This window comes from Homo sapiens, chromosome 11 (genome assembly GCF_000001405.40).
Source record: "Homo sapiens chromosome 11, GRCh38.p14 Primary Assembly".
Lineage (NCBI taxonomy): Eukaryota > Metazoa > Chordata > Mammalia > Primates > Hominidae > Homo > Homo sapiens.
The window spans coordinates 134964312-135036400 of NC_000011.10; the positions used below are offsets into that span (position 1 = coordinate 134964312).

The 72089-nt window shown below is 43.4% G+C and overlaps 3 long non-coding RNA genes across 5 annotated transcripts; 2 read left to right on the forward strand and 1 right to left on the reverse strand.

The window, feature by feature from the left end:
* Positions 1 to 21040: 21040 nt before the first annotated feature.
* Positions 21041 to 22488, forward strand: LOC100507548 (uncharacterized). Its single transcript, NR_135050.1, has one exon. It is a non-coding gene; the product is annotated as an uncharacterized LOC100507548 (long non-coding RNA).
* Positions 22489 to 30536: 8048 nt separating this feature from the next.
* Positions 30537 to 43639, reverse strand: LINC02717 (long intergenic non-protein coding RNA 2717). Of its 2 annotated transcripts, none has more exons than XR_948218.3 (3): positions 43202 to 43639; positions 39410 to 39551; positions 30537 to 32777 (listed from the first exon to the last, which is right to left on the reverse strand). It is a non-coding gene; the product is annotated as a long intergenic non-protein coding RNA 2717 (long non-coding RNA). The 2 variants fall into 2 exon arrangements; XR_948219.3 differs by lacking the exon at positions 30537 to 32777 and adding an exon at positions 32994 to 34698 and having other exon boundaries at positions 43202 to 43627.
* Positions 40334 to 46695, forward strand: LOC105369587 (uncharacterized). Of its 2 annotated transcripts, XR_948217.2 has the most exons (5): positions 40334 to 41076; positions 41606 to 41740; positions 43547 to 43633; positions 43744 to 43890; positions 46233 to 46695. It is a non-coding gene; the product is annotated as an uncharacterized LOC105369587 (long non-coding RNA). The 2 variants fall into 2 exon arrangements; XR_001748469.2 differs by lacking the exon at positions 46233 to 46695 and having other exon boundaries at positions 43744 to 45537.
* The last annotated feature ends 25394 nt before the right edge of the window (positions 46696 to 72089 follow it).

Below are 72089 nucleotides of genomic sequence, written 5' to 3' on the forward strand. Positions count from 1 at the left end.
TACATCACTGAACATGTTGGACTCCACTAATCTTAAGCACAAACATCATTTTTCCTCTTATCAATGATCTTTTAGCATTTTAAGCAACTTTTATATAACAATACTTTTAATATTTTTTCTGGTATCTTGTCTCAGTATCTTCCCATGTAGAACAACTCTATGTATCACAGAACTACTAAAAGCAATTAAATATGGCATATTAAGTTTTTAAACTACATTCTCTTCATTAAAATAACCAGAGTGAAGTTTTATTCATAAAAATAATGAAGTAAGAGCCTCTGAAAATCTCCTCCTCCATAAAAGCAATGGAAATCTGAAAAGAATTGTCAGATTCAGTGTCAACTTTTTCAAAACATAGGAGATTAACCAAAGGCTTAAAGAATGCTGGGAGCATGTATTAAAAAAAGGCTCGATCTCCACAAGAACTGCACATTTGTGTTTTAACTTGCCGTAGATGCACCCACCCTTCCGCGGTGAAGTCGTAGTCCTGAAAAATAAAAGCATTTCTGTCACAAAAAGGAGCAGAATGGAGTTAGATCCTAATTCCCAAAGAATTACAATTATTTGACCTGTCTGGTGGTTCCCTAGAAAACTGGGCTGGATAGGATTTTCTTTATGTAACCTTACTTAGATCTTATGCACTGTTAAAAACATCTACAAAAAGAGTGGTTGAGAGGGAATTTGAAAAAAAAAATTTATAGGCAAGTGTTTTAAATGTTGTGTTTGCCAGATATGGTGGATAACAGTTGTATCAAATAACGTATATTAACCAGAAAGCTTAAAAGAGACTGCTGAAGAGTGAGATGTTCACAGAGACTTTAAAAATATCAGACATATTCATGGGAATATAGACATTTATAAGTATATGTAGAGCTATGCACATGCTCAGGAAAGTATCTGAGAAAGCCCTAAGCTCTCACTTTTGGCTGAATTTGAGGCTCTGTGCAAGCAGAAAGTCAAGGCTAGGATAGATTTTTAAACCATTGAAGACATGCCTTAACACACATGCAGAATTCCCTCAGCAAAGACTGGAATATTTATTGGGCTCAGGTGTTTAAAGAAATATCTGGCCGGGTGTGGCGGCTCATGCCTGTAATCCCAGCACTTCACGAGGCTGAGATGAGTGGATCATGAGGTCAGGAGTTCAAGACCAGCCTGACCAACATGGTGAAACCCTGTCTCTACTAAAAATACAAAAATTAGCTGGGTGTGGTAGCGTGTGCCTGCAATACCAGCCACTCAGGAGGCTGAGGCAGGAGAATCGCTTGAACTAAGGAGGCAGAGGTTGCTGTGAGCTGAGATTGCACCATTGCACTCCAGCCTGGGTGACAGAGCAAGGCTCTGTATCAAAAAAAAAAAGGAAAGAAAAAAAAGGAAATGTCTGTACAATCATTACCTGACAACTAAACTGAGTAGAGGTTTCAGTGGCTGAACACAATAAATAATACAGACTGCACAGAATTTGTTCAGAAAAGATACTAAATAAACAATAATTACAACAAGCAGCAATAGCCACAAACTCTTATGAGGGAGAAGAAACTGCATTGCAGAGTTGCCATACTGTATAACATAAAATGTCTAGTTTTCAACAAAAGTACCAAACCACGAGGCATGCAAAGGAACAAAAAAGTATGTCAGGGAAGATAGAATAAATATAAAGTGATCCAGAGGAAGTCCAGGCATTGAACTTACTAGTCTAAAACCTTACATCACTGATCTTAAGTATATTCAAAGAATTAAAGGAAATGATAATTATATCTCACCAAACACGATGTCAATAAATGCATTGAAACTATAGAAAAAGAACCAAATAGAAACTCTGCAATTGTATAGTACAATAACTGACTTGAAAAATTTACTAGAGGTATTCAACAGCATATCTGAGCAGGAAGAAAAATCATCAGTGAACTTGGTAAGAAATCAGTTGAAATTATTTAGTCCACGGAACGTAAAGAAAAAAGAAAAAATGATTTGAAGTTATAATGGTCAAAAATTTCTAAATTTGATGAAAAAATATTACTTTATACATCTAAGAAGCTTAACTAACTCCAAGTAAGAAATTTAAAGAGATCCACTCTAAGGCACATCATAATCAAACTGTTGATAAAAAAAATGAAGCTTGGAAGCAGCAAGAAAGAAGTGACTCTTTATGTACACGAAGTTTGCAATAACTATAAGGATAATTGCTCATTAGAAATTATAAAGGCCATAAGCCAGCCCTGAAATATATCAAATTAACAAAAGCCTCTTAACTAAGAATACTATATTCAGTAGAACTATCCCTCAAAAATGAAAAGAAAATTAACATATTCACAGATAAATAAAAACTGAGGGACTTTGTCACTAGAGGACCTGCCCTGTAAGAAATATTACAGGGGGAATTTCAGGTTGAAATAAAAGGACATTAGACAGTAACTCAAACTGACATGAATAAATAAACAACAATGGTAAAGGTAACAATATAGGTAAATATAAAGACAATATTAATTTATTTTTATGCCACTTTTTCCTCTATCTAATAAAAAAACTGCACAAGGGAATACACACAAAATGTATAAGGATATAATCTGTGACAATGAGAACATAAAAGGAGTGTGGAGTTATTTAACAGCAAAATATTTCTTATGATTGAAATTAAGTTTGTTTTAATTTGAATATTGTTATAAATTAAGGTGTTATTAGTAATTCCTAGGGGAACCAATAAGAATATCACTCAAAAATATACAGTAAAAGAAACAGTAAGAAAATTAATATAGTAAACTAGAAAAATTTAACATGCAACAAAAATAAGCAATAATAGAGAAACTGAGGAATAAAAATGGCATAAGACATAAGAAAACAAATAGCAAAACTGAAGATGTAAATCCTACCCATAAACAGTTACATTAAATGAAAATGGATTACACTCTGCAAGTAAAAGCAGATATTAGCAGAATAATTTTTTTAATGATCCAACTATATGCTGTCTACAAGACATTCCTTTTAGATTCAACGACAAAATAGGTTGCAAGTAAAAGGATGGAAAATATGTACCATGCAAAAAGTTACCAAAAGAGAGCAGGAGTGACTATACTAGTATCAGACAAAATAGAGAAAAATTTTCATTAAATAACAACACTTTATAGCTATAAAAGAGTACATTTATCAAAAAGGTAAAAAATATATCTGTAAATTTTATGCACTTTACAACAGAATCCCCAAATACATGAAATAATAACTGACAGAATTGAAGGAAGGTATATGCAATTTAGGAAAATAGTTGGAGATTATTATACTATTATATTAGACTATTATATCTCACCTTCAATAATGGATCAAAAACTACATAGCACATTGCAAAGAAAATAGAAGACTTGGACAATATTATAAACCAATCAGACCTAACAAACATCTTCAGAGCACTCTACACAACAATGGAAAAAAAATACACATTCTTCCCAGGTGTATATGGAAAATTCTCCATGACAGAACATGTTTTAGGCTATACAACAAGCCTCAATAAATTTACAGGGATTGAAATCATATAATACTATGTTCTCAAGCCACTGCAATAAAACTAAAATCAATAACAAAAGGAAATCTCGTAAATTTTCAAACATATGGAAATTAAGACACTTTTAAATTGCCAATGTGCCAAAGAAGAAATCACAGGGCAATTATAAAATAGCTTCAGAAGAATGAAAACAAAAACATAACAGACCGAATATTATGGGATACAATGAAAGCAGCACTCAGAGGGACATTTAGAGCTGTTAAATGCCTATATTAAAAACATTAGAGACTGTAAATCAATAAACTCATCTTTTTGTCTAAACAAGTAAGAAAAGAAGAGAAAATGGCATCTAAACCAAGCAAAAGGAAGGAAATAATTAAGATTAGATGATGGATAAACAAAATAAAAAATGAGGAAAAAAGAGAAAAAAAGTTTATTTGAAAATATCACCAAAATTGACTAACTTCTAAGTAAAATGATCAAGAAAAAAAGAGTTAAACATTAAATTACTGAAATCAGATAAAAAGGGTATGCTACTTCCAACTAGAACAAAATAAAAAAGATTATAAAATAATACTATAAACAATTTGCCACAAATCAAATAATTCAGATGAAGTAAACAAATTTTAGGACATGAGCTACCTACCAAAAACCGACTCAAGGCCAGCTGTGGTGGCTCCTGCCTGTAATTCCAGCACTTTGGGAGGCTGAGGTGGGAGGATCACTTAAGCCCAGTAGTTTGAGACCAGCTTGGGCAACATAGAGAGACCCCATCTCTACCAAAAAAAAAAATTTTTTTTTTAACTAGCCAGGCATGGTGGCTCGTGCCTGTAGTTCTAGCTACTGGGGAGGCTAAGGTGGGAGGATTCCTTGTGCCCAGGAATTTGAGAATGCAGTGAGCCAAGATTGTACCACTGCACTCTAGCCTGGGCAACAAAGTGAGACCCTGTCTCAAATAACAATAATAACAAAACTGACTCAATAAGAAATAGAAAATGTAAATACATCTGTAAGAGTTACAGAAGTTAATAATAATTTACAAAAAAAAAATTTCCCACATGAAAAGCCCACAACAGATGACTTTACTAGTGGACTCTCTTAAGCATTTAAATAATTAACCCTAATCCTTCACAAACCCTTCCAAAAAATAGAAGGAAGCGCTTTCTAACTTATTTTATAAGACCAAATAACAAAATCAGACAAGACTCACAAGAAAAAACTACAGAACGATATTCCTTATATAAATATAGATGGAAAAATCTTCAACAAAACTAGCAAATGAATCTAGCAGCATATAAGAAGGATTATACATCATGACATAGTTGAATTTATCCCAAGAGTGCAAAGCTAGTTCAACATAGGGAAATCAATCTATGTAATATGCTATAATAAAAGAATAAAAAGGAGGATATGATTACCTCAATATGGTTAGAAAAAGTATTTGACAAAATCCAACACGCCTTCATAATACCAACACACAGCAAACTAAGAATAAAAGGGATCTTCCTTAACCTGTTAAAGAGCGTCTGCAAAACACCCACAGCCAGCCTCCTACTTCCTGATGAAAGACTGAATGTTTTCCCCTTAAAATCAGGAATGAGGTGAGGATTTCTGTTCTCACTACTTCTGTTTAACATTATACTATAAATTCTAGCCAGCGTAATTAGGCAATAAAATGCCATAAAACATATAAGGATTGGGAAGGAAGAAATAAAACTATTTCTATCTGTAGATGGCATTAAAGAAACACTAAATAATACACACACATGCACAAAGTGTTATAGGCAATAAATTCAACAAAGATACAGGGTATGAAATAAATATACAAAAATAAAAATCAGTTATATTTTTATAAAGTAGCAATAAAATTTCTGAAAATGAAATTTTTAATTTACAATAGCATTAAAAAATACTTAGAAATAAATTTAACCAAAGTAGTGCAAGACTTTACACTGAAAACTATGAAACATTGTTGAAGGAAATTTAAGAAGACCTAATTAAATGGAAACACATCTCATCTTTATGAATTAGAGGACTTAATATGGTTAAGATGGTGAAATGTACTAAATCAATCTTCAAATATGCCACCCTAATCAAAATTTCACTGTTTTTTTAAATGAACAAGGTGATTTGCAAATTCATATGTACATTCAAGGTAACCCAAAAAGCCAGAACAATCTTAAAGAGGAAAAAAATCAAAAACAGAGTTGGCGTACACATTTCAAAACACAGGGCCACACTACAGTCACCAAGACAGTGCGGTGCTGGCATAAAGATCGACTCATAAGCCAGCGGAACAGAACTGACGCTCCAGAAAAATATCCACACACATGTGTTCAGCTGATTTTAACAAGGATGCGAAGCCCATTCAATAAGGAATAATCATCTTTTCAACAAATGAGACTGAGATATTATGAAGAAAGTAAAAACACTGACCCACAGAATGGGAAAAATATTTGCAAACTGTAATCTGACCAGGGTCTAGTATAAAGAATAAAGACGTCTTACAGCTCAAACACGAAAGGGAAAATATTCCAATTAAGGTGAACAAAGAATTTAAATAGGCATCTCTCCCGGAACTTTATCAATGGCCAAGAAGCCCATGAAGAGATGCTCTGCCCCATGAGCCACCAGGGGAAGGCAAGTCAAGACCATAGTCACATGCCACTCATACCCATCACAATGGATATTTTTTAAAAAAATGAACAATAAGCATTGGCAAAGATGCTGAGAAATTGAAACCCTCCCACATTGCAGGGGGGTATGTAAATGGTGCAGGGCTGCAGCTTAACATAGAGTGTGCTGGAAAGTAGAGTCTGCCCAGTTCAAATGCCTTATGATTCTGTTAATACAACAGGAAGGATCAACATCGAATCCTACACTTAGATTGGCTTCTGGAAGCATGAGTTGTAACCAGAGATCGCGGCACTGTGAATTACTCCAGTAAAGTCTCTAATGACATAAACAATCATAACAAACCACAAGTCCTAATAACACAACCAGTAACAGCAACATCAAGAGCAACAAACAGTAAATATTATTTACTATGTGCCAGATGCTAACATAAGTACTTTGCATATATTAACGCATGTAAATATTATAACACATTTTTGAAGGAATTCTGCTTAGCAAAAGTTTATAGTTGGGGATGTTAATCAAAGCACTCAAGATCACACAGCTATCAGTGGAAGATCTGGGCCTCAAACAGGTAAACTCCAAAATCTTCGCTCTTAGTGACTGTGCTTTCCAGCTGATGTCTGTACTCCACTTTAGATTGTGAAAACTGTTTTCATCTGCAATAGCTCATTTCATCTTTACAACAGTGCTATCAGCAGACAGGGCAGAATCATTACCTCTCGTTATAGGCGAGAAAACGAAGGATCAGGAATCTTAAAGCCACTCCTCCAAGGTGATTCGATGGGTAAGTGACAGGAACGGGATCCAAACCAAGTTCTAACTCCTGACACCAGAGCCATGCCTTTTTTTTTTTCATAGATGAAGCCATTCTCTCTCTGTTAAACCTCTGTGAAAACACATGGCTCCTCAGCTGAAGGCCTCTATAAAGCTCGAGGACTGACCAAGATGCTTACTCCACATAAACCATGTGCTCACAAGCATTCTGCACCTGTCCACAGTTTTAAACTTAGAGGCACGTAGGGTACAAGAGCTTCCACTTCATCACACGGCGCTAGTGTGTGAATCTCAGTCCCAAGGTGTCTGAGAGATGGGGCTTACATCTCTGCCTCTCCGGGAGACTCCTGCCTGGAGATGGCCCTGACCGATGGGGAGGAAGAAGCTGATGGTTTCAGCCTGACCTTGGCAAATGGCTCTGTGTCCATCTCTCTTAACCTTTGCCTTACAAAAATAACCTGCTCTCAGCACAAAAACAAAGAATTAGCAGAACATGAAAATCAGGCAGAGACGCCACTGGTGTGGAAAGAATAGCAATATTATCCTAACGACTCCGCAATAAAATACAATCATGCGAGGAAATTTACCCTGAAATCATGTTCCTAAGCTTTGCAGAGAAGCCTCTGTTTCCCGGCCTTCGGCACACTGCCCTTCTGAAAGACCTCTCCCTGAGGGATTGGCAAGGTCTTTTCTTATTCCTTTGTCTCTAGACTGATGCCCTTGTCTGTGGACTGCCTAGAAGAGAGGTCCCAACTGCCCCTGTGGGTCCATCTCCATTGAGAAAGCTGCCTTGTCAGCCACAGACGTGCCAACCACATGGAGCACGGAAACACCTCGGCCCGCTCTGGCCCTGTGGCTTCAGGAAGGTCACTTCCCTCTTGGGTTGAGAAACTGACCCAGAAGATGCAATACGTTTCTTGCTTTTCACATAGCAGAGCTCTTCTGGTATATAATCTGGGCACTAACATTGGAAATCTTAAATTGTGCATTCCTCTGTTCAAATTTGGGTCCAGCAATACTTTTCTATCTCCTGCTGCTCAGCAAGTCACCTATGCCCAAAGCACACAGATTTCTCAATGCAGCATGCATGTGGACGTTTATGTGCCTGCTGAGTGGCTGCTGGCATTGTGGAAAGGCCGGGTGGTATAGGACAGAGCACAGGATCAGGCTGGGTGGTTCAGCCTGGACCACATCACTCAGGATGACAGGTTGTATGTAACTGAGGAGGGCTGGACCTGGCACTTGTTGATTCTCATGTTTCAAGCACCAATATAACTTTTATATATTCATGAAACATACTGCTTATAATAGCCCTCTAAAGTATTTTCATCTGTATTTTATGTGTGAGGAAACTGAGACTTAGGGAGGTTAATTCTCACGTAAAGTCCCCAAGCTGATATGTGGCAAAGCCACGCTTTGTATAATGAAAAAGTTTCTTGAGCAGAGACCACATGACCTCCACTTAACTTCTCTCAGCCCCAATTCTCTCATCTGTAACTGAGAGAAAATAACTTTGTGGGGTTGCTGTGAGGACTAAGTAAGAAAAGCACCAAGCACAGCTGTCTGCATGTATATGTGATTTCCCTTTTCCCCAGCCGTAGAGATTAAGCCCAGGATGAAGGAAGGATTTATGACAACTCTGCCAGGGCACAATAATCTATTATTTAAGCATTTATGGATCTGTACTCAAAGCAGGTCAAGAAAAACATTAAGGCACCTCAAAAAGATATATAGAACCAAGCAAGATGAAGTAAAATGTAAAATAAGTGGGTCAAGGAACAAAAGAAAAAAGAAAAAAATGGGTGAAAGATAGGGGGAGGTCAGGAGAGACGTTCGTATGCAAAACTGCATGGTTCCAGCCTCTGTGGTGTTGCCGTTTGGGGACCTGAGAGTTATTATTAGTGAGCTCCAAATTGGCTATGAGGTTATTATTTGTTTGTTTTGCTGTGGAGGGGCACAGCTGCTCCTAGGATGCTGATCAGAGAGATTTCTCCATGGACCACCTTTACTGAAGACATTATGTGTTCTCAGCTACAACTACATGAGGAAATAGATAGACAAATGGTGTACTTTTTGACAATTTCTCAGTGCAAGCTGAAGATATATTTCCAAAGCCCAAATCAGAACAGATGAGGCTAAAAGAGCATCAAATGGGGCATCCCAGGGCCTTCGGAAGGTCTTTCTTTAGCTAGCAATCGATGCACAACCTGGACAATTTCTTAACCTGCTCAGCAGCAATGAGACTGTGCTCCCTGCCTGAGAAGTACCTGAGGTGCTCCCTCACTGGTTCTTTGTACCTCTTCTTGATGGTTAAGTGAGAAGGAAACCCTATCAGGAGGGGTGAGGAAGGCAAAAACAAGTGCCAGGAGGCTGCCCTTTAGCTACCTGGGAAAGAAATGAGGGAGGCTCCCAAAACAGGACCAAAATTGGCTACAAGAGGTTCTTGGGCATCTCCCCTCACAGGAGGTCAAGGCCTCCAAAATGACACCTGCCACTTGCACAGTCGCAGATCACAGCAGAAACCAATCCACAGGTTCCCAGCTGCTGGGAGCCAGGATGGGAGTTTGGTGCCCATCCCTAGAACTGGAGGGGCTACCTACACCTCCCTGAGTTGTGTCTGTTTCATTCAGTATAATTCAAGCTGGTCAACATCTATAAAGGGACCTCATATAAGTCAGCAACATACTAAGGGCTGGGAATATAAGTTATCAACATGCTAATAGCTGGGAACACAAAGGTCCCCGTCCTCGGTGGGCTCATAGTCTCATGAGGCAAACCCACACTTGAACACCCCCAACCATGGTACAGCAGCATGCGGGATGCACCACACGTTGCAGGAGAAGGGAAAGGAGCCTACCTGGCCAGGCAAAGCTGGAGGAGGGCTTCATCATAGATGGTATTAGTCACTCTCTGATGAAGAAGATTCCACAAAGGACCCATCTCCAGATATTGACTGAGCTGGAATGCTTTGCGTAACTTGGCCTCCCCATCACGAAGTGGTAGCAGAGCTGAGATGCTAGACTGTCTGCCTCTGACTCTTGCCGCCCCTTCCAGTCCTATTTGCAGATGTGAACCTCTCCACTGGTCCAGCCAGAACACTCTGACATCATCTGAATCATGAGCGGCTATGACAATAATGCCAGGTTTGCTAAACCTGCCAGGACCCCAAAGGCCAGGATGAAATTTGAAATTCAAGCTAAGCCTTGGACAAATGTCAGCTGCCCTGCCAAGTGCCAGAGAAGCCTCCCACTGGCCATCCCCACTCGGCAGTTCCACTGGATCACAATTTGTCTTTTGTTTGATTTTTGGTTTTGTCTTCTACGTTTTACTTTAAAACTTTCTGATTTTAAGCCTCTGTGTCTTGGTAATGCAGTAATTTAGAAAATGTAAAGAAGAAGAAAATGATGTCAGTGAAAGCTGAAGCAGTTAAAATGTCAGTAAGCCGGGCAGATTTTAATGTGGGGATGGTGGGAGTCCATGTGACCTATGTGGACAGGGGACAAGTGGCAGGTCGAGCTCACCACCAGCCACCCCCAGGGCCACCGGCTTGGCTGGAGTAAGTGAAATCCAGAAAAGGATGGTGCAGGGAGAAAGAACAGTCCACGGTGCAGAGAGAAAGAACAGTCCAAGGTGCAGGGAGAAAGAACAGTCCATGGTGCAGGGAGAAAGAACAGTCCACGGTGCAGGGAGAAAGAACGGTCCACGGTGCAGGGGGAAAGAACGGTCCACGGTGCAGGGGGAAAGAACAGTCCACGGTGCAGGGGGAAAGAACAGTCCACGGTGCAGAGAGAAAGAACAGTCCACGGTGAAGGGGGAAAGAACAGTCCACAGTGAAGGGGGAAAGAACAGTCCACGGTGCAGGGAGAAAGAACAGTCCACGGTGCAGGGAGAAAGAACAGTCCACGGTGCAGGGAGAAAGAACAGTCCACGGTGCAGGGGGAAAGAACAGTCCACGGTGCAGGGAGAAAGAACAGTCCACGGTGCAGGGAGAAAGAACAGTCCACGGTGCAGGGAGAAAGAACAGTCCACGGTGCAGGGAGAAAGAACAGTCCACGGTGCAGAGAGAAAGAACAGTCCACGGTGCAGAGAGAAAGAACAGTCCACGCTGCAGGGGGAAAGAACAGTCCACGGTGCAGGGAGAAAGAACAGTCCACGGTGCAGAGGGAAAGAACGGTCCACGGTGCAGAGGGAAAGAACGGTCCACGGTGCAGGGAGAAAGAACAGTCCACGGTGCAGGGAGAAAGAACAGTCCACGGTGCAGAGAGAAAGAACAGTCCACGCTGCAGGGGGAAAGAACAGTCCACGGTGCAGGGAGAAAGAACAGTCCACAGTGCAGGGAGAAAGAACAGTCCACGGTGAAGGGGGAAAGAACAGTCCACGGTGCAGAGAGAAAGAACAGTCCACGGTGCAGGGAGAAAGAACAGTCCACGGTGAAGGGGGAAAGAACAGTCCACGGTGCAGAGAGAAAGAACAGTCCATGGTGCAGGGAGAAAGAACAGTCCACGGTGCAGAGAGAAAGAACAGTCCACGGTGCAGGGAGAAAGGACAGTCCATAGCTCCAAATCTCCCTCTCTTTTAGACATATGACTACAGGCTCAGTGGTTGGTCCATTTGACATGTTCACCCTCACTTGTTGACACCTCTTGGTGTAGGTAACACTCTCATCATCCCTGAAGCTGTGGAACACAGTAAATCCGAGAATATTCAGGGGAGCGGAGCAGATTGGAGTTTGACTCCAGGCCCTCCACTTACCAGCTGGTGATCTGGGCTAGTCACTGTGCTTTCCTGCAGGAGTAGCACCAATGTGTTGATAAGGAAATAAGGTAATAATGTAATAAAATAATAAATAGGCGCATAGTGTCTGTTTGGTGTAGAGCAAACCCTCAGAAGTGATGACTGTTGGTGTTTTATTACCACTGTGATCGCACATGAGGGAAATGTGGCCCAGTGGGGCAGGGCTTGACCCAGGGCTGACACCATTTTTCTGGGTCAGGCCATCTCTGCGTTGTGAGAACACTCAGTGTCCCCTGAAAATGTGAGCAGGACAAGGGCCTCAGGGCCACAAGAAACCCTCTAGCAAAGATTTGGAGATGGTATCAGGCGAAACCCGAGGCTCATTGTGAATTGCGAAGCTTCTATCTCGTACAACCAAAGAGTGATAAATACTGAGTGGGTATCAGATCTCTGCAGCTGGAAACCTGGTGGCAAAAAATGCAGGAGTTAAATCCAGTTGGAAGGTCAGTCTCAGCAAAGATCCGAGCTGAATGGAAAGTTTCTGATGAAGTCTCAGATTTTCAATGATTGCTTCATCTTTTACAGCCTCTCTCCCATCCCTGGCCCGGGCACCCTCCCTCCACCCAGGCTAGAACTTCACAGAGACTTCAATCACAAACATCACAAAAGTGTCTCACAAAAATGTCACCTGCTTCCACGGTAAAGGATTTCTCAGAGTGAAAGTCCCGGGGTGCAGGAGTGGCCTGAAGTGGGAGCCCGAATCCTGGGGCTGACTCAGGAGGAAACAGCTCCAATGGGAAGGTCCCTCCCTGATCACTGGCTTCTCACTTTCTGTGGTCACTGCTCACATGGCAGCCACAGGGTGGGGCAAGGAGAGGAGCCTCAGGAAAATTAAAGGGTTAGCGCGTGACTCCAGTCCAGCTCCTTAGTAGCTGTGTGGTCCTGGACAGTCATTTATTCCCTAGGTCTGCACCGTCCAGTGTAGCAGCCACTAGCCACAGGCAGCTATTGCATTTACACTTAATTCAAATAAAAGGCAATACAATTTAAAATCCCATTTCCTGGTGCACTTGCCACACTGCTCAATAGTGTCCTGTGGCTGGTGGCCGCTGTATTGACCCAGCTCCACAGCAAGTGCTATTGGACAGCCCTGGTCTAAATCTTAGTTTCCACCTTTGCAAAATGGGTGCTGCCATTGGCGGAGGGTTAAAGAAGTTTCAGGAGGCCGCTGTGGAGTAGGTACCCAAGGATATTAGTTTTCTTCCTGTCTCTAAACCTCATGCTTGAAATCACAACCTCTTCCTGGGTTTTGGTAAAAACAAAACCAGGGATGTTCTGGAGTGGCTCATCCTGGGTCTTCTGTGGCTCTAGGTGGGTGCTCCTGACCCCAGGACCCCAGGGAATTCAGCCTCCTGTGAGTACACTGGAGAGGGGAGAGGCTCACTGGGTCCTCAGACCCAAAACCCTTGGAGAAGGGACATTCATGACCACAGCAGCCTCTAACCAAACGTGGCGCCCGAAGCTGTGGCACCATCAGGCACCCCAGGCTGGGAGCTGGAGGTGGTTCCTGGGTGTGAGTGGCCCCTCAGTCCCACCTGGGCCTCCTGTTCTCCTCCTTCGACAGAGGCATTTCCATGCTGTGTGACCCTGGTTTTCCCAGCGTGCTCAAACCTATTCCTCTGTACGTGAAGAATACTCGCCTCCCCCTGAAAAGATAGGTGCTGCTCACCCTGCCGTTGAGGGGAGATGGTTTCTCCTGAGAAGGTGGGGAGCTGCCTAAGAAGTCAGTGCCATGGAGGAAGCCCAATGGCCCTAGTGGTGTCCTGTTTGAGCCCTGCTCACTCCGCTGAGGCTGATGCGTCTCCATTCCTGGCCTCTAGAAAGGAAATACTCACTCTGACAAAGCAGGTGGGATCCGAGCTCTCAGAGAGCCTTTCCGTGCTCTGGGGGCCGACTTAGCCAAGCCTGCTGTGCCCCAGGCCATCTGGCATCTCTCACCTTTTGGGCAGGGGCCCCTTCCGCTGCCTGGAGGAGCAATCTGAGCCTGGCCAGCTGCTCCAGCTCACCCAGGAGGTGGCCCAGAAGAAAGGGAGGAGACAGCTTCATGCTTCCCCTGAAACACCCTCCTGCCCTGTCACCCCCACCTCTGCATAACTCCATGTCTCTGCTCTTGGCCTAAGGGATTGAATCCATAAAAATATGCTTTTTAATAGGTCTTACTTCTTGGCAAAAATATCACAGGCTGGGCACGTGTGTATCTACCTGACTGTGTTTGTAACTCAGATAAAAACAAAACACTCCATGAAAATCCCCAAGCAAAACAAATCTCTAATGACATAACTGCAGTGACACATGCACGAAGTCCTGGACGAACCCCCCCACACCCTGCCACTGATGGGGCCCTTCCCAGGTGTTCCTTCAGCTCTGAAGCATCCTGGGCCCCGCGTGCACTTGCGCTGCTGCCGTGCGGCTGGGAAGGGCCCTCTCTGGAGGTTCCTGGTCCTCTGTCACGATGTGTTTGGGAGACACTGTAAACACCCAACATCATGGACCCTGATCCTGTCCTGAGTATAGCCGCCCTCATCTCCGGGTTTGCTCATGGACATTAAAGAACGAGTGTGGAAGTAAGTGACTGAGTACCCCCAGGTGGCGAGGGAGGGAAGGGCAGAGGGAGGGAGGCCCACGGCAAGTGAGGGAGGGCAGCCATGGTCCTGGTGGCAGCAGGAGACACCTCCTCCCCTCCTCCCAAGTCTAGCCCAGCCTCCTCCAGGACCAGGGAGCCGAGGAACCAGTGGCCCCGGTAGCTTCTTGTCATCTCTTCTTCATTGCTGTGGTCAGCTGTTCCCTCCGCCCACACCCAGGGGCCCACTGTGACTAGCAGTTAAACAGTGCTGTAAAACTTACCGAAAGGATTATATTTTGTATCTCGTTGCACCCTAACAGCAGGGGGCACCATGCAACACTCTGCCCCGGCTCCTTTCACCTGCGCCACCTCCCTCTCCTTGTCTTGTGTCAGCTCCCCCTTCTCAGCCAGTCCTCCTCCCGTGGGCTGTCTAGAGCTGGATCTTGACCTCTCCTCGCTCCTGCTATCTGGGTGTGTCCCTTAGGTGCCACAACTTGAATGACCAAATTCACGATGGCTGCCACATCTGTGTCCTCAGCCCCAATTTCTCCCTGAACGCGACATTCTTATAGCCACGCATCCCTTAACAACAGTGCTCTGTTCTGAGAAAGTGTCATTAGGTGATTTTGCCATTGTGTGAACACCGCAGAGACACCCACACACACCTGGATGGCACAGCCCGCTGCACGCCCGGGCCGGATGGCGGAGCCCGCTGCACGCCCGGACTGAACTTCAGAAAGAAAATTAGCTTCCTGTAACTTTTTACTTTATAAATTTGTATGCTTTTAACTTTTTGACTCTTTTGTAATGACTCAGCTTAGAATACAAACACATTGTCCAGCTGTAAAAAATATTTCCTCTTTGTATCCTTATTCTATAAGATTTTTTCTGTTTTCAAATTTTTTTTTAACATTTTAAACTTTGCAGTTAAAAACTAAGACACAGGCTGGGCACAGTGGCTCATGCTGTAATCCCAGCACTTTGGGAGGCCAAGGAGGGCGGATCACTTGAGGCCAGGAGCTTGAGACCAGTCTGGCCAACAGGATGAAACCTCGTCTCCACTAAAAATACAAAAATTAGCCGGATGTGGTGGCAGGCACCTGTAATTCCAGCTACTCGGGAGGCTGAGGCAGGAGAATTGCTTGAACCCGAGAGGCAGAGGTTGCAGTGAGCCAAGATGGTACCATTGCACTCCAGCCTGGGCGACAGAGCAAGACTCTGTCTCGGTAAAAAAAAAAAAAAATCTAAGACACAGACACACACATTAGCCAAGGCCTGCAGAGGGTCAGGACTGTCACTATCACTGTCTTCCACCTCCACATCCTGTCCCACTGGAAGGTCTTCAGGGGCGATAACATGCAGGAGCTGTCATCTCCTGTGATAGCCTTCTTCCAGAATTCCTCCTGAAGGACCTGCCTGAGGCCATTTTACAGTTAACTTATTTTTATAAGTAGAAGGAGCCCACACTCTAAAACCATAACAAGTATAGTATACTAAATATGTAAATCAGTAAACCTTTTAATATCATTATCACTTATTATGTACAGAACATAATTGTGTGTGCTAGACTTTTATAGGCCTGGCAGAGCGGTATGTCTGTTTACACCAGCATCACCACACACATAAAGAAGATTAAATGATCGTATTTATTTAATTACCTACCTGTTTGCTGTCTGTCTCCTCGCCACTGGGATGTGAGACGTGCAGTCAGGGCCCATGTCTGAACGCACAATGCCAGTCCCATGTCTACAGGGGTACCTGGTACAGACTGATGATCCCCACACACTTGTTCACTGACTGAGATGATAACAGCAGACAGGGCAGCAGCTATTTCTGGCCTATGCATTTTCAGATGAGAAGTGGAGAGTCCCAAATAGGTTGGTAGGTTGCAGAGCTGGGGCTCACACTTAGAACCGCTGACTCCCAGCCCAGTGCTCACACTTAGAACCGCTGACTCCCAGCCCAGTGCTCACATCAGCCTCAGGCTGCCGCTTCCTCTACTAAGAGCAGTGGTGCAAATGCAAATTCAAACAGTGCTTTTACAGACATTTTATTGGTATATTTGATTCCCAGAGTTCTAGGTTAGCCGGGGGAGGATTGTGATTTAATTTAGTCAATAAGGAAACCTTGGCTCTCAGCAGTTCTGATCTTGCCAAGACCATATTCACTTTAGGCACCAGGCTTCAGGCTTCCGTGGACCAAGCAGCCATTCTGACTTCTGCCCTGGCCTTTTGGAAGTAAGAAGAAGAGATTCACAGGTCAGAGAGGAAGAGAAATAGAGAAATGGTTCCCAGGACTTCCTCATCCTCCTAGAACATGGGAGGTCCCAGGCTGGGCAAGGGGCAGGGTAAGGAGCTTGTACTTTGTGGGCCATAGGCCGTGGCCCATGAGAGGCCCCCGTGTGTGGGGACAGAGTCATGGGGAGGGTCAGAAGCTGGAGTCTGGGCTCATTTGTGGCCAGAGCAGACCTCAGCGTCTCTGGACCTTGGCTGCCCAGTGTCTGCACTCAGGCCTGACCTCACTTCCTTGTCCTGGGCTTCTAGCCTGTCCCTCTCCCTCCTCCCCACCTCTCAAGCCCTGCAGAGACAGCTCAAAGGCTTCCCCAGACTGGAGCCTGGCCACTTGGCCGGGACCACCCGGTACCCACCTCCCTGGTGACAAAGCCTGCCCTGGTCCCTGACCTGAACGGGGACAGCTGGGAGGAGAAGAGACGCTCGAGGCTGCAGCTTTTACTCTCTGGAATGGAGACCTGCCCTGGGAGATTTTTCTAGGACTCCCAGATCCCTCTTTCCAGACACAAGGGGTCCCCAAGATTGGAAGCCTTACAGCCTCCTCATCAGAACCAGCTGCTTTCCGACCAGCCCTGGGAGAGGGTCTTACAGGCTCTGAATGCAGCATGCCTGCCCTGCCTGGGAGCGGCACAGCCTGCACAGAGTGCTCCACACAGGAGAGCCACTGCCACTCCCCAGCGTGGTGACGCCACATGCCAGAGACTTGGGATGTTCTCCTAGACACCAAATCTGTACACCAAGGGCTATTACCAGGTGAAGAGGGAGCATGCCAGCCTTCCATTCGGATTGGAAGGTAGAGCCTAAAGGTATGTAGCACACATTCTCTAACAAAAAAGAAATACTTTCTATATGCATATACTGTAATTAAAAATGGCAGAATAATTATTCTTTGGTTACTAATGACAAGGAAAAATATATAACTTAAAGCAAAATAAGTTATACAATACTTTGGTTCAATAAATTTATTTCTTAGAATCCTGAACAGTTACCAATCAGAGTATGGTTTGCATGGTAGGAAAAGTACAAATTCACCTGCAGTGTTATCCTGGGGATGGAATCTCCTGGGAGCACCTACAGAGTCCCAGAGCCTGGTGCCCCTAAGCTCAGGTGCTGTGGGGAGCTTTATTTGAGTTTCATTTACGTAAGAGTCCCTGGGACTCTCAGAAGGGGCCCTCTCACTAGGGCTGGGCTGTCAGAAGCACCGGATTTAGCTCTTGCAATGCTCACCCCCAACTCCTGCCACATCTTTGACTTTCATTTGCAAAATAAAAAACTATTTTTCTGCTCCAGGAGGTTTCAATCCAGCAGAAAAAAGAGATTGTCAATTCCCAGCTTCACCTCCCGCTATGCCCCGCAACAAAAAAGGGAAGCAGTGACTCCCCGGGACAGCCTGATGCCATCAGGAGAGTTTTCTCTCTAGAAAGAGAGGCTTTCCTTCTTTATCATTTATATGAAATTGATACGACATTATTTGAGCAATTAAGTTCCATTTGCAGCGTCAAGTTCAACCCAAGGCTGTTCTAAACGTGTCCATCCCATTTCCCCAGAAGCCATCAATAAAATAACACCTGGCTGGATGAACATTTGCCATTTCCATTCTGCGCTGCTGTTCCCTCCTTCCCACATGCCTGACTTGCTGTGTGTCCACATGTGGTGGATAGACCCCCAACTCTGTTGCCCCCTACTCAGTTTTAAGTCCCCTCTATCTCTGTGGCCACTCTGGGGGCTCCACAGCACTGGCTGTACTCCAGTGAGGGCGGCAGAGCCCCAGCTTGTTTTCGGAGAGATGCTGTGTCTAGAATCTCTAGGCAAGCTCTGTTTCCACCACAGGAAGAACAAAAGTCATGGTGCCGCTCTGCAGCGGGGAGGGTGGGTGACGTTCCTAGTCCTGGAGCTCAGCTGGGATTTGGGACCCACTGTGGGCTTCGTAACATTAGATCCACGGACCTCACCTTGGGTGAGATGAGACATACGTACCCCTATTTTAAAAATAAAATAAAATCCATCGGTGATTCTGCCGCACAGTCAAAATTGAAAAGCACTGGAGCATCACTTGGACAACTGGTCAGATCGGAGGATGTGCGTCAAGGAGAGAAGACCACATCCAAGTTGACTCATGGAGCCGCTTGAAGAAAAAGGCAGGGAGCTGTGAATCTGGTTTTGCCTATGAACAAGGAGTCAACAATGTCGGCTTTCTATATTGCAAAATTTTCCCAGCATATACATATTTATGTTTGGATAAGGGCAGGACCCAGAGTAACTGAAAGGTTAATTAATTATGCCTCCATGTGCCATTAGAATTAACACTGCACAGTCATTAGAATTAACACTGCACAGTCCCAGCGTCCCAGGAGTTGTAAGTTACACTGGACGCGTGCTATGCAGTCCCTCCACGTGCAATGCCTGGTGGCATCTGGAGCTCATCTTTAGCTTTATCTGCCACTCAGCTTTCTTTGCATTGCTTAAAATGAACTACTTTATTATATTTATTTTGATCACCGACAATTTTGTGAATTGGACAGCTGCTTCCCAGTGGAATCTAAGTCCTCGAAACTGAAGTCTGCCATTTACACTGGGACTTCCTGCCTCCGTTCTGCATGTCCTGTGGGCCATCGATCCAGGGCACAGACAGCCTTCAGGAGTTGACTCAAGACCACTCTGTTTCTTTCCTAATTAGGGCTAGGGGTGTGCTCTGCAGCCTCTTTCTCCACATTCCAGTGCAGCTGAGTGAGTGCCTAGAGCCAGGCAGGCCCTTTACTGGTCCTGTTCTGTGAGGAGTCCCAATCACCCACAATGTCATTCATAGGGATCCCCCACACCCGGGGACAGGGACCTCGGGTGTGAGGAGGCTCCCTGAGCCCCTGAGCCACTGAGGAATCAGTCAGGGAGCTAAGGTGTCCCACAGACACACTGGGACAGTGTAGGATGAGCTCCTGTCCCGCTGGGGGCAGGTCCTGTAAGCCTAGGGCAGAGGACTGGTGGGGATGAGGACCTCACTGCCCCTGTTGTGCTAAGATCAAGTTTGTCACCCTGCTACATCCTGAAAAAACAGAATTTGGACCTACTTGGGCAAAGCACAGAACCAACCTGTCCCTTTCCTTCCAACTGCATTCACTTTGAAGAGCCAAGAGACAGACGATGAGTAAGATGGGTTCAAATGCACTTCTCCTCCTGCAGACCTGTTCTCATTGCTGCCAGAACCCTGGCCTAGATGAGGGCAGCCTGTGGCCATTTATTTCTCCTCCTGCCTCTAAAGGGGTCACTCTGTCTCCTGTTGTAGATCTTCTCCTGGGGGGAAACTGAAAGCTGTCTTTATTATACCCTGCAGAGCCTCAATCTGCTCTTCTTTAAGACTCCCTTTTTTGTCTGATCTGAGTTTATTTTGCTTCAGTTTAAATCTGCTTTGTCCGGTCCCACACGCACCAAGACTAATAACAGGAGGTGAGCATCTTGTCCCCCTCTTACGGTCATCTTCAATATGCTTATGCCTCATGGGTGCCATTTAGCCTGACTCCCCATGTTCAACACAACACTAAATATTTTAAACATCTGGTCAGCGAGGTTCAAGGTTCAAGAAGAGATCCCCCAAGTCCAGTCTGTTATTAGTACTGCCATGTCCTGCAACTGAGGTCAGTTGAAAACTGCAACTAGCCAGTCCAGATGAACTATGAATGTCTCAGACCCTTCCGGAATGAAAGTTTGTGTCCCCTGCCAGGTAGAGGACTGAGGACCACGGCCAGCCAAGATGCCTGCAGAGGAGAAAGGGAATATGGGTTGGGGGTGGAAGACGTGATCAGGAAGGCCAGCAACAACTCGAGACCTGTAAAAGAGCCGAGGGCGGCAAGCGTGGGAGCATTTCATCCTTCTTCTGTTGAGACTGTGTTCTGTGGGAAAAGAATACTTAGCTTCTAAAGTCAGTTTTTAAATTTTCTAAAACACCTTTGCATTTATTTTCTTGTTTAATCCAAAATAAGTGACTGAGGCAAGAGTCTCAATCAACTGAGCTCTATTCAGCCACAGCTGAGGGCACACCCAGGAAACACCAGCCACGGTTGTGTGTGTGACTGAGGCTCGGTGTTCATGCATTTCCTCTTAAGCGGGGAAGACGCCTAGGGAGAGCAGTGAAGGCAGAAGAATGGGTCATCTCGTCAGTTTCATACCTGGGAAGATGAGCATCATCAGTGCGGAATGGAAAAGACTTTAGTTTTAGGAGCAGGGGCTTGGATTGCAGACCTGAAGTTGCCATTGACATGTCCTTGTTTGATGGGAGGATGTACATCTTGAAACAGTTCCAGGCCAGCAAAGAACAGTTTGTGGGGGCAGTCACCCAGAGACGCCAGAGGTCTTTGCTTTTCTGTGGGGTTTTGTTACAAGATAAAGTGTCCATGTTCTTGGAGTGTTGACCCAAGAACCGAACAAAATGCACACACAAAGTAACAAAAGAATGAAGCAATGAAAGACAAAGCAACAGAAGAACGGAGCGACAAAAGCACAGATTTATTGAGGATAATTCACAGAGCGGGAGCCGGCTCGAGCAAGCAGTCAAGAGCCTCCTTAATTAGGGTTTTTACTAAGCTCGAGGAACCTGGCAACACCCCTCCGTGCCCTTTAGAGGCCTCCAATTGGCTACACCCCATGAAGGATTGGCCTGCGACCCGTCAGAGGCTGCAGTGGAGACCCAGCTTGCAGTCCATCAGAGGCTGCAGTGGAGACCCAGCTTGCAGTCCATCAGAGGCTGCAGTGGAGACCCAGCTTGCAGTCCATCAGAGGCTGCAGTGGAGACCCAGCTTGCAGTCCATCAGAGGCTGCAGTGGAGACCCAGCTTGCAGCCCATCAGAGGCTGGAGTGGAGACCCAACTTGCAGCCCATCAGAGGCTGCAGTGGAGACCCAGCTTGCAGTCCATCAGAGGCTGGAGTGGAGACCCAGCTTGCAGGCCATCAGAGGCTGCAGTGGAGACCCAGCTTGCAGTCCATCAGAGGCTGCAGTGGAGACCCAGCTTGCAGTCCATCAGAGGCTGCAGTGGAGACCCAGCTTGCAGTCCATCAGAGGCTGCAGTGGAGACCCAGCTTGCAGCCCATCAGAGGCTGGAGTGGAGACCCAACTTGCAGCCCATCAGAGGCTGCAGTGGAGACCCAGCTTGCAGTCCATCAGAGGCTGCAGTGGAGACCCAGCTTGCAGGCCATCAGAGGCTGCAGTGGAGACCCAGCTTGCAGTCCATCAGAGGCTGGAGTGGAGACCCAGCTTGCAGTCCATCAGAGGCTGCAGTGGAGACCCAGCTTGTAGTCCATCAGAGGCTGCAGTGGAGACCCAGCTTGCAGTCCATCAGAGGCTGGAGTGGAGACCCAGCTTGCAGTCCATCAGAGGCTGCAGTGGAGACCCAGCTTGCAGGCCATCAGAGGCTGCAGTGGAGACCCAGCTTGCAGTCCATCAGAGGCTGGAGTGGAGACCCAGCTTGCAGTCCATCAGAGGCTGCAGTGGAGACCCAGCTTGCAGTCCATCAGAGGCTGCAGTGGAGACCCAGCTTGCAGTCCATCAGAGGCTGGAGTGGAGACCCAGCTTGCAGTCCATCAGAGGCTGCAGTGGAGACCCAGCTTGCAGGCCATCAGAGGCTGCAGTGGAGACCCAGCTTGCAGTCCATCAGAGGCTGGAGTGGAGACCCAGCTTGCAGTCCATCAGAGGCTGCAGTGGAGACCCAGCTTGCAGTCCATCAGAGGCCAGAGTGGCTTGTTACCATGGGCGGGAGGACGTGGCCTCTATGCAGCCCCTACTGCTCTCCTATTTATACAAACTGGCGGCACCTGCTGTTCTTTTGCTTATGTGAACTGGCTGCATATGCTGAACCCCCGTTTACTCTAACTCCCTGTTCTCCTGCCACAGTTTGTTGAGTGTGGAATGCTTGGACCCCAGCTTGTAAAGTAACCTTTGTTTCTTTGGGAAAATGCTGGTGGTGTTTTGTGACTCGGTCTCTAGAAGTTAGGGGTTCTGAGATTTCTTTTCATTTTCCTTTACACTCCTCATGACCAAAGTGCTGAAAGAGGCAAGCACAATGATGTATTCACCTTATGTCATGGGAGGTCCCCGCTGTAGGGAGTAAGCTCTTTGCACAGTGACAGGAGGCTCATGACCGGTATGTTCCCAGGTCATGGACTTAGGGTCCTCAGTTGGTCTACTACCAGCACAGCTTGGGTTCTGCAGTCCTTCAGTCCCATAATGGGGACCCAGCGGGGTCCTAGTTCTCTTCTGCCAGCCTGGAGCCCAGGACTGGTGGTGGAAAGGGTGCAAAGAGGAGAAAACATGTCCTCTGAATGCCTTCCCGTCATGATTTTCCAGCTAGCCTCCCGTGAATCTCAGCCCAGGGCTGCTGGCTCCCAGCCTGGCCCTGTCTTGCTTACCGTCTGTGTCTGTTCTCTGAAAAATAGCATCCTTGCAGATGTGAAGCCTCAGTTATTCTGATCCCTACTGTTTCTCCAGCCTCTAGAGCAGTAGGCTTTCAGGAAACGGTGGAAGAGCGTTGATTGATGAAAGAATGGAGTGCTACTCACACAGAGAGGTTGTTTCTTATCGCCTGCCCCACAGCCTAGATGAGAATTGCCTGTGAGTCTCCCTCACAGCCCTGGTGACCCTCTTCAAGGCAAGGACTATCATTTCTAATTATATGTTTGTTTCACGTCCCTCCCCACCCTCCGCCCCAGGTGCAAAGTCCTTGGGGGCAGGCACTGCCTCTCCTTTCTCTACCCTGTCCCCAGCATCATAAATGTGGATTGCTGGGCCAGCAGACTGCAGGGCTCAGGATGTGTTTGTGGAAGGAAGGAAGGAAGGAAGGAAGGAAGGAAGGAAGGAAGAAAGGAAGCAAAGAGGGAGGAAGGTGGAGGAGGGAGGACGGAAGAAGCTGTTAGATGTACCTTTGGCAGTCTCAAAAATCTCACATAGTAAATACTTTTGTTTCTGGAAATTGAACATGAAGGATGGGAGACGCCCCCAACACAGACAGTCATTTCACAGTGTCGACTTTTTGACAGCCTGAAGAAGTTTGCAACTCTTAGGTCCATAAGCTGTGAGACATGCCTTGGGCCCAGGAGAAGGACAGGGGAAGGTTCAGTGGTGTTTTGGGCTCTGTTTGGGAACGTTCCCTTGCAACACCGCAGCCTACCCACGCTCCGGCTCTTCAAGCGCTCAGGTTCCAGGCTTTGCCAGCTGCTTCAGAGGAAGACAACAGCAACTGACTGCCTTTCTTTCTGGTTTCACCTTTCAAAGCACAGAATTTATTTTCAAGATCTCACTCCTTAAGTGCAAGTTTGAAGATGGAGGAAAGGAGCTGTGCGTACAGAGTGGGGAGTTTCTCACACTGCCTTTCACAGGCTGCGCTCCCTGAGGTAACACAAGGAACATCCTTGAGACAGTCTCTGTGTGCAGTCAAAATACATAAAAGGCGGTGGCAGTGCAGAATGCACTGTGCATGCACGTGCACACATACATAGGCACACAGATGCACTCATACACGTGTGCATGCAGGTACACATATGCATGCACTACACATATACCCGCATGCACACACGTATGCAAGCATCATGCACATACCATACCCAGAGACACAGAGCATTGAATGCTCTTAATTCAATGCCCAGAGACACAGAGAGATGAAATGATGGGTCTGGGAGAGTGTGGGAGTTTGGCAGAGTGTCAGTTTGGAAAAAACGAAGGGGTTCAGTAACTGTGAGGTAGCAGGAAGCCAGATCTGGAAGGGATGAGAATCCTGCCAGGACGCTTGGGAGGCCAGTGGACAGGACACAATGGCTTCTCTGTCCAAACAGACACATCCAGGACATGCTGACCCATCAATCAGACAGCCTCGCCCTCCCAAGACCCACATAAGGGCTGTGCTAATTTCAGTGCATCTTTGTCTAAGCCTGACCCAGAGGAGGCCGTGTCCATGCCTCAGCACAGAGGCCAGCCCATCTTCTGCTCAGGACCTCTGTTCAGCCTCTCCTACTCCCTCTCCCTGGGATGCTCAGTGTCTCCAGGCCCAGGTGGGACATCACTGCCCAGCGCCTGACACCAACGCCGCCAAACACAATCTCAGACCCACTTTCTTATTCCACAGGCACAACAAACCAGCAATGAAAGAAATTAGACCTATTCAGTGTCAATACAATGACCTTATCATTTGATGTCTCTTTTTTTTTTTCAGTAAAATTGAGTGTGGAATGTAAACCAAAAATAAAACTCTAAGGTTCCCCAGTTATCTGAATAGAATTCTTCCTAGGCCAGGGCCCTCTTAAAATTTAACCTGAGAGACTGGTTCAGGCCATGACAGGGAGTGGGGGTTGGACCTGCCTCATTATACTCTCCAGCATTAAAATCGACACAGACCATAAGTCTGATAAGAAACACTTATAATCTATTCTCTCTAAAGCCTACTACCTGAAGCCTTCATCTTCATAATAAGAACTTTGACCTCCATAATTCCTTATCTTAACTCAGACATTTCCTTTCTATTGATCGCAGGTCTTTACATAAACTTAACCAATAGCCAGTCAGAAAATTTTTAAATCTACCTATAACCTGGACCCTCGCCACCACCCACGCCCCCGCCCTCCCCACACTTCACCTTCCTTGACCAAACCAATGTACTTCTTAAATGTGTGTGATTGAAGTCTCATGTCTCCCTAAAATGCATAAAACCAAGCCACACCCCTACCACCTTGAGCACATGTTCTCAAGATCTCCTGAGGGCTGTGTCATGGGCCATGGTCACTCCTATATGGTTCAGAAAGAATCTCTTCAAATATTTTAGAATTTGGTTCTTTTCATCAACGGGACTAAACAGAATTGACAGCTGAGGTTTGGCAATGGAGCTGGAGAAGTGTATGTGCAAAAAAAAGAGAAAGTGGTACAAATTGTATAATATGAAAGACTTTTCTTTATAGGCACAAAAGATAAAACCATACATTTAGTTCAATGTGTAATCATTTGTGCAGTCTAGAGATTTAATATTGAGGCTGAAAATGAGCATGTCAATCCCAGGCCTTGCTGTGTATTTTTCATAATTTATTTAATAAAATAATATTTTTAAAATCACTCATATTATATTCATCTATAACAAACATAATGAGATTGGTAGAGAGTCATTCAAGTAACATGGGAGATAGATTTTTATTATAAGATTTTGATGCCATTTTAGAACAAAAGGAAGAGAGAGGACAGAGAACACAAGAGAAAGTGAGAGGAGAACACAAGAAATCAGGACACAGAGTGGAAAGGATAGGCAGAGACTGGCAGGCATTTGAAAAGCAAAGACAGGTTCCAGGAAGAGGCAGGAAGAGGTTAGGTCCTTCCAGATCAGGACCATGCCAGGCATACCATCTGTTCTTTATCCCACTTTAAACAATATCTGGCATATACTTTGTGCTAAAAGTATTTGCTGACTTGAATCGAGTCTGAGGTGTAAACCAAAAATAAAATCTCTAAGCCCTCCATCAGACCGAATGAATGGGTCCACCCTCTGGGCCAAGGGAATTACAAAGAAACCGAAAAAACTGAATTCCAGGCCATGAAGGAAGACAGGTCAGACATGCCTCATTATACCCCCTCTTTTTTTGGAGTTTAGGCAAAACTTACCAGCATTAACATTAAAATAGACATCCTTATATGGATGAAACAGACCCTTTGGCAGTAAGATGCCAAATTCCAACTTGACTCTGGTATAGCATCACACGACAGCAGACCCTGAAAGAAACTGACACACTTTACTTCAAAATATATTTATCTGATATATTTTGAAATGGCCCTGCAAAGCCTTTTGTGGGGTAAAGTTTTGCATCTTTAGAATCTCTTTCCCTTTCTAGGTCTTTGCCACGTCTAGAGGAGATTTAATTGAGTTGGACTGTATTTAAAATCTGAAAAGAGACATTGACCATCTATTCTCTCAGAAGAATACTACCTAGAGGCTTCATCTACATAACAAGAACCTTGGCTTCCACAACCTTCCTTTTCTTAACTCAAGCATGTCTTTCTACTGTCTTTAGACAAAGCTAAATTCTTTCAACCAAATGCTGATCAGAAAATCCTTGAATTCACCTATTACCTGTAAGTCCCCACTTTGAAATATTTCACATCTTTGGGCCTACCAATGTATACCTTACATGTGTTACTGGAAAGAGGTCAGGGTCCAGACTCCAAGGGAGGGTTCTTGGATGTTGTGCAAGAAAGAATTCGGGGTGCGTCCATACAGTAAAGTGAAAGCAAAGGAATAAAGAATAGCTACATCATAGGCAGAGCAGCTTCGAGGGCTGCTGGTTGCCCATTTTTATGGTTATTTCTTGATGATATATTAAACAAGGGGTGGATTATTCGTGACTCCCATTTTAGGCCATATAGGGTAACTTCCTGATATTGCCATGGCATTTGTAAACTGTCCTGGTGCTAGTGGGAGTGTAGCAGTGAAGACCAGAGATCACTCTCGTTGCCATCTTGGTTTTCGGGGGTTTTCACCAGCTTCTTTACTGCAACCTGTGTTATCAGCAAGGTCTGTATGACCTGCATCTCCGGCCAACCTCCTATCTCATCTTGTGAAGTTAAGAATACCTAACCTCCTGGGAATGCAGCCCAGTAGGTCTCACTCTTATTTTACCATGCCCCTATTCAGATGGAGTCTCTCTGGTTCAAACACCTCTGACACATGTATTGATTTATGTCTTTGTCTGTAACTTTTGTCTCCACAAAAAGTATAAACCAAGCTGTAATCCAACCACCTCACTTTCTCCAGACCTTCTAAGACTGTTCCCTTGACCATGGTCACTCATATTGGTTAAGAATAAATCTCTAAATATTTTTCAGAGTTTGGCTTTTTCATCAACAGAGGAATCAGATGAGATGGAGGGGGGGAGTTAAGCTGTATATGGATATATAGACATGAGGGAGAATGAGGAAATCAAAGTAGATGACAGCAAATGGGGAGTTGAGGAATAGAAAAAGATCAATGGAGTGAGAGAGGAGAGGGAGAATGAGGAAGAGAGGGAAAGAAGAGGGAAGAAAAGAACTTCAGAGCCTGTGTGCCTGGTAAAGTGATTCACAAAGTAGAACAGTCCCCCAAAACTGAGGTTAGCTCAGGCCCCATGGAGTACTCAGAACCTGGCTGTGGGAACATGTTTACTATTAGGTTAGACCAGGAACCAGGGTCATTCCCATCAAGCCTCAGAATAACCTGAAATAAATGTTTCTCTAGCTTAGACACAGGGCCAGGACAGGATCTCTGCATTTTATAGCTCTGGAATATCCACCTGGGATAATTATGCATAGAAACTGTTTTCCAGAAACTTTAGGCCAGATCATGGGAAGAGAACTGATCACCGATAAACAGAGTAGGTCAATGCCCCATGGCCCACGTGGTGAGGTCTGCCCTACTCTGCGTAGATGAAACCATGTTGGGGCTCAGGATTATATAGGTATTAACAAGGGAGCTCCAGGGTTGGCACCACAGTGAAGACAGATGACAATTGGACAGCCCTTCTTTATAATCTAATGATTGGGGGCCAGGGACAGGTATATATCAAATGTAGTGGTGAGCTAAATAATAGCTTACACAGGTATCAGGTCCTAATCTCTGGAATGTGTAGTTGTTCCCCGATGTAGAGAAAGGGTCTTTGGGAATGTGTTTAAGGATTCTGTGGTGGAGCAATAGCTCTGATTATCGAGGTGTACCTTAAATGGAATCACAAGTGCTACTGTAAGAGAGAGACAGAGGGTGGCTTAACTGGCAGAAGATGTGAAACTGAAGGAGTGCAGAGAACTTCACCCCAAAATAGTGGTCCCTGATGTAATGTGCATTTTTAATTAAAGACCTTCAGAGATCAACAGAGGCTGGAGGAGAATTTTCTCTGTCTACATAGAGACCAGAGGGAGTATCCAAGGAGAACAACTGTCTTTCCTTCCTCTCTCTGTTAGCTCATTATCTATTACAGAAAACAGGACCAAGAGTGTAACCACTCCAGGACAGACTTTCACAAGATAATGTCTGTCTCTCAGTCTCAGTCAATTTTCAAAGAGCATCATTTACAAGTGAATCCCTGTTCCCTGATCTATTTATTCTCTTCTTTAATCATGTATCACCCTGTAATTACCTACATTCCCATCTCCTCTTCCCCTCTGAAATAGGGCTATACAAGTATCTGGGCCCCATTGAATATGGGACAATCACTCTGTGGCTCTCCCCCAAGCACCTATTAATAAATGTTCATGCCTTTCCTCCAATTAATCTGCCTTTTGTCAGTTTATTTACCAGCAAGCCTTCAGAGGGTGAAGGGGACGTGTTGCCTTGGCCCCGGCACGACTACAGAGGCACAGATTGCAGTGAGGCAGCTGCAGCCGAGTGCTGGCAGCCACCTGAAGTCAGGAGAGCCAAGGGCCGGTGCTCCCCAAAGCCTCCAGAAGGAGTGCAGCTCTCCCCAAATACCTCAATTTTAGCCCCGTGAAGGTGCTTGGAACTCAGGCCAGCTCTACTGTGGGAATTGTTTTAAACCACCACGTTGGTAGTAATTTGTTACAACAGCCACAGAAAAAATACAGACGCTCACCAGGTCTAAGTCCGTAACAAGTGCTTCCCATGGATTCCATAATTGTTGGCATGACTGAGATTGTAGCTTCTAGTATCCCCATTACTTATTTTAAGAAAACATAGGATAAAAATATGCTGTATTACTTACCCAAGGTACCTAGTAGGGGGCCTAGAGTGGGACAAATCGAGTGTGCAAGTGAGTGTGCAAGTGAAACGGCCTCATTGTCTGGGGCGATACCCTGGAAATCACTGTCTCATGGCTGAGAAACTAAAGGGTACAGACACACGAAGAGTGAGGTTGAGAGTGGATGTTTAACAGGTGAAAGGAGGAGGACGGCTCCCTGCAGCAGAGAAGGGTCCCGAAGAAATGAGCTGCTGGAGCCGTGGTGAAATGTAGGAGGTTTTATAGATGTCTGGTGAGGGGGTGGTATTTGACTTACATAGAGCACAAAAGATTGGCTGGACCAGGTGTGCCATTTGCATGGGGTGTGAAAAACTGGTTAGGACTAGGTGTGCCATTTGCATAGGGTGCGAATTTTTGGCCACCCCCATCCTAATCACTCATTAAGCAGGCAGGTCCTCTGCTGTGGCAGCACCATGTTGCCCATTCCTTTACTGTACACACAGTGACAAAAAAAGGGAAGATGGAGCCTCAACGTTGGACGTGCCTGACCCCCAGGTAGCCATTTTCTATTGGCACAGCTGCTGGCATTTCCCATGCAAGCTTCCAGCTTGCTTGTCTATGTTTGCAGCTCAACTTTTCAGGCTGCCCTTTGTTAGAAAAAAAAATAATTTCTTGGGCTGCTTTTTGTTAAAAGGGAAGCTCTGTCAAAGACTCTTTTACCCTCACTATCTGCCTAAATAATTTCTTTCTACCTCCTGTATCACAAGGCAACTCTCTCCACGTCTCTTTATGTCCCAGCACCCAGAAAGGTGCCCAGCAAATGAGGAGTTGCTTGAAAAATATGTGTTCAGTAAATTAGCAAATTAATATAAAGAGCATAATATGGAAAAATAAGTGTTTCAGGGCTCCTAAGGGGTACAGGGGCCAAGGGAAACATCTACTTTGCCCTCTGAAGGTTTGCTGAAAATTGACTGGCAGAAGACAGATTAATTGGAGAAGAGGTATACACATTTTTAACATGCACTGGAGAGAATCACAGAGTGATTACCCTAACCCCCAGTGGGGACAGAGGCTTATAAACCCTTTTTCACAAAGGAGGGAGGAGATGAGGAATGCAGACAATGCTATTCAGGAGCAGTAAATGATTATTAGGAAGAAAAGGTGTGGAATTTAGAGACAGAAATTAACTTGTAAATAATACTTTTTGGAATTTGAATGACCCCAAGAGGCAGGCATTATCTTGTGAAAGAGACCATCCAGATATGGTAACATTTCTGTCTGAAATGAGATTTCAGGAATGGGCTAGATGGCAATTGTGGTTTTTTGGGAAGAAGATTTCTTAGTCAGATAAGGAAATTACAGAGAGAGAGTCCCTTCCTGCCCCAAGACAGTTTTAGGGGGACCATGATTCTGAGGCTTATTTATGAGGTCTTTTAATGTTTAAAAGCACTCACCATGCCCAGGTGTCATATATCAGGGAACCACTTCTGCACCCCAAAAGTCCTCTGTCTAAAATGTCCCTCAAAGTTTCACACACTAAAATCTAAGTTGTTGGGTGTGAAGATAATATTTGAGTTAATAGCTGAGTAGCAAAAATTATCATTAAACTGGTGTTCTATTTCTACGAGTAGACCAGTCCAATTAAACAGCTGTGTCTCATTTCAGGAAATGGCGTTGCAGATGGGCTCCCAAACAGCAGAAAAACAAAGGTTAATATTTGGAGCAGTCTATAAACGGATTTCTTTAGAGTCTGGAGAGCAGTCAGTTGAGGTATCCAGCTGTTCAACTAGAGGCATCTTTAGTTACTGTGGAAGGAGGCATTGGCGATCTGACAGATTTTGTGATCTGTAATTTGTATGTCACAAGGTTATTTATGCATAAACTTCAGCTTGCAAGGCCTCGGTAAAAAGGTATTATCAATTTCAGTGAGCTTAAAAAATAGGAGAAAAATTTGTCTGAAAGCCTGTAACCAGAAAAAAAAATAGGATTTAGTTTAAATTGTGGGCAAATAGCAAAACTGAAAAAAAAAAAAAAGATCAGAGCTAGAAACTAATAAGTGTACCATAGTTTTCTTCTGAAACATAAATTTTCCCTTTCCCGTCCCACAATTAATTTAGGCAAAGATAAATTTAAGCAAAGAAAAAGTAAATATGGAAGAAAAATAAATCTAGGGACCCCAAAATCACTACGCCAAAGGGAAATTCAAGCTGGGAAACTTGTCATGCAAACCTGCTTCCCAGTCTATGTAGTCTACTCCTAAATAAGATAGCTACAAAAATTTTGAAAAGCTACATACCTCCCTTACAATTTTCCCACGAAGAAAAATTCCTTTAGACAAAGCACAAACAGATGTCAAAGTTATCCCTCTGCTCACATGGGACACGCGCATCTGAGTGCTTCCTTTGTTCTGTTGCTTTACTAAGCCAGACTAAGGCATAAGCGACTATTTCTGTAAATTGTGTATTCAGTGAAAGCCTAATCAGAAACTCAAAAGAATGCAACCATTTGTCTCTTATCTACCTCTGACCTGGAAGCCCTCTTTTGGTTTTAAGTTGTCCCTCTTTTCTGGACCAAACCAATGTACATCGTGCATATAATGATTGAGTCTCATGTCTCCCTAAAATGTAGAAAACCAAGCTGTGCCCCAACCACCTTAGGCACATGTTGTCAAGATCTCCCGAGGCTGTGTCACTGGTATGTCCTTAACCTTGGCAAAATAAACTTTCTAAATGGACTGAAACTTGTCTCAGACACTTTTTGGTTTACAGTAGGACCAATTTATTTGCAAAATAAAGTCTTAGACTTGTTATACTTGGCCTGAGTATTTGACTAAAGTACAGCCAGAATTGTACTTGGCCATCTGAGCACTTTTTAAATTGACTTGACTGAAACTTTTTTTATAAGGAATTTCAGGTTCAATCTTTAAAAGCCTCTTAAGATTGGAAGCCAGGCCAGCAATTCACCATCAGATTTTGCCTGTAATACTTGTATGAATTGGGTAAATCCCTCTTTTTTGAGGTCCCCAAAATATCCTGAAGTTCCTGGGCTTGTCAGAAAATGGTATTCTTTACTTACTGCAAGGCTATAAACCTTGTAATATGGTTTGGCTTTGTGTCCCCACCTAAATCTTCTTGAATTGTACTCCCGTAATTCTCATATGTTGTGGGGGGGTTGCGGGGGCAGGGACCGGGTGGGAGATAATTTGAATCATGGGAGCGGTTTCCCCCAGACTGTTCTCGTGGTAGTGAATAAGTCTCACAAAATCTGATTTTTTCAGGGGTTTTCACTTTTTCATCATCCTCATTTTCCCTTGGTGCCACCATGTAAGAAGTGCCTTTCGCCTCCTGCCATGATTCTGAGGCCTTCCCAGCCATGTGGAACTGTAAGTCCAGTTAAACAACTTTTTCCTCTTAGTTGCAGGTATGTCTTTATCAGCAGCATAAAAATGGACTCATACACCTTGTAGGAGAACCATGTAGACAACGTATCAGGCCAGTTCTTCCAAAGGTTTAACAGCTTCTTAGTTCCTCAAAGCAATCTGGTCAATCTGAAAATATGACATCTCAGTCAAAGCTTTGGTAATGGAAGCTATATTCCTAATTGCCCTATCATAAAGAGAGCAAATTCTTATTGAAGTTATGCTAATGCTATATTGACATAAAATACAAATACCCACAAATAGTTTTCAAATTCTGTAGGGATCAGGTAGAAAGAAAGGTAAATGTTCCCATTTTGCTCACAACAATATATTTTACCCAATTGTTGTAAGCTGTAAATGGCTTAAAAGAAAGGAAGAAAAAAAAAACTTTGTCTTGACTCTGAAAAGCAAAAACTAAAAAGAATCAGCAATATTTCAAATAAAAAGAAGTCACAACAATTGTTTTGGTCTTTCATCAGTTCAGTCTCATGTAATTAATTTTGTTCTACTTGATGTTGGGTTAGTAATCTTCATGAACTCATTCGTTTACTAGAGTTTTGTAAGTTTTTACCTAATCCAATGGTATAATCTCCAAAATTATCAAAAATCTACATTCAAGAGTACTTGTTGTGGTCTTTTTCATGAATTTTCTTGTAGAAGAAGTAAATTTTTGGCTATAGCCAACTATAAACCACTTTTTGAAATGAATCAAAGTAAAGTGATATTGTCTATGAATGACAAAAGACTTAGAATAGCCATGGCTAAAGACACAATTGACAAGGAAATTTGATTATTTCTGTGGCTGACAGAAACTTATGAATGCCAAGTGACGTCCCCCTCCACTCTTCCAGTGGTTATTTATAGAATACAGTCTGAAGTTATCTCCCTGGCTCTGAAGGCCAGCCCTTTGCTCAGAAGTGGCAACATGGGGCAGAATTGAGTGATCCTTCTCTGGAACATGCATTTGTAACGGTGAATAGAATACGTGACAGAACGCAAAACCTGGAGGCAAATGTAAAGAAATCAAGGGCGAAGGTGAGAGCAATGAGCGGATGAGACTATGTGAGACGACAGGTGCAGAAAAGCTCTGCTTCTGGGGCAGGGGATGAACTGGGTTGACAGGTACTAGTGTTAATTAAGTTCTGGAGCCTCTTTAGCTCATAGATGAAGGACAGCAAGTCAAAAATTAAGGTGGCTGGCCACGGTGGCTCATGCCTGTAATCACTTTGAGAAGCTGAGGCGGGTGCGTCGCTTGAGGTCAGGAGTTTGAGACCAGCCTGGCCAACATGGGGACACCCCATCTCTACTAAAAATACCAAAATTAACCAAGTGTGGTGGTATGTGCCTGTAGTTCTGGCTACTTGGGAGGCTGAGGCAGAATAACTGCTTAATCCTGGGAGGCAGAGGTTGCACTGAGCCAAGATGGTGACACTGCACTCCAGCCTAGGCGACAGAGTGAGACTCCATCTCAAAAAGATAATAATAATAAAATAAGGTGAACCTAACTTCAAAATTTGTCTTCCCCAATGAAACATACTCACATCGTCAATTTTTCCTCATTTTTCATTTTCCTTCTCAAAATTCCCCTTTCATACAATATACTAAAATAGAATAGTTATTTGTATGAGTTCTAAAATCAGACTTCCTGGGATTAATCCCTGCTTATTTCATTATTATATGTGTAACCTGAGGCCGTTTGCTTAAATTCTCCAATCTGGTTTTTTTTTTCAGTTATAATTGTTTCCTCCTGTTATTGTTAAAATAATTTGAAATAATGCACATACAGATTTAGAATGTTGGTAGGCCTATAATACTCCATAGATGACTGTTGCTATTATTGTTACTAAGATTACAATTATCTTTAATCACTGGGCCCCCCATGAGGCTCTTTTGGGTTTTCCAATGAATAGGAAAATGTGAAAGTTGTGAGGACTTATCTCAAGCCAGCAGGTCCTGTATGGTTTTGAAGACTGCTGGTGAACCAGTTATTTTGTCAGTAATTCTAATTCCAGGTATTTGTTTTTCTTCTGTGCACAAAAGCACCCAACTCCTGTGGGATCATAGCAAGGCAAATATGAGAACAACAATGCTAAAAACTTCTCTGTAGCCAGATAGATCTTTTTCTTTTTCTAAATATTTCCTGAGCTCAGAATGAAGCCTTCAGGGAATTTCTCAGACTCTTTTACTTATACTATTTTACTAACAAGCTTGTGAATTAAGTAGAACAAATAATTTTTTTTAATGAGAAAACCAATGTACACAGAAGCTAGATGTATTGAAATAATTTAATTTCACTCATTTGTTTAAAGGACGTAAAATCATCTAGACATGGATTCCATATCTGCCCTCTCTGAACATTCAAGGTCCTAGAGCAGGAAGTTTTATCTCACTGGTGCAGTGAAATTATCTTGAAAGCACTGTGTATTCTGTAGAAGGGGGCAAGAATTCTATACACAGCTATCTCCTTTTGAAACTGAGAGGAACTTTTTTCTCAACATTGAGGCATGGCCAGGGAGCACATTCCTGATATCTGGGCTAAGCTTCAAACTAAATCCCAGCAGGGGAGGCTGCAGAAAAAGGAGGGACTCAAGGATGCCTGCTGGGCAGGTGCCTTCTCTTCTTGCTCCTCTCCCACTCTCTCCTTCCCTCCAGCTTTCAGAGCCCAGACAGGGCCCTGGCCTGCTCAGTCCCCAAGCTTTCCGAGGGTAAAGGGTAAAGGGGCTGCAGGATCAGCCCCCTCTCCAGGTGGAGGCAGCAGTGAGGCCTGGCCACTGATGAATCCTCCTAACAATGAGCTCGGACAGGTGGACACTTTAATGACTCTGCCCAGATTTGTGGCTGACACCCCGGCAGAGGAAGAGAGAATGATTAGAGGCCTCTGTCACAGGGAGAAATCATGCACATGGCCAGAGGGGCAGCTGGTTCAACTAGACCATAAGCTTGTCACGGGGATTAGTGGCTCCTCGGGGATGGCATGTGATTGGCAGCTACTGGGGGGAGAGCAGAGGAAATAGGGGAGGGGTCGTGCAGAGCTGCAGAGAAAATGTCCAGGCACCGCTGTGCTCTGTAGCAGTCCCCACTGTGCTTGCAGCTCTTCCCTCAGGAAGGCTAGGCTGGTTACACTGTCAAGAGAGTGGCTTTAGCTTTTTGGGTTTCTAGGGAGAGAAATTCTCCACCATTTGCAGAATCTATGAATCTGCTTCAAACAGGTGACATTTGCTATTAGGGGTGGATGATAAAGGGTGGATTTTCAGTCTAGTAATGACTCTCCAGGAGGAAATTCCCCTACTTCTCTGGGGAACCTAGTCTATTAATGCTGGAAAGCCTGAAGTACTTGTCAAGTCTCTCCCAGAAAGTGAGACCGTATGCAGAGAGGTGGAGGACAACTTTCCTAATCCTGAGCACTTGATCCAGTTGAGAAAGAGTAGGAACACATGGGAAACTTGGGAATTGCAAAAGAGGAAAACTGAGAATTATGAGGAGGGGTGGGACCATCACACATGAGGAGGGCATTTCCTGGCTCAAGCCACAGCTCCACTTCTGCATAACCCTGGACAATTACGTAGCACCTCAGTGCCTTGGTTGTCATCTTTGAAACATAGGCATAATATGCTTGTGGTTGCGAAGATATAATGACATGAGTGGACCGGAGTATGTACCTAATGCACACTCAACAATGTCTAACTATTTAATAGGAGAAAGATGCTGCCCGTATATTTTAGGGTGGAAGAATAAGATAAAAATTCACAAAGGGTAGCCCCATACCTCAACCCCACTTAAGACATTGAAATATTAATAGTTCCTGTCTAATAGTTTTATTTTCTAGTGAGATGTCACCTCAGTTTGTCTGACGATTCTGGGGATGTGAAGGGAATACAAAGGGATGAAAAAAGAGAAGAATGCATGACATAGATATTTAGGAAAGTGGAGAAGTGAACATATTTGAGATACATGATGGGATGGCTAAGCAGTGTTAGGGTAGAAAAGTATAGGGAGACAGAAAGGCATGGTCAGTCTCTTCCAAGGTTGGTGTATGGCAAAATAACTACAATGGAGTAAGAATGGGGCAAAGAAGTTGAATTTACATGTAAGGACCACAGATTTAAGGTACTTAGTGAAGAAAATGAACTCCAATGAGACTGGATGGATGGATGAATGGATGGATGGATGGATGGATGGATGGATGGATGGATGGATGGATTAACAGATGGACGGATGGATGGATGGATGGATGGATGGATGGATGGATTAACAGATGGACGGATGGATGGATGGATGGATGGATGGATAGATGGATAGGTAGTCAGATGGATGGATAAATGTATGTATGGATGGACGAATAGATGGATGGATGAATGGGCGAACACATGGATGAATGAATGGATGGATGGATAGATAGGTGGATGGATGGATGGATGGACGGATGGATGAACACACACAGATAGCCATGAGCAATACATGACAGTTCCTGATGAGAGTGAATAGATTTTGCAGCCAGGCTACTAGAGTTTGTGGGCTGGAAGGAAAGGCCATGGTTAGAGTGGGCTCCTTGAATTCATGTTTGAGATGCAACAGATGATAGAGTTAAGGGCAGAACCATGGGTCTAGGTGTAGAGTTGAAAACAGGTCCCTAGAGATTAGAAAATTGGGACTGAGAGGCCAGGGATCTATAGGGCACATGGATACGAAGACCTCAAGAAGACGGAGAAGCAGGAAGGAGAGGGGCCTGTGAATAGGTGTTGAGGTCTTCATGGAGTCAGGATGGAGGGCCAAGAAGCCAGGGTGACTGCTCTTGGAGGGAGGGCCCTTGGAGGAAGGGCAAGGGGCCTCCAGAAGGCTGGGTGGCAGTGGCCTCAGAGGAAGGAGGGACACACATGTCCACTAAGAGGAGCTACCATGTCCCTTGTCCCTGTCCCACTGCTGCCAGCCACTGCTCTCCTCACATGGCTGCTGTTTTTGATTTCCTGTTTATTGTGCTTTATATTCTAGTGCTATGTTGGTTTCAGGAAACACTTCATTTAACAAAAATGCAAATATATTCATTTTGCTGCCTTACTTGCAAATATAGTTTTCCCGTTAAAGTCAGCTTTGTCTTAATATTCTTACAAATCTAAAAGAAGCTATCTCTTAAACATTTATTATTAATTTATGTATATTTTTTCTATTAAATTTTAGAAGATTTGGTATTTGTGTTTTTTCTTTTTTGTAATTGACTGTCAAGAAACAAACTTCTAATGCTAGAGGATGAGACCCTGCTGCTCTCTGTCTTAATGATTCTGGGTTCCTTATAACCAAAACATTCATTGAACTTCAATGTGAGACTTGTAAGATTGACTGAGGGAAACATTTTTTCTGCAGGGAAGATTTATGGCAACCTGTAATCCAATTCTCAGGGCCCCCTTGACAGGAGAGCATCTTTCCTGTTTATCTTGTGGAGGCCAGAACCTTCACTGCATGGTCTGCAGGCTGTGAGAAAGGAATATCTTTTGGCAGTGGTCCCAGCCTAGGTGATATATGCTACCTTTTATGAGCTGCTGAACTGTGAAATCCAAGAGCAAAGGGACCATGGCTCTTTTTAACCTTTTCAGCTACAGCACTTGGAACACAGTGATAGTAATTATAGCTGTAACATATTGAGCATTTCTTATGTGTAAGGACACTGAATAAGCACTTTGCATACTTTTACATTCTTTTTCTGTGTGCTGAACATGAAATCTGCCCCCTTAATTTTTAAGTATACAATATAGTGTTGTTAACTTTAGGCATGAGGCCACATAGCAGATCTCTAGAACCTATTCATCTTGCATAACTAAACTTTATACCTGTTAAACAGTAATCCCCCTTTCCCCTCTGCTAAGCCCCTGGCTAATCACCATTCTACTCTCTGATTCTATGAGTTTGAGTGTTTCAGATACCTCGCATAAGTGGGATTGTGCAGTGCCTGTCCTGTGACTGGCTTGTTTCACTTAGCATAATGTCCTCCAGGTTTATTCATGTTTTCCCACATGTCAAAATGTCCTTCTTTTTAAAGGTTGAATAATATTCCATTATATGTACAGTCATGATTCACTTAACCATGGGAATATGTTCTGAGAAACGTGTTGTTAGGTGATTTTGTCATTCTGGGAACATCACAAACCTAGATGGCATGGCCTATTATACACCTAGGCTAGATGGTGTGGCCTATTATACATCTAGGCTAGATGGTGTGGCCTATGGCCTAGGCTACAAACCTGCAGTGTATGTTACTGTACTGAATGCTGTAGGCAATTGTAGCACAATGGTAAGTATTTGTGTGTCTAAACATACCTAAATGTAGAAAAGGTACAGTAAAAATACAGTATAGAATAGAAAAATAGTACACCTGTACAGGACACTTAGTATAAATAGAGTGTGCAGAACAGGAAGTTGCTCTGGGTCACAAGCCAATGAGCTTGTGTGAGTGAATGTGAAGGCCTAGGATGTTACTGTACACTACTGTAAACTATAAACACTGCACACTCAGGCTACACCAAATTTATAATAAGTATTCTTCCTTCTTTAATAATCAGTTAACCTTAGCTGATTGTAATGTTTTTACTTTATAAGCTTTAAAAAATCTTTCAACTCTTTTATAGTAATATTTAGCTTAAAGCACACATTGAACACCTATCTTTCTTTATATATTTATTCTATACGCTTTGTTTCCATTTTTTATTTATTTTTACTTTTTAAGACTTTTTGTTAAAAACCGAGACACACACATATCAGCCTAGGCTTACTTAGGGTCAGGATCGTCACTGTTGCTGTCTTCCACCTCCACACCCTGTCCCACTGGAACATCTTCAGGGGCAGTAACAGGCATGGAGCTGCCATCTCCTGTGATAGCGATGCCTTCTTCTGGAAACCTCTTGATGGACCTGCCTGAGACAGTTTTGCAGTTACCTTTTTTTATATACAAGTATAAAAAGGATACTCTAAAATATTGGTAAAACAATATAATAGCATAAATATGTAAACAGATGCATTATCATTACCAAGTATTGTGTACTGTACATATTGTATGTGCTAGAGTTTCCCACAGCTGGAAGTGATGCAGGTTTGTTTACACCAGGGTCACCACAAACAGAAGGGGAATGTGCTGTGCTGTGATGACGATGTCATGAAGTGACACGGGCTTTTTAGCTCGATTATATTCTAATGGAACCACCAACGTGTGTGTGAACCACCATTGACCAAAACATTGTTATTCGGCACACCACTGACCACACCACGTTTTCTTTATCCCTTCATTCATCAGTGGGCATTTAGGTTGTTCCCATATCTTGGCTGCTGCAAATAATTTCATACATTTACATTTAATTCTCACATGAGCCTCTGAGGCAGGTACCACAATGACCATTGGGTCTGAGATGACACAACTGACGCAAAGAATATTTTGAAGAACTGCTCACACCTCACAGCTAGGAAGGGCAGAGCCAGGATTTGAACCCAGAAATGAAGCTGGGGCGTGACTTTCCACGTCTGGCTCCAGACCCAGTTCCTCCCCGCATTCTATTCAAGAGCAGATCAAACGCCCACATGAGAGGCTAAAGATGACGCTGTGTAGGAGAGGAAATAGGAGCCCCTCTCTGTGCTCCTCCTTCCTTGCCTGCCTTTCTGGGGAGTCCTGCTTGGAGTGGGGGTTGTCTGCACAGATCCGTGAACCTGGTTTTCTCATTCAGGGAGATCAGAGTGTGTGTCTGCTAGCAGCCAGAATGTCTGGGCCTCTGAATAATTCAAGTGCCTCTTTTCAACGACAGTCACCCAGAGGACAAGCTGATTGCACTTTGGATGACCCCTGTATGTCTGGGTTCCTGGACATGATGAATGTCCTCATTCTGGTCTTCTCTGGGGAAATACATACATACATACATACCGTGTTTGGCAGAGGCCTCTGTGTAAAGTCTCAGTTTAGAGTTAGTTTTAAAGAAAAGCAGAAATGCTTCTCCCTAAGCCTGAGAGACCCCCACTGCACAGGCAACAGGAGCCATCTCTCCTTCCTCCTTCTCCCCTCTGCTGTCACTACTTTGCCCTGACACCCTGCCTAGCCCCATGGACATGCATTAGTCTCTCTCTTCCTATCAACTATGCAAGGCCCTTCAAGCCCCACTTTTGCTTTCAGAGGGCTTCATGTCCCCAGAGGCTGAGGAGCTTGCTTGTTTATCTCTTTTTCTAGCTGTACCTGGTCTGAAAAGGGAGACCGCATGCACCTTACTGCACCCCCTTCCCACCCCATCCCTCCTCTGCATAAGGAAATGGCCCAGGAACCTCTGCCTGCATCATCTGTGTCCCGCTCTGAGACAGTGCGTGCCTCGCTCATAGACCTTCCCCACTCCCGGGGCTGCTGGAGCCCAGCTCTTGGGCCTTCTTGGGACCACCTTCTTCCCTGAAGCCTGGTGCAAAGGAGGTAAGACACCAGCCTCAGACTGTCTCCGCCAAAGAAAGCTCTGCTTCTGTCCCTAGGAAACAGCAATGGCCTTTGTTTTTGGCTGCCCCTACCCATCAGACACCCCTCTGCAAAAGCCTTCCTTCCACTGAGCAAAATCCACATTCAACAATAATAACTATTATTGAACAAAATCCACATTCAACAATAATAACTAATATTGAATGTGTTATTCAACAATAATAACTAAGAAATACATGGTGTGCTTGCCATGGGCCAACTGTTTTCTCCAGCATCATCTCATTTAGTGCTCACACAGAATTACCACAGGGCACTGGCTCCAGGACCCCTGGGGATACCAAATCCTCATAGAAAGGATTGCTTAAGCTCTGTATAGAAATGGCATCCTACATTACTTGCAGATAAGCTATGCACAGCCTGCCGTGTATGTTACATCATCTCTAGAGTACTCATCAGAGCTGACATGATGTAAATGCTATGTCAATAGTTGTTATGCTGTATTTTAAAATTTGTATATTTTTTTTCATAGAGACAAGGTCTCACTCAGAATCCGATTCTGTCCTCCAGCCTGGAGTATGTGGTGCAATCCCAGATCTCTGCAGGCTTGAGCTCCTGGGCTCAAGCGATCCTCCTGCCTCAGCCTCTCAAGTAGATGGAACTACAGGTGTGAGCCATAGCACTCGGCTTGTATCAACATGTTATTGTTATATTGTTACTTTCTATATTCATTTTTTGAATATTTTTGATTTGCGGTTGGTTGAATACACCGATGTGAAAACCCATAAATACCGAGGGCCGATTGTACGGGTGATGGTCCTGAAGTGAGCCTGGAACTTAAGATCTCTGCTAAAAGCCAATCACTAGTATAACGTGAGGCAAAGGAAGGAACATGAGTTTTGCAGCTCGGAGTACTGGCTGGCTGCCAGAGCCACCACTCACCAGACTGGGACCTTTGGGCAAGGGCACAGATTCAGGGAATAGAAAACTCACCGATTTTTAACAGTATTATCAAATACAAGAAATTAGATAAGTGTTGAAGACAGATGGAGCAGAAAGTAGATACTGAGGTAACCTAGGCATTCAGAACTTAACGAAACAGCTGCTTTCCTTAGTCTTCAGAAAACAAAACAGAAAAGGCATTACAAAATCCAGGAGTTCAGAGACGGGCACCACCTGTCAAAGCTTTGAGAGTCTCAAGCAGCCAACTATCAGACCGCTGGAGCGCCTTACCTGTGCTGAGGCTGGGGCCTCTGAGGGGACACTCGGCCTCTTGGATCTTAAATTGCCAAGTGTCACTAGTGCCCTGATTGGTGTCCTGAGCCCAGTGCTAAGGAAAAGGAGCCGTAATTATGCACTGCAGCAGCAAAATTAAAACTAGGGTGCAGACACAGGAAGAGAGCCCCATCCAGCCTCAGCCTCCGATCACTGCCCAGCACCTCACTTTGGCATGACCTAACTGGAGACAGCCAGCCAGGGGTCTAGAAAAGTGTAGTTTGCAGACTCTCAGCCCCAGCATCATAGAGCAGAGAATGCCAGGGTGGCCTGGGGGGAAAGGCACCTGATGAGCACAGCTGGCTTCTTTTTTTGTTTGTGGCATGGGAATAATGCCTTGCTTGTAAGGATTGGAGCATCTAGCACAATGCCTGGCCTGTGATATCATCCAGAGCAGCTAGCATCACGACCATATGGCTGACAGTGCTTACACTGGAGTAGCTATTTACAGTTTTCACACATGGTCACGGCTATTTTCACATTTAATCCTCAGAACCCTCCTGGCAGGACGCACAGATAAAAGTACTAATGCTCAGATGGGTTATAATGATGGTGTCCTCCCTGGGACCCTGGACCCAGACACTGGGCAATAGGGTTTCCCAGTGTGAGTGACAAATGAGGAAGGGCCAGACCTCTCTAGGGTAAAGTGTGGGGCAGCCTCAGTCTTCAGAGCCTGCTTTCACTAAGGACACCACCCCTATTGCCCCCAAATTAGGACACTCCCCTTTGAATAAACCAGTTACATATATCTGAGGAAAAGGAAGATATTGAATGATTATGACCTTTTAAAATAAATAAACAAAAAATAAATGCATCTCCAAATATTTAAAGAAAGAGCATTTCATATAGGTACCTTGTCAGATTTCTGCATAAAACCATGGCCCGGGTAAGTTTTGTTGCAGAAGTGGAGAACAGATCTGGAACCTGCCTGAGGTCAGCCTGGGAGTGGTGATTCCACAGTGGGGTCCACAGTGCAGCCCGAGCCCAGGGGCATCCAGTCTCCTGAATGAACTCCAGGGTCTCCCAGTGGAAGGGACAAGCTCTGCCACTTTCTCCATGAGGTCAGCTTGCACGGAGAGACTCTTAGAATCCCAAGCTTGGTCTGGGTTTTCTTGAATCTAAGCCTAAGTGAGGCATAATTTGCAGGTTTCGCTGCTTGTTAATCAGTTTATTTTCTCCTGCAACTTTCTAAATGTAGCTATGGCACAGCAGCCCTGGAATGACAACCGGAGACTTTGTGCTTGCAAAAGCTTATCCTTCTTTGCTGGGAGTTCTGGGATAACGTGTAAGTGTGTGCATTTTGGGGCGGAAAGAGGGCAGAGGGCAGAAGGCATTTATGAGTTTCCCCCTCCTCTCATCTCTCTTAGATGTCTGTGTGTTATCTTTTCTTGGCAGAGGTCGGATCAGAAAACGCCATATGCTAGTTCACAGGGAATTTCCAAAGAGCAGCTAGCTCCAGTTGGTTGCTAAGAGACAGCTCCACAGCTGGACTTTGGCTGCAAAATTTGAACAAAAAAAGAAGAGCACAAATGAGCTTGCCAGGTAACAGAATCTGCGATGACTTCCCGTCCTGTTTGCTGGCATCTGTGCTTCCAGAAGCAATAAAGCATCACTTTCCTGCTTGTGATTTACATGAGGAGAAACAGGCAGACACTCTTCTCCAAGGGGTTTCCTGACCAGCCTTGAATCTGCTAGCCAGAGCCTAGCAGGACTCTGAGACAATGAGATTCCTGATGCTGGTAATGAATGAAGGACAATGAGATTCCTGATGCTGGTAATGCATGAAGAAAGATCAGAGTTATAAGTGGACTATGCTTCCATCCTCCCAAGAGTTCTCCTGGGGTTAGTTTAAAGACAGGGGATTAACTCTATTAAAAGTAGATTTGGCAAAAAGCTGAAATCAAACACATGCTTATGAATAGGGAACGGGTGAAATAAGTCATGGTACATCCACAGAATGGAGTATTACTTAGCTATAAATAGACATGAAGAATCATCCACAGAATGGAGTACTACTTAGCTATAAATAGACATGAAGAATACTTTTATGTTTAAAAAGTATTCATGTTGCTTTTTCTCCAGGATGAAATTTTAAGTTAAAAAAATTGAAATTGGCCGGGCGTGGTGGCTCACGTCTGTAATCCCAGCACTTTGGGAGGCTGAGGCGGGTGGATCACGAGGTCAGGAGATTGAGACCATCCTTGCTAACACGGTGAAACCCCATCTCTATTAAAAACAAAACAATACAAAACAAAAAAATTAGCCGGGCATGGTGGCGGGCGCCTGTAGTCCCAGCTACTCGGGAGGCTGAGGCAGGAGAATGGCATGAACCTGGCGGAGCGGAGATTGCAGTGAGCCGAGATCGCGCCACTGCACTCCAGCCTGGGCAACAGAGCAAGACTCCATCTCCAAAAAAAAAAAGTTGAAATTATGTGTACAATAGGTTACTATGTCTTTGAGAAAAATTTGGGTGATAAAAACAAATAAATTTTCTCATTTTTAAAAGGTCACAAATCATATTTTAAAAATTGTTTACCTATGAGTCAAGGAAGAGGATATTTTGCAAAGCACCTAGAAAAGCTCGTTTGAACTGAAAAGAGAGTACAGCACAGGCTCAGGACTGCTCACTGGGTGCAGACACACAGAACAGAACCCAGTGGCACTGCCAAGGCTTTGACATTGGGAATGACATTGAAGCCACAACCACGGAAGGTTTCAGAACGTGCGGCCTGAACTCAACCTTGCTGCTTGCCTGCCGAAGCAAGAACACCAGGATTCTCCACGGGATTTAAATGAGACCTACAGTGTCATAGCATAATATTCAAATACCCAGGATATGATCCATCTTATCTGATCTAGAAAGAAACAGGAAAAGTCTCAACCTATATCAGAAAAAAAAACAATAAACATGACAACACTGAGGAGACACAGATTTCGAATTATCTGATAAAGATTTAAAGCAGTTAATTAAATGTTTCAACAAGCAGTAATGAATACTCTTGAAATAAATGGGAAATAGGAAGTAATTATAATGTTATAACTTCTAGTTTATTATAACACCTAACAAATTTACATCTAACAAAAATAGCATCTAACAAATTTCTGTGCTATTAAATTACCTTATACTCAGTTCATATTCAAATTTTCTATTTTGTCTCATTTTCTTACAGTGAATTTATTTATATCAGAATATTAAGTCAACACATTTTATTCTCTCATGTTACTTTTTTTTTTTGAGATGGAGTCTTGCTCTGTTGCCCAGGCTGGAGTGCAGTGGCATGATCTCGGCTCACTGCAATCTCTGCCTCTCAGGTTCATGCCATTCTCCTGCCTCAGCCTCCTGAGTACCTGGGACTACAGGTGCCCGCCACCACGCCCAGCTAACTTTTTTTGTATTTTTAGTAGAGATGGAGTTTCACCGTGTTAGCCAGGATGGTCTTGATCTCCTGACCTCGTGATCCGCCCGCCTCGGCCTACCAAAGTGCTGGGATTACAGGCGTGAGCCACTGTGCCCGTCCCTTAATTCTCTTTTATTTTGTAACATCCCATCCTTCCTTTTTGAAGCTACTGATTTCTTGGATAAATTACTAGGTCATTTGCTCTCTGAAGTGTCCCATGTTGTGAATATAACTACTTGCTTCATTGCGGTTTTGTTTAAGTGGTTATATTAGCCTTATAAACTGGTAATTAAGCCTAGAGTCTTGGTTAGATTCAGGTTTTATTTCAAAGGCAAGATATGTTATAGGTGAGACTGGGTACTTCTACTGCACAGCCTCATGAGTCAGACAAGATGCAGCTGCCCCACAATCCATGACATAAGATTGGTCAGTGGTTCAAGTGGTGTCTACATAATTTCTCAATTAAAATATGCCTACCTTCCTCAGGGCTTTAGCTTCCACTGTTGATCACTGCCTAGATTCACCACTTTATTAATGGCTCAGAAGATATTGCTTTCTAAAATTCTGCTATGTTTATCAACATCTGGAGTAATGAGTTTAGCACCTGCTACCTCCAGTAAGTACTGAACAATATGACTTTAAATTATCTTTTGAATGCATAGATTTTTATATATTTGATTGTTTCAGTCTGTGTCCATTAGTATTTTTTTGATGCTCAATTTGTTAATTTTAGGCTAAGGGGAATTCTATTACTAGGCCCCTCCATCTTTCTCACCTGGCATCTCCTATTTTATGTGACAAAAATATGTCCCAGAATCATTTTGTACATTTACGTGCCTGGAATTGGTCATTACTCAAAAAAAGCCCTGGCTTATTTTAGTGAGAAGTAGTACTTAGAGACCAGAATCGAGGTCCTGGGAGTACATGATTTTATTTAGTCTTCATAATGAGTCTGAAATCTAGTTACTGTAATCATCCCATTTTTATTACAGATTCTGAGACTCAGAGAAGTCAATAAACATACTCAATGTTACAAAATAATTTGGTGGTGTTGTATGGCAACTTCTTGGCTTCATTCAGGAAGGAATTCAAGAGTGAGCTGGTGGTAGAAGAAAACAGCTTTATTATTATTATTATTATGCTTTAAGTTCTGAGATACATGTGTAGAATGTGCAGGTTTGTTACATAGGGATTCATGTGCCATGGTGGTTTGCTGCACCCGTCAACCCATCAGCTACATTAGATATCTCTCCTAATGCTATCCCTCCACTAGCCCCCTACCCACCGAAAAGCCCCAGTGTGTGATGTTCCTCTTCTGGTGTCCATGTATACTCACTGTTCAACTCCCACTTATGAATGAGAGCGTGTGGTGTTTGGTTTTCTGTTCCTGTGTTAGTTGGCTGAGAATGATGGTTTCCAGCTTCATCCATGTCTCTGCAAAGGGCATCAACTCATCCTTTTTCATGGCTGCATAGTATTCCATGGTGTGTATGTGCCACATTTTCTTTATCCAGTCTATCATTGATGGGCATTTGGGTTGGTTCCAAGTCTTTGCTATTGTGACTAGTGCTGCAGTAAACATATGAGTGCATGTGTCTTTATAGTAGAATGATTTATAATCTTTTGGGTATATACCCAGTAATGGGATTGCTAGGTCAAATGATATTTCTAGTTCTAGATCCTTGAGGAATTGCCACACTGACTTCCACAATGGTTGAACTAATTTACACTACCGCCAACAGTGTAGAAGTGTTCCTATTTCTCCACATCCTCTCCAGCATCTGTAGTTTCCTGACTTTTTAATGATTGCCATTCTAACTGGCATGATATGGTATCTCATTGTGGTTTTGATTTGCGTTTCTCTAATGACCAGTAATAATGAGCTTTTTTTCATATGTTTGTTAGCTGCATAAATGTCTTCTTTTGAGAAGTGTCTGTTCATATCCTTCACCCACTTTTTGATGGGGTTGTTTGTTTGTTTCTTGCAAATTTGTTTAAGTTCCTTGTAGATTCTAGATATTAGCCCTTTGTCAGATGGATAGAGTACAAAAATTGTCTCTCATTCTGTAGGTTGCCTGATCATGCTGATGACAGTTTATTTTGCTGTGCAGAAGCTCTTTAGTTCAATTAGATCCGATATGTCAATTTTGGCTTTTGTTGCCATTGTTTTTGGTGTTTTAGTCATGAAGTCTTTGCCAATGCCTATGTCCTGAATGGTATTGCCTAGGTTTTCTTCTAGGGTTTTTATGGTTTTAGGTCTTACATTTAAGTCTTTAATCTATCTTGAGTTAATTTTTGTATAAGGTGTAAGGAAGGGGTCCAGTTTCAGTTTTCTGCATATGGCTAGCCAGTTTATTAAATATTAATAAACACCATTTATTAAATAGGGAATCCTTTCCCCATTGCTTGTTTTTGTCAGGTTTGTCAAAGATCAGATGGTTGTAGATGTGTGGCATTATTTCTGAGGCCTCTGTTCTGTTCCATTGGTCTATGTATCTGTTTTGGTACAAGTACCATGCTGTTTTGGTTACTGTAGCCTTGTAGTATAGTTTGAAGTCAGATAGCATGATGCCTCCAGCTTTTTTCTTTGTCCTTAGGATTGTCTTGGCTATATGGGCTCTTTTTTGGTTCCACATGAAATTTAAATTAGTTTTTTCTAATTCTGTAAAGAAAGTCAATGGTAGCTTGATGGGGATGGCATTGAATCTATAAATTACTTTGAGCAGTATGGTCATTTTCACAATATTGATTCTTCCTATCCATTAGTATGGAATGTTTTTCCATTTGTTTGTGTTCTCTGTTATTTCCTTGAGCAGTGGTTTGTGGTTCTCCTTGAAGAGGTCCTTTACATCTCTTGTAAATTGTATTCCTAGGTATTTTATTCTATTTTAGCAATTGTGAATGGGAGTTCACTCATGGTTTGGCTCTCTGTCTATTATTGGTGTATAAGAATGCTTGTGATTTTTGCACATTGGTTTTGTATCCTGAGACTTTGCTAAAGTTTCTTATCAGCTTAAGGAGATTCTGGGCTGAGATGATGGGGTTTTCTAAATATACAATCATGTCATCCGCAAACAGAGACAATTTGACTTCCTCTCTTCCTATTTGAATACCCTTTATTTATTTCTCTTGCCTGATTTCCCTGGCCAGTACTTCTAATACTATGTTGAATAGGAGTGATGAGAGAGGACATCCTTGCCTTGTGTCGGTTTTCAAAGGGAATGCTTCCAGCTTTTGCCCATTCAGTATGATATTGCATATGGGTTTGTCATAAATAGCTCTTATTATTTTGAGATATGTTCCATCAATACCCAGTTTATTGAGAGTTTTTAGCATGAAGAGGTGTTGAATTTTATCGAAGGCCTTTTCTACATCTATTGAGATAATAATGTGGTTTTTGTCATTGGTTCTGTTTGTGTGATAAAGTATGTTTATTGATTTGTGTATGTTGAACCAGCCTTGCATCCCAGGGATGAAGCTGACTTGATTGTGGTGGATAAGCTTTTTGATGTGCTGCTGGATTCAGTTTGCCAGTATTTTATTGAGGATTTTCACATTGATGTTCATCAGGGATATTGGCCTGAAATTTTCTTTTTTTATTGTGTCTCTGCCAGGTTTTGGTATCAGAATGATGCTGGCCTCAAAATGGATAAAGAGTCAAGACCCATCATTGTGCTATACTTGGGAGACCCATCTCACGTGCAGAGACACACATAGGCTCACAATAAAGGGACGGAGGAATATTTACCAAGCAAATGGAAAGCAAAAAAAAGCAGATGTTGCCATCCTAGTCTCTGATAAAACACACTTGAAACCAACAAAGATCAAAAAAGACAAAGAAGGGCATTACATAATGGTAAAGGGATCAACACAACAAGAAGAGCTAACTATCCTAAATATATATGCAACCACTACAGCAGCACCCAGGTTCATAAAGCAAGTTCTTAGAGACCTACAAAGAGACTTAGACTTCCACACAATAATAGTGGGAGACCTTAACACCCCACTGTCAATATTAGACAGATCAACGAGACAGAAAATTAACAAGGATATTCAGGACTTGAACTCAGCTCTGGATCAAGTGGATGTAATAGACATCTACAGAACTCTCTACTGCAAATCAACAGAATACACATTCTTCTCAGCACCACATCACACTTATTCTAAAATTGACCACACAATTGGAAGTAAAACACTCCTCAGCAAATGCAAAAGAATGGAAATTATAATAGTCTCTCAGACCACAGTGCAATCAAATTAGAACTCAAAACCACACAACTACATGGAAACTGAACAACCTGCTCCTGAATGACTACTGGGTAAATAACAAAATTAAGGCAGAAATAAATAAGTTCTTTGAAACCAGTGAGAACAAAGACACAAAATACCAGAATCTCTCCTAAAGCAGTGTTTACAGGGAAATTTATAGCATTAAATGCCCACAGGAGAAAGTGGGAAAGATCTATAATCAACATCCTAACATCACAAGTAAAAGAACTAGAGAAGCAAGAGTAAACAAATTCAAAAGCTAGCAGAAGAAAAGAAATAACTAAGATCAGAGCAGAACTGAGGAAGATAGAGACACAAAAAACCCCTCAAAAAAATCAATGAATCCAAGAGCTGGTTTTTTGAAAAGATTAACAAAATAGACCACTAACCAGACTAATAAAGAAGAAAAGAGAGAAGAATCTAATAGACACGATAAAAAATGATAAAAGGGATATCACCATTTATCCCACAAAAATACAAACTACCCTCAGAGAATACTATAAAAAACACCTCTATGCAAAGAAACTAGAAAATCTAGAAGGAATGGATAAATTCCTGGACACATACACCCTCCTAAGACTAAACCAGGAAGATGTCGAATCTCTGAATAGACCAAAAACAAGTTCTGAAATTGAGGCAGTAATTAATAGCCTTCCAACCAAAAAAAGCCCAGGACCAGATGGATTCACAGTCGAGTTCTACCAGAGGTACAAAGAGGAACTGGTACCATTCCGTTTTGTTTTTGTTTTGTTTTGTTTTGTTTTGTTTTCAGACGGAATCTTGCTCTTGTTGCCCAAGCTGGAGTGCAATGGTACAATCTTGGCTCACTTCAACCTCCATCTCCATGGTTCAAGTGATTCTCCTGCCTCAGCCTCCTGAGTAGCTGGGATTACAGGCGTGTGCCACCATGCACAGGTAATTTTTATATTTTTAGCAGAGACAAAGTTTCACCATGTTGGCCAGGCTGGTCTTGAACTTCTGACCTCAAGTGATCCACCTGCCTCTGCCTCCCAAAGTGCTGGGATTACAGGTGTGAGCCACCGTGCCTCACTGGGAAACAGCTTTATTTTGTCAGTGGCAGAGTTACAGCTCTGTGACTGCTGCTCCTATGGAACAGGGCTGCTGAGTAGCAGCCTAGGGGCACTTTTGCAGTCATATTTATACACACTTTTATTGACATGCTAATGAAGGGGCAGCTTACTCTGAAATAGTTTGAAAATGGACAGTAACTTCTGGATGTTCCCATGACAAGGGATGGTAACTTCCAGATGTAGCCATGGCAATGGCAAACTGTCCTGGTGCTGGTGGACATGTCTTATGGAAAAGAGCTTTCAATACCTCTCTCTGGTTTTTATCAGCCTTAAATCTGGTCCAGAGTTGATCCTAGCTCAATGGCAGAACTCAAAACTCTTACAGGTGCTATGGCAGTTGCAATATATAAACTGGTTGAAAATAAATAAAACGGTTTAAGTGTATTATGAGGTGACCAAGACTTAATGGGTTGGATGGCAAGAGAGAGCTGGTTACTGGCATAAACGATACAGATGGGGAAGGTTTGAGAAGAGTGGGCCACAGCTGTTGGCAAAATGACCTGCCCAGGTGAGAGGGAGAGAGCAGCAGTAGCCAAAGGTGAAAGGCTTTGGAGTCTTAGAATGATCTCCACAAGCAGAGCCTGAGATATGGACTTCTGGGAGATTACCCTGGAGGTCCCAGGAAGGTGAAGAGAGAGAGCAGAGAGTAAGACATCGTCACACTCCACCCAGCCAGTGCCCCCAAGCCTTTCTTCTCCACCCTCCACACTTCACCCAGCCAGCATCCCCAGCCTTCTGCATCCTTCACACTCCACACAACCAGCACCCTCAGCCTTCTCCATCCTTCGCACACCACCCAGCCAGCACCCCCAGCCTTTCTTCTCCATCCTCCACCCTCCACCCAGCCAGCACCCTCAGCCTTCTCCATCCTCCACGCTCCACCCAGCCAGTGCCCCCACAGCCTCCTCCATCTCCTTTTTTTCTTCACTCTATCTCTTCCCAATGTCTTACTACCACTTCCAACACTCCTCTTCACACAGGAAGGAAGGAAGGAAGGAAGGAAGGAAGGAAGGAAGGAAGGAAGGAAGGAAGGAGGGAGGGAGGGAGGGAGGGAGGGAGGGAGGGAGGGAAGGAAGGAAAGAAGGAAGGAAGGGAGGGAGGGAGGGATGGAGGGGAGAGAAAAAAAGAAAGTTAAGAAAGAAGAATAGAAAAGAATAAAAAAATGATGAAGTCACAAGCCCACTGAGATTGTTCTTTCTGGCAAAATCCCACTGTGTCTGCTGGTGTGTGATGCTGTGTGTGTGTGTTTATGGGTGGGTGGATGTGTGGGTGTGCATGTCCAGGTGTCCTTGCTGTATCTGCTTTTCTTAGGAACAATTATCAACCCTATGTGGCCTTCACTAGACCTTTCAAACACCCAAGACAGCACACAGTGGCTATGTAATAATGAACAATAATTAATAATAATAACAATGATGATGTTCAGTGCTGCTGACTAATTCAGACTTCTCCAGGGGGAAGAAGCACCGTTGCTATTTTTGGAGAGAACAGAACTGAAGAACTGCATGAAAATTTGCATTTTTTAACTAATTTATTGAGTTTCCATTTATGACTTTCTTTAAATGTGACATGAATGAATTGCTTTATTTTCTAAAAGAACACTACCAAATGAGAACACTTATTTATACATTTTAACAGCACCCAATAAAAGTTACCATTGTGTTTCATAATCACATTATGACTATTTGAGAAATGTTTTTCCACGTGGATGAATGACGAAAGGCAGCTTTGGGTTGACTTGTTAATTCATCTTTCTTCATATCCTCCAAGGTCATAAATATCTACGATCTATTACCTGGCACTGGTTGTCCAGTATCCGTAGGAACCTCAGCATTATTTTGATGGCATGGCTTTACTTTGTCTTGGTGGATCCTGTACTCACTGTTATTGCTGAACTCAAATTGCTTCAAGGTTCCAGATAAACCTCTTAATACCATGAATAAGTAGTTTATTCAAGGAAGCAGCTCTTGGTGGTTCTTGGATCTTTGGGAGGCAGGCTCTTTTGACAGATGTGCCCCTTCTTTCCCTTCTGAGGTCTTCATTTCCTAAGCCCCCACGGCAGGACAGACAGCACCGATTCCTGCATCCATTCTCCACCCAGGTGGGCTCCCCTCTGCCCTGTGGAAGTTGACAAGCTGCCCTTCAAAGCAGTCTGACAGAGGAGGATCTGTCGGGGGTAAAAGTGGCAGAGCTGGTCAGCTCAGCAAGTTTCTACTCTGTCTGAAAATCCCTCACCAGGAGTTTTTACGCATTTATTTCTTTATTCACTTGTGTATTCCTACATTGTATAAATAGTTACTTGTCAGGCATTGTTCTTGGTGTTCAAATCAAGGCAATAATGTTACTTTTGCTGTTAAAAATGATAATACCAAAACATTGTCCATAAAATAAATAAATTAAAAATCAGACTTTATTAAAACAAAATTTTGGTCCTTACAAAACACTGTTAAGAAAATAGCAAGAAGACATATTTGAAGAAAAATAAAATATTTTCCAAGAATATATCCAACAAAAGACTTTTATTTAAAATACATAAATAACTGTTAAAACTCAACAACAAAAATATAGGCAACCCAATTTTTTAAATGAGCCAAACAACTGAATAGACACTTCATGAAAGAATGTATATGGACAGCAGATAAGCATAATAAAACATGCTTAACATCATTTGTCATATAAGAAATAAAAGTTAAAATTAAAATGAGACACACCAAGCACGTATTATGTTCTTTTTAAATTTAAAAAGCTGATAACACCTCATTTGTTACTGGTGGGAAATTTAAAATAGCATAGCCACTTTGGAAGACAGCATGACTATTTCTTATAAAATTAAACACACACTTATAGATCAAGCTTTACTCTTCCTGGATATTTACCCAAGTGAACTGAAAATGTTTGTTCACACAAAAACCATATGTGAATGTTAATAACAGCTTTATTCATAAATTTCAAAACTGAAAACACCCAAGATGTTCTTCAAAAGGTGAATGGATGAACAGATCCTAGTGTACGAATAATATGCAGTATTAATCAGCAACACAAGGAGGCAATGGTTGATTTATGCAGCAACATAGAAGAGTCCTAATTGGAGTTTACTCAGTAAAATAATCCACACTCCTAAAGGTACAATTATTGTACGATTACATTTATGTGGGGCTTGGGAAAAGGTGGAACTGTAAGAATGGAAAACAGAGCAATGGTTGACAGTAGTGGAGGGAGTAGGATATGGTTTACTCTAACGGGCCACACAGGAGACTTGGGGGTTACAGAACTATTTTAGCATGACTTACTGACACGTGTGCACACATGGGTTGGTATACATGCATGCATTTCCTAACTCTACACACTTAGAGGGTCTAGAAGCAGTAACACCCCAGTAGCAATGAGCACACCCAGCATCCAGATCTTGGTTTCTGAATACCCTCCTCCAGTTAAAAAGAAACAAGGGTCTTTGGAGAAATGGTTAACTGTATGAATGGACCATGGAAAATTGCACAAGATGACTTAGCGTAGGTGATAATGCCAGAAGCAAAGAGGCACTAACAACAAGAGTTAGTGTGAACATGGCAGAAATTTGAATTAAGCTTGTAGTTTAATAATATTGTACCATTGTTAATTCCTTAGTTTTCACAAATATCCTGTGAACCCTGAAAATTTGAGACAGGTCTCAGTTGATCTAGAAAGTTCATTTTGCCAAGTTTGAGGATGCACCTGTGACAGCCTCAGGAAGTCCTGACGACACATGCCCAAGGTGGTCGGGGCACAGCTTGGTTTTACACATTTAGGGACACATGAGACATCAGTCAACATGTAAGAAGTACATTGTTCGGTCTGGAAAGGCGGGGAGGCTGGAAGCAGGGAGGGAGCTTCCAGGTCACAGATAGGTGAGACACAAATGGTTACATTCTTCTGAGTTTCTGATTAGCCTCTCCAAAGGAGGCAAATCAGATGTGCATCGATCTCAGTGAGCAGAGGAGTGACTTGGAGATCTCAGGAAATTCTGTCCTCCATTTGGACGACAGAATTTCCTGAGGTCTCCAAGTAGGACGAAGTTTTAAAACGGTGGTTAGCCTCAGCTGCCTCCTCCATGTTCCTGTGCAGGGTTCCCCTCTCTCAGCAGCAGGTAAGAAAGCTGAGCCCTCTCAGTGCTGGGAAGTCTACCCCTTCCTCCTGTCTGGCCACACGGTGAGGTCAGTAACACAGATGTGAAGAGCCCCTGACGTTCCACGGGCTCTGCAGCTGGCCTTCACTTGACCCCAGGTCCTTCTCCCTGCTGACACAGATGAAACTCCCTCCTTCACACTGAGGCCTGGTGTGTTGATATTGACTGCACAGAGAGATACGTGTCTGTTGGCTAATTTTGCCAATGGTCTCACCCAGCCCTGATTCTGTCTATAGTCCCTCTGCAGCCACTCACTGTCCAACCCCAGCTCCACAGCAAACATCCACCTTTCCTTGTCCACCTCACCTTCATCTATCATTCTCTCTACTAAAACTTGAGCAAGAACAGACAGGTATTCAAAGACCTCTGGGGTGGCGGGGGAGAGAGAGAGAGAGAGAGGCAGAGACTGAAATAGAGAGACAGAAAGACAGAGAGACACAAACACAGAGTAAGAGAGACAGACAGAGGGAAGTGGTGATGGGCAGGCCTCACTGCAGCCGTAGCCACTTCCTTTCCCCAGGGCTGAGTGACCTGCCCTCACCCTCAGCTCAGTACCTCCCACTGTTCCATGATTCAGTCTGATCTGAGACAAAGGGGGTTTGCGTTTTTTTAAAGCAATTTTTTTCTCATGACGAAAGCAACAGATTGTCATTGTAGAATATATATTCAGTGCAGATAAGCAAAAAAAAGTATAAATCATACATAATACCATAACCAAGAAACCATCATTTTGGCACTCCTAGCTTATCAACTTTTCCAGAAGATGCCCTAAGAATAAAATTCCCACATTCAAATATGATGGAGAGACATGGTGCATGCTGGGGTCTTGGGGAGGCCCTGGGTAGGGACCCACTGGTCTGCACTCTCACAGAACCTCACTTATAATTCATTTTAACAAAACACACGTATGTATAAATAAACACACACATATATACATATATACCATATTTTAACCAACTAGATAATGCTCCATCACAGGCTCATTAACTGGTCAGAGCAGAGGGTCTTTGTGTGATGGCACCGCGAAAACCTTACCCGATGAGGGAAGACACCCCTGCCCCCTGAAGCACACACATGAACACACACACACACACACACACACACGCACACATACACACACACACACACACACACACACACACACACACACACAAGAGAGGCATTAACAGAAGACAGGGCTTTCCATTCCAGGTAGGTACAAAGAAGATATGTTGATAACACATTATAAGGGTGTCCCAGAGCCCTCCTCATTAGATGCTGCAACACTGAGAACAGAGTTTCTGCTTCCTGTCTCTCGAGATTGTTTTGCTTATTTCCTGGGGATTTCGCTAGTTATGATTATAGTCAAAGGATCAGAGAGTTGAAATGGTGCTCAAAGATTGTCATTTTAGGCCATGCATTTTCAATGAGAGAAATTGGTTGTTGGAGGAGATGAAAAATTTTAGATATTACAACGGATTGGGTCTCTCTAAAGGGCCACAGTACATAGACAGATACATAATATATATCAGTGGTTTAAAATTTTATGAGGAGAGCAGTAGAAGTAATTAGGAAAATATAGGCCTAAAAAGGCTCTTTAGGGCAGTGATTATAAAAGAAAAATAAAAAGGTTAAGAAACACCCTTCTAGACCACTAGCTCTAAATGTTATATGCAATCAGAATTTCCTGGAGACATTGATAAAATGCAGATATATGAGTTTATGCCTACAGATTCTGATGAATTAATCTAAAGTATGGCCTGGGTATCAATTATTTTTAAACATTGCCAGTGATTCTGAAACCCATCCAAGGCTGAGAACCATTGGTCTAGATTTTTGCTGTGGACAATGTGGTAACTGGACCAGCAGCAGCAACAGCCACTGGGAGTTTGTCATAAGTTTTAGATGTAAACCCCACTCTGTGCCTGCTGAATCAGAATATGCATTTAAAGACGATTGTCAGGTGATTCATATGTACGGGATATGTTGAGAGCATTGAAGTGGACCATGGTTATGAACCTGTTTGACCACCAAAATCACCAATAACCTAACTATACAGCAGCCATAGCCCACTCCAGAGCCCTCACACCAGAATCGCTGGTCTTGGGGGTGATGGCTCCGCTGCTTCTACACATTTCCATACATGATTCTGATGCAGAGTGCTGGATAAAATCTAAGGACTGGATCCAAAAACACAATAGTAATCAGAAGAGAAATAAAATGACTTATCCAGGAGTTTTAGCCACCTCCTATTCTCCCGATTGTTGAGGGAGGAATTATGGCTGTGGTTACAGGTGTGGCCAAACATATGTGGCCTAGCAGTGGACAGATGAGACTGACAGCCATTGACTAGTAACACATACTCACAGCCAGGCAGGAGGACACACGACCCATGCAGGGCCACATGGGGGTTGTACATAGTGAACAAGGAGGGAGGCAGGCTTTGTAGTAGCAAGAGGGTGGGGTGCCCTTGATTCCTGTAGGAAAGTGCGACTGGCTTGTTCAAATAATGCTGTGGGCTGGCAGGGAATTAAATACTGCTACTCAGGAGTATGCAAGGACTGCTAATTGGTCTTCCTGATAAGGTGGGTTGTTTAACTAGGAGACCTTACCTGCATGAGCAGAGCAGGGTGGTGGTGGCAGGTGATATGGGCTCATGCTATGCAAGGCCCTCCCAGTTCCAGATGTCAAGGCAGGACATACTCTTTATTGAAACTTAATATCAGGCCTTACACTACCATTGGCCCCTTGATGCCCTGACATCAATTTAAACTCTGGTGTTTATAGATATCACAGGGCAAACCCCAAAGTTGGGGTTCAGCCTGGGAGGCCACATGGGTTCTTGGCTTCACACAGGAAGGAATTAAAGAGTGAGCCAACCGTAAAGTGAAAGCAGGTTTATTAAGAAAGTAAAAAATAAAAGGATGGCTACTCCATAGGCAGAGCAGCCCTGAGGGCAGCTAGTTGGCTATTTTTATGGTTATTTCTTGATCATATGCTAAACAAGGGGTGAATTATTCATGAATTTTCTGGGAAAAGGGTGGGCAATTTCCGGGACTGAAGGTTCTTTCCCCTTTTCAACCATATAAGGTAATGTTGCCATGTAGCCACAGCATTTGTAAATTGTCATGCACTGTTGGGAGTTTCCCGTAGCATGCTAATGTATTATAATTAGTGTATGATAAGCATAACCAGAGGTCGCTTTCCTTGACATCTTGGTTTTGGCAGGTTTGGACCCACTTCTTTACCACGTCTCATTTTACCAGCAGGCTCTTGGTGAACCTGCAAAACCAGTCCTGCTGAGCTCCTACCTCATTCAGGCTCCTGGAAAGTAGAAGTATCTCCCTAGGGAGTGAAATGGGTACTAGGCCAGGAGGGTGAGGGCCACATGTTGGGATAGTTGTCAAAAACATGAACCTTTGAGGTGTCTCCCATTATGGCCAATAAGGGAAATTGAGAGAACTGTGAGGCATTGGTGCAGTGAATGCTTGTCCCCAGGAAGCAGGAATGTGATTCGAGACTAGTCAATGCTCTTGGCAGTAGTGACACCCAGCAATAGACCCATTTGCTACTTTTTACCTTAATAGGAGTTCTTTGGAGAGTCCATTATGTCTCAGTTAAGCCAACTGTTCAGGGCCTGTAGGGGAGGTGAAAATTCCAACAAATGGCTTTTTCAAGAGTTCGGCGTTAGGCACTCTGAGGAGTGAAATGAGAGCCTTGGTCACTGCCAGTAAAGTGTAGAATTCCATGGGGATGAGAAGTGTCCTGGTGAGGCCTTGTTCTGCCACCCTTAGCATCTGTAGAGGCACCCATTATCTTCATTTATACTGTGGTATCTGTGATACAAGAGATCACAGTGTTCTTTACCCCAAAGGAAACAACTCTTAAGCAACGGGCCAAAAGTTTATAACTCAGAAACGGAACAGCCAAAGACTGGCAGATGGGCTTCTCAGTCTCAAGAGGGTGGAGAGTCCCTGGTTTCCAGGGAAGGACTATTTGGCTTGTCTGAGTAACTGTGCAGGCTGGCAGGGGGCCTAATGCCTCCTCTCAGGTATAAACAAAAACTGTGCCTAGTCCCTGTATAAGGAGGCCTGTTTGACTAGGAGGCCCTATTGACAGAGTCAGAGTGGGGCGGGAACTGCATTAGAATCTTCAAAGCTGCCATGGTTTCACCAAATGTCAAGGCAGCACATCATGTAGGGCTTTAGTTTTAGGCCTTATGCCACACCGAGATCAAACACAGGCCTAAAGATTGACACATTGAAAGTAGTGGCAAAGCTACAATTACTTTTGCTCCAGCCTAATACATTATGCTATTCTCCCACTGCCTGTCTCATAGCCTTGAAGTAGAAAGTCTCCTAGAACATATCGTCAGGCCAGATCCAGAGAAGACAGTGGAAAACACAGTGAATTCATAGTAGAAGTTGCCCACTATGTCAGGTTAACTATATATTCGATTAGAGCCCTGCAATGTTTCCTCGTTGAGGTAAATTACACTAATGCTTTTATTGGTTGTTTGTTTACTGAGGTAAAATTCATACTACATAAAGAACAATTTTAAAGTGTTAAATTCAATGATGTTTAGCACATTTGCAAGGTTGTGCCATCATACCTTTGTCTAGTTCCAAAATATTTTCATGGTCTTTTTAAAAGAGAAGTCCTTTACCCTTAAATACTCACTTTCCATTTTTCCTTCCTTCCCAGACATCAGCAACCACTAATTAGTTCTCTGTACAGATTTAACTGTTCTAGATATTTTAGATAAATGAAATAATACAGTACTTGATTTTTTTGGTCTAATTTTCTGCACATTAGGCTCAAATAATGAACACATGATGAAAATTACGCTAAGTGAAAAGTTGTAGCATGTATCAAATACTTCATTACTTTTTGTGGCTGAATAATATTCCATTATATGAATAAACCAGATTTGTTTATACATTCATGCATTTTATTTTATGTTATTTTATTGAAATCTCTCTCTGTTATCTGGGCTGGAATGCCCTGGCACAATCATAGCTCTCTGGAGCCTTGAACTCCTGGGCTCTAGCAATCCTCCCCTCTCAGGCTCCTGAGTAGCTGGGGCTATAGGTGTGTGCCACCATGCCCAGATAATTTTAAAACATTTTTGTAGATATGAGATTTTGCTATGTTTTCCACACTAGTGTCAAACACCTGGCCTCAAGCAACCCTCCTGCCTTGGCTTCTCAGAGTTCTGGAATTACAAGTATGAGCTACTGTGCCCAGCCCCATTCATGCATTTTAATCAAAGTTTGTAAGTAGCATTTCTAAATGGCAGAATACACAGAAGGCCCCTCACTTCAGCAGGAGGGGGAGGTCAGAGCATGCAGAGTCTCCAATTTTTACCAACACTGCACTCTAACCAAAGAAGGTAGCAGCCTGGGCATGGTTATGTGGGCAAATGAATACTTTGCCTCTCATCTCTGTCCTCGGCACCATCATCCTTTCTGACCCACCCCTAAACCTGAAGAAACTCAGTTTTTCGGAGATGTTCAAAACCTATTCTCTAACCTTCATTGTGGATCTCCTCACCCCAGAAAGTTTTCTAGGCCTTGGTCTGAGGGCTGAGGTCCAGCTGGGCTTTTTAATCAGCAGATTTTTTCTGGAGGCCCTGATTGCTATATTGAAATTCTCTTCATCCACAGCCAGAGAAAACAATGAGTCAAACAATGAGTCTTGCTCAGAATCAGTTATTTTGAACTGTTCATTGACATTCTCATGAAAACATCCCTCAGCCCGGCCCACTTCTCCCAGAAATGCACCCCAATATCTTCAAGGCACTGGAGCTTTTCCACTCAGGTGACAGACCTGTTCCACTCTTTGGGTCCATTGGAGGGAGGCAGATGATGGAAGAGAGAAGGGAGCATCATGCCAGTTATTACTTTAAGAGACACTTAATGAGACTGTTGCATGAGTGATGGGCTGTACAAAACAAGATGTTTAAAGCTATTTGGATTTCAATTGAAAGTGTGAAAAATACGTGTTTTGTGAGAGGTGTTGTTGCCTGATGTGAAAATGTAAGATGTTTTCCTACTCAGACTAAACATATAAATGGATGAAGAAAGGCTCTAATAAGGTTATGCACGTTGAAGTGATTTTTGTCATGGAGCTATGTGCAGATGTTGTATGTAGGAGTGGACAGTGATATTATTGGTATCACTCCAGTCTATAGAGCTTATACACAGTGTTTTAAATCCATTTATAAATATATCAAACAAAATGCATCTTGTGTCAGGAGGTAGAAGGTAATGCTTCTTTATATTTACAGTTAAATCTGAAGTATAGAGAAGGCAAAAATCTTCCATTTCTTACCAAATCAGGATAAAAAACAAGGGATCCTAAATCCTGACGTGGTGAGTTTCTATTTTGCATTGCTTTGCCTGAATAGGTGACTTAGCTTGTTTTTAAAATAGAAGCAACTTGGAATGGAAAATGGCCTTTCTTTGAAAACATACATATTTTATAGAAAAGCAGATATGGATTCAGAAAACAAGCCAGAAATCTTACAGTGGAAAGTATGTATGTGTGTGTGGTGGAGAAGGAGGTAGGGGAGAATAAAATTTGTATTTAATGAACCAGGTTTTATTCCTATTCTATCACCATGGCAGTCAATGTACTTAGCTCACTAATTAGGCGATCGCAAACACTTTTTTTATTTACTTTACTATAGGGCCTGGAAAACTCAATACTATTTTCCTAAGCCTTTTTGACAGTAGGGGTAGTGATATGTCATTTTTCAGACTAATTAATTATATGTGATTACTGTGGGGGAAGTCTAGAACATTTATTTTCTTTCCAAATAGAAGAAACAGTTGAAACTAATGAAATTTTTTTATTTTTCTGCTTTGATTACAGATATAATTTTGAGTTGGACGTGCCATGTTGTTCATGGCAAAGTCATAAGCATAAAACAAAGGCCAACAGAACAAAGAAAGACCATCACTCCATCACTCACACCAGCTAGCTCTAAAATAACACCATCAGCTGCCTATCCCTAGGTTATGCATTTTGAGAAAATACTACCTCCTAATTTACAGCTGTATGTATGTTGAAATTCTAGAGCCGATTACATAATTTGCAAATTGGACTTGCAACTAAATTTCTCAGATATGGTGTTAAAATGGGAAAGAGTCCATTTCAGAGAGCCCAATAGAGTTGACAGGATAATTAGCTAAGAAATGTGCACAAGGTCGTGGCTGAGGCTGATATAGAGGAGACCTTTCTCTACCTTCTTCTCCATCACCAATACCTCCTCCTCCTTCCTGGGATACTGTCATACCCATAGCATTGCTAAATGTAGCAAAAAATTCTTTCCTGGGCAGATCTCAAGGTTAGGCATAGATTTGCACTTGGGCTGGATGAATGAGTGAAAGACAAATAGACTTTCAAGTTCCAAATAAGAAAAATGAATTGGATATTTGCCTGTAGAACTCATCAATCATATTTTCCTAGACTCTTCCTTCACCTTAATTATTCTGGCACCCTGCTTAGGTCTTTCACCTGAGCACTTAACTGAAGAATACTTTAAAGCTCAGCTGGGTGCCACCAACCCTCCTCAGGTTGTGTGTGCATGTGAAAATATGTATATGCCTGCTAAAGCTTAATTTTTTTCTTTTTCTAGAAGTATTTATATTTGAATAGGAGATTCCTGAAGCTATAAGGCCTTTAAAGTGTGACAGAGCAGATATTTTGTAGATATGGTTTCCAGTATTCTGACGGATGGTAAATGACGCCATTTATATGTCTTACTTTACAGGAAGTAAAAGAAAGGCAGATACTCTGCATGCATTTTCAATGTGCTTGAGCTAATAAGAAGCAGTATTTAAGTAAGAAACCAGCTTGTGTACTCTTGTCTTTAATGCAGGTGTAGTGATTCATTAACAGCCTTGATTATGAAGATTTTAAGTGATGCTGATGGCCTAAACTTTTATGATTTTTGCCTTGATTATTTATAGGTTATAAAGAGAACAGGCTCTTTGAAGCAGAAAAAAACACTGCTTCCAAGAGCCAAGACTCATTTGCTGATTTTTCAAGGCTAATCATTTAACTCTTGCTTAATTACATACCAGGGTCAGGAAGAGAGCCGTTTTCAGCACTGGACAGCGACAAGCAGGGCTAGCTACGTAGCACCTCAGTGAAGAAAGATCTAAGTCTAGAGAGAAAAACTGAGTTTACTCAGGTTGGAGAAAAGAGAAAACAAGATTAAAACAAGAGTGGATCTTTAAAAATAAATATTATTAACTTTTTTTTTTTTTTTGAGACGGAGTCTGGCTCTGTCGCCCAGGCTGGAGTGCGGTGGCGCGATCTCGGCTCACTGCAAGCTCCGCCTCCCGGGTTCACGCCATTCTCCTGCCTCAGCCTCCCGAGTAGCTGGGATTACAGGCGCCCGCCACCATGCCCGGCTAATTTTTTTTTTTTTTTTGTATTTTTAGTAGAGACGGGGTTTCACTGTGTTAGCCAGGATGGTCTCGATCTCCTGACCTCGTGATCCGCCGGTCTCGGCCTCCCAAAGTGCTGGGATTAAAGGCGTGAGCCACGGCGCCCGGCCTATTAACTTTTTTTCTTTAGCAATTGAGTAGGAATTTTCTTGTTTTAATGTAAATCAATTATTTTCAGCTATGTCACCACCATAAAATCAAAGCTAGAGTGCACAGATTTCATGCCCTCAGCTTTTTTCTTGATTCTTTCCATGGTTTTTTATGGAATTGAAGCTAACCCCTTTTGTCTCTTCTCCTCCCCCAGTGCAATGGAAGCACTAGTCTCAGGTAGGAAATCTCACCCAAGTGGAGAAAAGTGGAGCCCCAGAAAGGGGTGGTGTGTGCTGTATCTCACCATTTTCTTAAGTGTTTCCTCCCACTGCTGATCAAACCCTAATTATTGTTGAGACCGTGTGTGTGCCTTTCTCTAAGTATATTTATTCTGATGTGAAGTCATTTCTAGGAGCATAGCTGATATCGTTGAAACTGTTTGCTGAGTGCATTATCTTTTTTTTGCAAAGCATTATGACAGTCTCTATCCAAATCAGCATTTTGCCTGATTCCATTAAGCAGTGGCCTAGGAAAAACAAAACAGGAAGCTCAGGCATGCTTATGCATGCTGGCACATGCTTGTGTGTATATATACAAACATAGTATACATATATTTATATATTAGATGCCATGACATCTAGAAGGGATGTAACCCAGGGATTGGCTGGCTATTGATGTACATATAATCAGGAATATTTTGATCTGTTAAGTTTATTTATATCTTAACTTTTTCCATTTTTACAATAAAATCATTTACATGAAGGTTGATACTGAAAAAGGAAATGAATATAATGAGTATCAGAACTAAAGAAACGAACAGGCAGTGTCGCGCATCAGCTTAGCTGAGAAATATATCCTTGCTGTAATTAAACATCAAACTTGTCTCTGAACTTCCTCAATAGAAGCAAGTGCCAGAGGCTCTGCTCGCAGTGCCCCTCTGAGGGGCTTGCAGTCGCTGTCTGTGTGGAGGATTTGGGCACTTCAACATGGAGAGCCGCTCCTTCCTCCACTGCCCTGCCCAGGAGTGACAAGAACTTGCTTACGGCAGACTGTAGTGAGCAAAACTGAATCGCAAGGACAAAGAGCCCAACACATTTTCCTGAAGTTTAACTGTTTTCTAGAGAATAAAAGCAGGAAAGAACAGTTTTAGATTTGAGTATTTTCAGATTAAAAATACTTTGTTATGAGTGGTGACATAGGGAGAATAGTGCTTTACCGAATACTCCTTATCTGTTATCTCTTCATCAGGCATTATTTATATGATATATGATATCAACTCTTCCCAACAAGCCTAAAGAAATTCCACTATCATCACAGAGCAAAGAAAACTGAGTCTCTAGAAAGGCTGAAGAATTTGCTGACGGTCACCCAAGTAGTAAGAACCAGAGCCGGGATTTAAACTCAGATCCAATCAAATTCCTACAGTTTCATTTATTGAAGTGCAGAGCATTGTGTGTGCCGTAACGATGGGGCATAGTCTCACTGCTGATGGTGGCACAGGCATCTGGGATATCACGTAGAGATCCAACCCGTGTGCCGTAGCAATGGGGCTTAGTCTCACTGCTGATGGTGGCACAGGCATCTGGGATATCACGTAGAGATCCAACCCGTGTGCCGTAACAATGGGGCTTAGTCTCACTGCTGATGGTGGCACAGGCATCTGGGGTATCACGTAGAGATCCAACCCCTGTAACATCAAGGCCTCATAGTCAAAAGAGAAGACTATGTGAGGCAGAGCCCGTTCAAACAGAGGTCTTGTAAGAGAAGTGCTGCAGGCCCAGGGAATCTGTTGTGTCCAGGGAATTTTAAACCCATACAAGGACAGCCTGGCTGTTCCATTTTCTACGAAGCTGGGGAATAGTACTGAGTTCCTCAGATCATTCTTCTCCTTACTCTTTCCCATAATTTCAGAATCATGCAAGAGTCAAGAGATTTCACACTTTCCAGCACCCACATCTTTATCTATATTTATATTTATATGTCTATATATCTATATCTACATTTACATCTATCCATATATCTCAGATCTATCTACATATCTACCTATCATCTAATCTATCTATTACCTATCTATCTCTTATCTATCTATCTGTCAGTCCTCTATCTATCATCGATCTATCTTAAATATGTTGAGAGATAGAGACACTTACTCTCCAGGTTCTCTGCAGAGCCCTGACTACTAAGGGAAGTTACCAAATACGATGAGGGACAGGACGCATATTTGTGAGGGCAGAGGAGCATCTTATTTCCCAAGTGGAGTGTGGAGCCCCACGGAGCTCTAAGTGAGCCAGTGTTTCAAACCTCCCCAATGCGCTGTGTTCAACGGCTCCCAAGGAGGCATTGTCTCTACGTCTGGCCTGCACTACCACAACAAGGCCTGAGGCTTTGCATCAGAAAGGGCGTCCAAACCAGGAAGGCTGCGAAAGGAAAAGGGAGATGCCTTTTCTTGGGATTGCTGGGATTAAACCAGCTTAGAATCTGGATTTAAGTATAAAGGCCACATGGCTGCTCTCTCTGCAAGGTTTGAATTTGCTCCAAACTGAGAAGTGGACGTGCCTCCCGGAGCAGGTTTATCTTGAAAAGGAGAAACAACTGGGGTTAAGCTGAGTCTCTCAGGAGGCCAAGAGTACTTCCTTTCTGGGTGGGGCTTGTGTTGTGTTGGCCCCCAGGCAGGGGTTCAAATGGCATCTCACTTCCCCATCTCTCCAGCGTGTGGGCTGGCATCCACGGTCCTTCCTGCTTCTCTGCTCATCATGGGGAATTGACTCAATTCAGAACATTGGCCAGTAATTGTCTCAGAAGGTGACAAGGGCAGCCTGTGCAGTGGCTCAGGAAATGGGAAGAGGCCTCATTTCCTGCATTTGGATGGATGGACTCAGCCTGAATTCTGTTTGGAGTGGAGTTTGACAGATGCTTATAATAACTGTCTCTTACACTACACAAAATCAGCAACTGTCTGTGCAGGAGACTGGCTGTGTTCCATTTGCTAGAAAAGAAGCCAGAGAAAATAGCCCTAAAAATCAGCATGGAGGGTTTGGATTAGCCAGTTGAGGTCTTTTCTGATGTGGGTAGACCGGGAAAGCCTTTTTCAGGAAGAGGGAGCACCTCCTGCTTGGTGCCTCCGGAGTTTGTCACACCTGATATTATAAAAGGTCTTGTCGGAAAGGACCAGGAATGAAGCTCCCATGCAGCGCATGGCAGGCACATCCTGGATCCATGCAAGGTGATTTATGTGTGGTCACTTTCCTGCATCTGGCAACAACCCTGAGAGACGATGCAGGTGATAACCTCCGAGATGACTGCACAAGCTCGCATAATCATACACACAGAAAGATTAATGGTTCACACTCACAGGGCCCTTGTGATTTGCCAGGAAATTCTCTAAGCAGGAATGGGCAGGACAGAAGTGTTGACCTTCAAGCCCAAGTGAGAGCTGCTACTTATCTTTCCCTGAACCCAGTGCCCCCCTACTGGATGTATGCCTTGGACAGAAAATAAAATCTGCAGGTGAACTGAAAGTTAGTTCCAAACAGCCCTACCTAGGGACCCCTCTCCTTGGCAAACAGAAAAAGGAATACTTCTCCTTGTTCTGCAAGAACATCCCTTGTCCTTCGGTGAGACACTCAGAGACCAGCAGGCAGGAGGTGAGGCCAGTGTCTCCAGCCCAAGCAGCAGGAGTGAGTGTTGACAGTCTGGGGTTGAGGAGCAGTACACATGCATCGGTTGGAGCTGCTTTCAGCAGCTGATGAAATAATCACTGGCCAACAGTAACTTAGACAAATAGCACTTTCTATTTTTCACATAATGAAAAATCAGAAGGTAAGTGACAGCTCAGTGGTGTCAGACCTAAATATCTGCAGTTCCTATGACTTCTTCCACTTTGCTTGTCATATGGTTGCCAGAGCCCTGGACATTACATCCTCATTCAAGGCAGAGAGAAGTTGAGGGAGGAGGAGGGTTTTTTCTTTATCAAAAAGGCAAATGTTCCCTGGCATCTCATGACTAAGGGTTGGGTCGCATGGTGAAACTGAGCTGTAAGGCTGAGTGGGTCACTCCCTAGGCTTCGTAGTGGAAAGTCACTAGAGGGAGAGGAGGCTGAGAATAGACACTGGTCAGTCAACTAGGAAACCTAGAGACTCTCAGGAAAGTGCCAAGAAAATAAATTTTACAAAGGGATGAGCTCCTGTTAGCTAAGGGAAGATAGGAGGGGAAAGTTGAGTTATCTCAATTTAGACATGAATGTGACCTTACTTGCCTCCCCTCTGCTACAGAGACTTTGGGCTCTTTCCAAAAAGCCAGTTCTCATCTTCCTTAAGGGTGAGCTCTTCCAATGCACTAAAAGGGACAGCCCATCCCTGCCTCCCTTCCCTCATTTCTTCCTACTCATTGATGCACCCATGCTAAAATCACCTTCTCCTGGCAGGCAGGGCTCTGCATCAGCCCACTGGTTGGTCTTCTTGTGTCTAGACTTGTCCACATGAGCCTGCCCTCTGTATGATATCCAACTGGATCTCACTGAAATGCAAATTTGACCGTGTTACCCTGGTGCTTCAAATCCCTCAATGCCCCACCCTGATCTCCTTGAGGGCAAAGTCTAAGCTCACAGGCACAGTGCACATGCCCCCTGGACAAGGTCTCCCCGATACCCACTTTCCCTCCAGTCTTGGCACTCACCATGGCACAGGCTCCCTTCATGCCGCAGATCTGCATGTTGTTTTGCAAACACCCATGCAGGCAGGACCATGCTGAGAGCCAGGATCTGGTGTTGGCCCAGCTGGGTTTGAAACCTAGCCCTGTCTTACTAGCAAGATGAGTGAGGGCAAGTATTCTACCTCTCTGTGCTGTAGGTTTTGCAACTCTTACCAGGAGACAATGTTTTCTCCATAGGCTGTTTTAAGGATTAAATGTGTTTAGTCACCTAAGGCAGCAGTCCCCAACCGTTTTGGCACTAGGGACCGGTTTCATGGAAGACAATTTTTCCATGGACAGGAGGGTGTTTTTGGATGAAACTTTTCCACCTCAGATCATCAGGCATTCATTCTCAAAATAATCACATAGCCTAGATCCCTCACATGTGCAGTCACTCCTATGAGAATCTAATGCCGTGGCCGACTTGACAGGAGGCTGACCTCAGGTCTAATGCTCGCTTACCCGCAGGTCACCTCCTGCTGTGCGGCCCAGTTCTTAACAGGCCTCTGACCAGTACCAGTCTGCAGCCCAGAGTTGGGGACCCCTAACCTAAGGCACTTAGAGAAAGCATGGCAAGTTTTCATTGGCAAGCACCCCCTGTGGCTGACACCTTTCTGCACTGCAGGCCCTGGCTAACAAGGCTGAAGAGTGCATTTGGGCTCAGTTGGACCAGGACTTGAATCCCAGGAGCACCTGGTACCAATAAAGTAATATTGAGCTTCAGTGTCATCAGCCATAAAATGTGAATAATAATAATTCCCATCTCATGGGGTGGTGGTGGGAATAAAATGAGAACATGTATTTAAGCACTCAGCATGGTGCCTGGCTCACAGCAAGGACTCAATAAACATTAACTGTCCCATTCCTATCAATGCCATGGGGACTCCACTCACGTGCCTTTTTCAGGAGGATTTCCCTCTCTGCAATGGCTGCTTCCCTTTGCCTGTGCTGAGAGAGCCCTCTAGTGCAGCCCTTGTCACATTCCAATGGAAATGGGCTGCCCGTTCCTCTCTCCTACCAGAGCGAGACCCTAAATACTCCCAGCGCAGAGACCTGAATCTTCTATCGTGGTGGATTTGGCCATATCTTGTGTCATAAAATAGGTGTTCTGCTGAACCAAAAGGAATTTCTCCATTAAGAGCAACTTAATTAAATCTTCTGATCAAGTGAGGTTCTTCATATTACAAGGTAGAAATGTCAGGAAAAAAAAAACCTTAGTGATGCCTCTGTCTCTTTGCTTACAGACCTTAAAACAACCAAACAAGCAAACAACAACAACAAAAAAACCCAGAAAGTTGTTTGGCATAAGAGAATGGACAGAATTCTGTGTAATTCTTAGAATCAATGCCAATTAATAGACTGTGACTGTGCTGAGAAATCATATGTAAAACACACTTACAAAGGGTTTTAGAATTTACTTGAAAATTGCCCAACTGTTTTAGTTGGTTTTTGGAAAACCACCACATAGAGTTAGTGAAAATCTGGAACTATCTTTTTTTTTTTTACAAACACAACATAATATTTATACTGAAATGCATTTTCCTTCAAAAGCCTTCTCCCTATGAAGGCCGCTCTTATAATCATGTGGGAACCAGCCCCTTTGGCACTGCCTTCAGCAGCACATTTGGTCTTGTCTTCAGGCACAGTTTAACTTTTTATGGGGTGTTTGATTTTGGGAAATAATCAAAATCTTCTGGTGCCAAATCAGACAAGGTAAGGAATCAGGATGCCAGACAGACAAGATGAAGGGCCAGATGTGGCCACAGAGTGATGGGGCTGGGTTCTGTGTGCAGTTCTTAAAACAGATATGGGAGGCTTGTGTGAAAGAAAGTCTGGGATGACTGGTTGAGTAGGGAAGGAGATTGACTGCAGATGTACTGAGTCAGAAGCCTGGACCTGCCATCCATGAGCTGTATGACTTTAGGAAGCCCCATTTCTTCATCTTAACAGTGGGAATAACATCACCCTCCTGCAGCATCATATCATGAGTTAGAAATAAACATGTATACATGTGTAGCATGTCTTGGTGCTAAACACAAGTAATTATTAATTTAAAAAAGTTATGAGTGGCACCATTGGAATTAAGTATATAATCTTCCAAAAGGGTGATTCTTAAAGATAGCATGTACCTAGCTATAACATTCATTTATTCATCGACTCTATTTTTCAACAAATGTACATTGAGTACTTATTTCAGACCTAGTACTGTTTTAGGTTAGGATATAATAAAATTATGAAACTAACAAATCCTTTGTCCTTCTATAAACAAAATAATATAAAATAGTGTATCAACAAAATGATATTAACAAACCTAAAATATAATAAGGAGAATTAAGAAGAACAGTAAGAGAGCTGCTATTTTTATATAGGGTGGTCAGGGAAAGCCTCCTTAGGCAAGGAAAACCTGAGCACATTCAGGGAACAAGCAGAGACGAACCATGTGGACCTCTGGAAGAAGAGAGTTTCAGGTTAAGAAAAGAATGGGGACAAAAGTTTTGAATATGTTGTGTTGTAATAAATGGATGGATGCATGAATAGATGGATGCATGAATAGATGAATGCATGGTTGGATGGATAGATGAATGGATGGATGGATGGATGGATGGATGGATGGATGGATGCATGGATGAATGGATGGATGGACGGATGGATGCATGGATGGATGGATGGATGGATAGATGGATGCATGGATGGATGCATGAATGGATGAATAGATTCATGGATAGATTTATGGATGGATGGATGGATGGATGGATGGATGGATGGATGGATGGTTGGAGGCATGGATGGTTGGAGGCATGGATGGATGCGTGCATGGATGCACAAATGAATAGATCCACAGATGGATGGATGCATGCATCGATGGATGGATGGATGGTTGGAGACATGGGTGGTTGAGGCATGGATGAATGAATGAATAGATGGATAGATCAATGGATGGGTACATGGATGAATGGATGCATAGATGGATGGAGGGATCATGAATGAGGAGTTAGAGAGACAGAAAAATTATTTAAAGGAAGGGGATCACACCGTGTATGCACACCCTAAAAGGGCTGGTTCTGCACTCAGGTGCTCTCTGGGACTGTGGAATGCTAGACCACGCTGCACTGTTTCTGCTGCCTCAAATGGAATGAATTTACTATAGGGCAGTTGCTAATTCTCATCACTGTTCTCCAAAACAGTGGACATGACAAATCTTCTCATTTTTTTAAGTCTCACACATTTCACTGTGTGGAGGACCAGCAATCTAAATGTCAATGTCCTAGTGGCCACACTTTTCTAGTATTTCCAATGTGCTTCTCCAAGCCCCAAAGGATCAAGGCTTGAAAGAGGCATTCACCTCACTTGGTCATCCAGCTCTAGAGACGATGAAGACGGTCCCAGCCCACCTCCCACTCAGATGGCAAGCCACTTGTCTAGAGAGCACAGGGAAGTGTTGGAGAGAAGAACATATTCTGTAACCACAACCAATGAAACCACACAATAGCACAACAGGGCCTGCACTGAAGACAAAAGTAACTGTTGACTTGGCATTTATTTCTATTTAAGCATTTGGAAAACACAGACCCCAAAGGAAGCACCCGTGTGCGAGTTAGGAACA